Source organism: Thamnophis sirtalis, unplaced genomic scaffold (assembly GCF_051295495.1).
Source record: "Thamnophis sirtalis isolate CommonGarterSnake01/CBP01778 unplaced genomic scaffold, rThaSir2_p1.2 scaffold_1, whole genome shotgun sequence".
NCBI classification, from domain to species: domain Eukaryota; kingdom Metazoa; phylum Chordata; class Lepidosauria; order Squamata; family Natricidae; genus Thamnophis; species Thamnophis sirtalis.
Window position 1 is genome coordinate 172,827,133 of NW_028261381.1, and position 66,152 is coordinate 172,893,284.

The 66,152-nt window shown below is 44.9% G+C and overlaps 1 protein-coding gene across 1 annotated transcript; it reads left to right on the forward strand.

The window, feature by feature from the left end:
• The first annotated feature begins 5,143 nt into the window (after window positions 1-5,143).
• Window positions 5,144-32,014, forward strand: GNA11 (G protein subunit alpha 11). Its single transcript, XM_087703317.1, has 7 exons — window positions 5,144-5,545; window positions 15,444-15,628; window positions 17,174-17,328; window positions 19,491-19,619; window positions 24,761-24,890; window positions 27,170-27,323; window positions 30,825-32,014. Exons 1-7 carry the CDS (start codon window positions 5,410-5,412, stop codon window positions 31,013-31,015), a joined length of 1,080 nt encoding a protein of 359 aa, XP_087559443.1. The 5' UTR covers window positions 5,144-5,409; the 3' UTR covers window positions 31,016-32,014.
• Window positions 32,015-66,152: the final 34,138 nt, after the last annotated feature.

Sequence of the window (66,152 nt, forward strand, 5' to 3'; positions counted from 1 at the left end):
CATTAAACTAGACATACCCAGTTCCTGCAACCGTTCCTCATACGTTTTAGGCTCCAACCCCCTGATCATCTTTGTTGCTCTTCTCCACACTCTTTCCAGAGTCTCCACATCTTTTCTACATCGTGGGGACCAGAACTGGATGCCGTATTCCAAGTGTGGCCTTATCAAGGCCTTATAAAGTGGTATTAACACTTCACGTGATCTTGATTCTATCCCTCTGTTTATGTAGAACTGTGTTGGCTTTTTTGGCAGCTGCTGCACACGGCTGGCTCCTATTTAAATGGTTGTCCACTAGGATTCCAACATCCCTCTCACAGTTACTACAAATACAGGTTTCTGGTTGCAATGTTACAAGAATGTGATAGGAACAGGAAGGGTGTGGGGAAAGAGATGTGGTTTTAAGAAAAAAAAAAACTTTTTTGCAGCCAAATGATACTGATCTGTCCCCATTCATGCAAAAATGGCTCAAATAAAGATAGTGCTTTAAACAGAGGTGGGTTCCTACCAGTTCGCACCTATTCGGTAGAACCGGTTCGTCAAATCTACCGAACCGGTTAAAAGAGGTTCCACCAGTGGACCCGGAAAGCAGGCCACACCTACAGAAGAGGTTCCAAATTTTTTTGAAACCCACCACTGACACACACACACACACAGAGAGAGAGAGAGAGAGAGAGAGAGAGAGAGAGAGAGAGAGAGAGAGAGAGAGAGAGAAAGAATAGAAGAAATAAATAAAAAAGAAAGAAAAAGAGAGAGTTGAAAGAAAAAAGGACAGAGACAAAAGGAAGAGAGAGAGAGAGAGAAAGAAAGGAAAGAAAACACATGGCCGGCAAGCCACTCCCACCAGATCACATGGCCGGCAAGCCACTCCCACAAAGGAGGCCACACCCACAGAGTAGGTTCCCAAAAAATTGAAAACCCACCACTGGCTTTAAACAATCATTTGTTTAGTTCAACCGGTCCGAAGCGGCTGAATGCCACCTCTGGATTGATTGACTGATTCTGTACCCTCAGGTTGGTGGCGATTCTTAGCGACAGAGGTGATCAATTCCCAAACTGGTCTTCCACCCATCACTGCTGTAACGGAGTCCATCTCCCTGGATGCTGATCGTCCTCTTCTTCTCTTTTCTTCCACATTTCCCAGTATTAGAAACTTCTCAACAGACTGGGATATTCTTATTGATGGATAATGCGCTGTTCAGTTGGTGCTGGTTCTTAGAAGACACCTAGATAGACTTTCTCCTGGAAGAGACGTCCCAACATTCCTTCAAGTCTTGCTCTAAGTCAGTGTTTTTCAACCTTGGCGACTTTAAGTCCTGTGGACTTCAATTCCCAGAATTCCCCCAGCCAGCTCTGCTGGCTGGGGGATTCTGGGAATTGAAGTCCACAGGACTTAAAGTCGCCAAGGTTGAAAAACACTGCTCTAAGTGACCGGATCCATCTTGAGCTGGGCTTTTGCATTACATGCCAACCAGTCAATGTCAACCTTTAGAGACCACATAGATTTTCTCTACGTCAATCTGTCTCCAATTTGATCCTTCCGTTCTTACATTGGTACCCATCACGGTGGTAACAGAGTCCATCCACCTTGCTTGTTGTGGCCTGCCAGCGGATCTGGCAGCAGATTCGGACAGGGAGGAGGTTGGGGAGGAACCTGGGCCAGTCCTGGAGTCTGGGGAAGACTCTGATGAGGGCTGTGTGGGAGGCAGAGAGGGAGGCAGGGCCGTCTGACAATTATCACCTGCCTTCAGAGTCAGAGATCAGTGAGGCACATGAACAGCTGGAGCCTGTTCCCAGTGTGCGCATGTACAGAGTGGCCAGAGGAAGGAAACAGCTAAAGAACAAGGGCCGACTTGGGAGTAAAGGCATAGGTGGACGGTGAATGTCCCCTCACATAGGGAATAAAGAGGAGCAAATGGGGAGTGGAGTTTGCAGGAGACAATTGGTTCAATTCCTTAGGGTGAAGATCTGTTCCTGACTTCTTGCCAAGTATTGTCTGCTACAGAGTGGCGTTTGGAAGATATTGGCCTGTTGTCATTTAACTCCTTGTGTAGGTGTGGGTCACCCATGGCCTAGTGCATAACAGGGCATGCGCAGCCATGCTGAACCACATAGGAAAAAACAAACTCCTAAAGAACATAACATCCTGATAGTTCGTAACATAACATCCTGATAGTTCACTCTAGATGTGCCTTACCCAACGACGCCCAGGATTTGACCATATATAGACAGAACTTCCCTGAGCAGTAGATTAGCAATTGTAGTTTGACAGGCTGTCTTAAATCACATGCTGATTGCTCCTCCTGCCTTTGCCCTATCTCAATAAAAGGGGGTCCCAGACCCAAATCTGGGTCGTCCCATCCCGAGAAAGCTCGTGTCCGTGTCTTTTCTCAACATTGGCCTCATGGGCGAACCACGGGTACATCACATTGGCCTGGCCGCTCTCCAAGCCTGATCAAGGTCTGTAGTTGTGAAATCTCTTGAAAGACTGTGGGCCAGGACTTTGCTGGAGAGGAATTCCCTTTAAACTAAATAAAAGGGGTTTTATTGGGACGAGGAGTCGGCTTTGTGCTTTTGGTAAGCCTAGGCCAGCCATCCACCTTGCTGTGTTAGTCCTCCCTCTTCTTCTCCTTCCTTCCACCATTCCCAGCATGAGAACCCCCTCAAGAGATGTTGGTCTTCACACCAACTATTAGAAGTAAGATAATTTTGAGCTTGGTCACCAACACCTTGAACAAGAACTTCGGGCTGACTTGTTTGAGGATCCATTTGTTTGTTTTTGTGGCTGTCCGTGGTAGTCTCAGGAGTCCCTCCAGGTTCAGAGATAACAAGAGTCTTCCTCTAATGTTTCTTCAAAGTCCAAAGTAGGCTAATTTGAGGCTGGACGTTGGTACCTTGAATGAAAACTTTGGCCTGATCAGCTTGCTTTCTTCACTGTCCACTACAACATCAGATTTTCATTTCAAATATCTTCTCTTGTGTTACACAAATCCAGCCCGTGGGGGTTAGTTTATCCTTCGGGATGTGAGGTAGACACTGAGCTGCTATGATAGCAGTGTTCCAATACCTCAGGAGCTGTCCCAAAGAAAAGGGAATCAATTTATTCTCTACACTGTAGAGAGTCTACAGCCCCTGATGGCTGGACAAAAGCAATGGATGGAAACTAATCAAGCAGAGAAGCAATCTAGAACTAAGGAGAAACTTCCTGAGAGTGAGAACAATTATTCAGTGGAACCACACGCACGTGCCAGAAGTTGTAGGTGCTCCGTCACTGGGAGCTTTTAAGAAGATATTGCTTGAGCAAGGGGTTGGACTAGAAGACCTCCAAGGTCCCTTCCAACTCTGTTATTCTGTTAGCTGAGTAACCAGGGCTCAGCACCTCTGTGCGTGAATTCAGCTTTGGCTACTTCTGTCTCCACTTTGGTAGGAAAATGATGAAAACATTCAGATTTACACAGCATCCTCTGGCAGGTCCAGATCAGTGGTGGGTTGCAGGCGGTACGCCCCGGTACGGGCGAACTGGGGCCTGCCCAGAGCACTGGATACCATTCCGGGATGGTGCTCCAGAGGGCCCACCCGAGCTCCTTACCGGTCTTTTAAGTCTTCCGCACACGTGAATGGTATGTACAGCGCCTGCGCGACGCTCTGCTGAGCAGCTGGAGCGTCACGGAGGCACTAACACGCATGTGCATGCTGTGCACATCCATGTGGAGACCGCTGGGCCCGTTCCAACTGTACCGAAAACCATCACTGGTCCAGATCCTGAAGTTGCATTCATATATGTAAGGTCCCTCAGATGCAACCTTGGATACAGATAATCCTCGACTTATTGATTCCCAAATTTCCATTGCTAAGCAAGACTGCTACGTGAGTTTTGTCTTATTTTACCACTTTCTGGCCGCAGTTGTTAAGTGGATCATTGCAGTTAAGCTAGTAAAACCCAGTTAAGTGAACCTGGCTTCCCCATTGATCAGGGCGCCAAAGGGGATTACATGACCCAGGGACACCACGACCGTCATAAATGTGAGTCAGTTGCCAAGGATATGATTTTTTTAAATCACGTGACCATGAGGATGCTGCAATGGTTGTACGTGTGAAAACGGACATAAATCACTTTTTTCAGTGGCGCTGTTAACTTTGAATAGTCACTAAGCAAATAAGTTGTAAGTCGAGGACTACCTAAAGTCCATGATTTTAGCCTATTGTTTCCAAAGTTTCATGGAAACCCAGAGATTTGGCTTAAATCAGGGACCAAGCCAAGGATGCACCCTTGAAAGGTACACTCATCAAGAAAACTGGATTCACACAACACCCTCAGGCACGAGTTAGGCCTTGTTGCAAAGGAGCCTGTCAAAGCCTTGTTGGGGGGGGGGTTCTATTTAAAGTTTGAATTATTTCCCCGTTTGCAGCTGCATACGTATATATCTTGGCAAATCGGGACCGGGAAAAGTCAAGGAAGAGAGGGATCGTCACTCTGCACGTGCACAGAGGCACTATTTAAAAATACAAATAAAACAAAACGCTTGGGCTCCTCTAGCCCTTTCCACTCGATACCCCCAAGTCCTCCACTGGCCCATAATGCCGCGCGACCCATACTCGCCCCGCGCATGCGCATCCCCTACTTTACCCAAGCCCTCAGTCCGTATATATTCCCCACCCCTCCCCAAATCTCTTATCTAACAACCAACCTTGCTTAAAATAAAATAAAAAAACCTAAGGAAGAAAAAGGGCGGGTCCGACATAATAATTAAAAAACCCTCTCTGCCTCCTCACACGCCAGCAAGACCTCTCGGGCTTCTTCCCACCCCTCCCCCGCTCTCGGATTGGTCGTCGCGCGGCCGGCGGGGCCAATCCTTTCTTCGCTCAGCGGCGAGGGCCCGCCCGTCCCCACCACCCGCCTGAGGGGGCTCGCTCGCCCATTGGGCGAGTTACGTCACGTCTCTCTCGCTCCCGCGCGGCCAATCAGGCCCTCCCGGTGTTTTCTGTCCGTCACTGTGTGGTGGTTGGAAGGGAGAGGCGGGGTGGGTAAGGGGGGGGGGAGAGCCGTTACGCACCCACCCACCCGCCCGCGCGCCCGCCTTCCTATTGGGCGCGGCCGCCGTCCGTCCCCGCTGGTGCCCGCAGGAAGGTTCGGTTGACCGCGTGTTGTGAGGCGAGCTGGGAAGTTGGGTTGGCGTCGCGGGGCTGGGTCGCCGTCGCTGAGGGGGCGGCGGAGTAACAGCAGCAGCCGCCGTTGCGGCCGGGCGGCCGGGAACACGAAGCCACCGCCGCCGCCGCCGCCACCTGAGCAGGCCGAGCCTCCCTTCCCTTCCTCATCCGTCGCCTCTTCCTCCTCGTCCGCCGCCGCCTCTTGTGGCGGCGGCTGCGGCGGCTCCGCCCGCGCCGGTGGCAGCAGCAGCAGCCGCAGCAGCCATGACGCTGGAGTCCATGATGGCCTGTTGCCTCAGCGACGAGGTGAAAGAGTCGAAGCGCATCAACGCCGAGATCGAGAAGCAGCTGCGGAGGGACAAGCGCGACGCCCGCCGGGAGCTTAAGCTGCTCCTGCTCGGTCAGTTCGGTGGCGGGGAAGGGAGAGGCCGGGTGGGAGGGCCTGTCTCCCGGGGAGGAAAGGCGGAGGCGACGCTGCCTCGGCTGGGGAGGGAAGGCCCCATCTTTGCTCCCCCACCCCAAGCTCTCCGGAAAGGCCGGCTCCCCCCTCGGCTCTTCGGCCGGACTTATTTCTGCTGCGCATTTCCCTGCCTCGAGCGACGCCCGGCCGGAGGGTCTTCCTCCCGGGGGCCTGCGGTGCCCGCTGCTCCTCCGTAGTGTCGGGGGGGGGCTTGCTTTCCCCCGGGTGGGTCCCTCGGAGGGCTAAGTCTGAATGTCTCCCCTGTGAATGGACACGTGTGTCGGCTGGGTGACTTAAATGCGCCTGCAAAGGAGATAGGTGGGGGTATACTTGCATTCGTATGTATGGTCAGGTATGTGTGTGATATATACAGTTATATGTATGCATGTATGTCTGTGTGACGTGCACACAATTATATATATACATGTGTACAGGTCTGTGATATATACACACAATTGTAAGTTCCTGTGTGTGATCTATACAAACACGTATATGTTTGCAATCATGTATATACAGGTGTGATATATATACATACATACATTTATACATACAGGTATGCATGTGATATATACATGGCTTATATGTGCACGCAATTATTTGTATACATGTGTATGTGACATATACACACAATTGTATGTATACATATTTACATGCCTGATATGTGCACGCAATTATATGTACACTTGTGTGTATGATATACAAAGAAGTATATATGTTTGCAATCATGTATATACAGGTGTGTGTGTGATTATACAACTATATATATGTATGCATGTGGTATATGTACACATATCTGATAGGCACAAACAATTATTTTTATGTCTATATGATATATACAATTGTATATGTGCAATCATGTATAGATCTGTACAATCATGTATATGTGTGCAAATAGGTATATGAGTTGTATACATTATATATATATATATATATATATATATATATATATATATATATATATATATATATATATATATATATATATAAAATAATGCAATTTTTTATACACAGTTATAGATTACTGTGATATGTGCAGTATTGTGTACATACACAGACATGCATCTGCCATTGTTTGCATGTATCTCTGTGTGCCTTCTTCATTACTCTACTTACTATTTCCTTTCTGGTAGATGTGTGTCTTCCTCACTTTCTCTGGGTCCTGCTGGTTTCAGTTGGCTTTTCTGCTTTTCTTATTGGTGTTTATGAGATAGATGCTTCTTTTTCTGTAGCCCTGCCTGCCTTTCTCTTTGCCTTCTATCTAAGCCACTCTGCCCACCTCCCTGCTCAGGCTGAGTATCTCAAGGGCCCTTTCCCATTCTCTGTTTTTTCATCCTCACAAGAAAGAGAGCTAGGACAGTACTCAGAAGGGGTTCAAGGCCTTTTTGCTGTCCAGGAAGACCGTCCAGGTGCTCCTTTTCTTAAGGGGAACTTTTACATCCCTATTATATAGGGAGGGGATGGTTTCTTTTAGGCAACGTCCTTCATCATCTTTGTGGGTCTTTAATATTCACAGCAGCCCTCTGAGGTAGGGTCAAAAAAGAAAGGGAGAATTTCATTTCCTCCCCAAAACTTCCCCAGAAATTTCTTGAAATGGAAATCTGTGCAAGGGCCTTTTTCTCTTCTTCCTGCATTTGTCATTCCTCCTTCCTCTGAATCCCATGTGATATTAGGGTGGGATTTATTTGGCTTCTATTTCCATCTCTCCCTCATTTCCTGACAGATCAGCTCAACATATTCTGAGCATATATGATTGCTGGGCCTGTTTGATCATCAATTGTGTGATGTTTTACTGAAGCGACTGTAATTGGCAGCGGGAATAGTTTTCTAGGATTTATGTGCATTAAAATCTTGTTGATTTTTATGTCCTCATTTGCACTCTTTTTCAGTCTTTAACTTTCACTCCCTGTCATCCAATTTCTTCTTATATTATTTGTGAGGCTTTGCATCCTATTTCAACCACCCTTATTTCTGTCACTTTCCCAAGTCTTTTCTCTATTCCAATTCTGTGGTGGTCAGTTTTTAAAAAAAATAATATTATTGTCAATTTGTTTTGCACTTTGCCTTGCCTGACTCTTATTGGGTATACATATTCCAAAATATTGGAGTTTAGAAAAGAAGATTGAGAGGAGAGGAAAGGAGGTTACATTGATTAACATCAAACTCTTACAGGAAACTCTGCTTGTTCATTTGCACTCTGAGCAGGAGTTTTAGAATGTAAGGAACTGCAGTCAGTTTTATAAAAAAAATTTTTTTTTGCTTCAGTTTATTACCCATTAATTTGAGATTCATATTCCGCTATCTTCACACCTCTTAGAAATAATCCATGTTTGAGCATACACTTTTCTTGTTCATTCCATCTCTTCTTTCCATAGAAAGAATGGTAAAAAGTTCAAACATGCATAATTTAATAAGGCACAGAGAACCGGTTGATAGGATTATATGCAGGTTGAGGATGGCATTTCTCAAGCAGGACCTTTAAGAAACAGGAAAGAAGTTTTGAAGTAGCCAGGGTAATAATTATTAGATGCATGGTTAAAGTAACGGGAATTGGCTCATCCCAGTGGGAGAGGAACCGGATATCAAGAAGAGCAGGTACAATCAGAATCTTGATGGAGGCAGCTATAATTTCACTGAGGGACATTGTCTGATGTGGATGTGCTGGGATCCATATTCCCTAGCCAATAACTCTCTTGTTAGGGACTCTTCCTGACTACTAGCCAACTTCCTTTTATGTAAGTGTTGCATTCCCCTTCTCTCTAGTAAAAAAAATGCCCTTCCTATGTCAGACATAGATTATAAGATATCCGTCCTGTTGCCCATCCTCCTTTAACCTTGTTTGCAACCCTTTAGATTTCTTCCGTGTTGTTTTTCTATAATTTATATCCTGCTTCCTAGCTAAGCGGATCTCCCAGTGCCTGTTCTTTGCCCCCCCCTCCCCCTGTTCCAAAGTCACCCCCTTCATAATTGTCTCCATCTGTAAGTGTGGAATGTTTGCCTTACTTTCAAAAAGCATGAAGTATAAAGCCTCTGTCCTCTTCTCCTCTCCACCCTCTCTGGTGACTTTTCTCTTCCTTTGGTACAGTGTCTGCCAGTGTTGTTTAGATGCATTACTTCCTCATACCTAGCAACCTTATTTTCAGTCTTCCATGCTTTCAAAGGAATTTGCTCTCCTTTCTTTTCTCTTGAGCTATTCCTTCTCCTCTATGTCATTTCTGACAGCTTTCATCACTGATGTTTGCAGTGATGCACTGAGTCCCCCCATACAGCTTTATGCAGTCTTTCTTTGGCTTCTCTTCTACCTGCCTACCTTGTGTCCCAAATGAAACCATACCCAGGTGAGGAAAAATATTTATGAACTTTAAAGCCTTAGCAACATTTTTAAAGATTTGGTTTTAAACTTTACCTTTCAATCCTAAATAAGGCTGAAAAGGGGTCTGAGGAGGGTTGTGTTCTTGTTTTGGGGGCTTCTGCCTTGGAGGATGGGTTTTTAAGTCTTTCAAGGCCTGCGTTGGGCAGCAGATGACTTGCTTAATTGTAAACTTCAGACTTTGCATTCTGGGTTCACAAAATGGTGAATTTTCTTTCAGTTGCACTAGTAATCCATTTCTTAGTTGACATAACCTTTTGGGGGAAATAAATCTCTGTCACTTCAGATCTTATAGGACCAAGATGTTGGTGGTGTTAGTGGAACATTTTTTTAAAAAAAAGTGAAGAACTGATTTGTAAATCTCTGGTGTTCCTAAGAGTGTTGGACTCAGATTTAACTCAGGCTGCTTTTCTGTTTTGAATTAGGGATGCAGTCAATCAGTCTCAGAATTAATTTTCAACTACATTGATGTTCTGTTTATACAGCCCAGAGCTAAAGGGCAAAAACCTGTCAGTAGATTCAATATTTTACACTTTTTCAAAATCTAATGAATATTTTTTCCATGATAGTTTTTCCTTGTGAAAAGAGAAATTTTGAAATGCGGATCTTTGTTGCATCTTTGTTGTTATTATAGTTGTAGAACAGGAAATTTCCAGATACAATAACTACATCTTTTTTTATTAGTGTTTCTCAACCTTGGTAAGTTGTTGGTGAATGGACTTCAGTTCCCATCCGCCTTCAACTTGCCAAGATTTAGAAACATTGTTTTATATCATTAACAAGACATTATCAGTCTTCCCTATAATTAAACTTTGCCTTCTCATGTTTTGTTCCACAGTGTTTCTTGCCAGACTTTAGCCCTCATCCAAATGATTGTGGTGTTTCTGTTACCTCTAGTAATAACTATTAAAACAAATCTTTTGCAATTAGTTATTGCTGTGTAGCATGATATTAGTATTACTGTGTATTTTAAATGGATGGATCCAGAGGAAACATTCATTAAAAACATATCAATGATGACATTACTTTTGAAATATACCTACTTTGATAAGTATCTGATTCTGTGTTTGTAAGACAGTTTAAATTACAGGCATAGTTATTGGCGTGCTGACTTCAACTCCAGGTTTTATGTCAAAGAGCATAAAAAGTGGAACATGAAATAGGCAGTGAATAACTCTTCTCCATCTCTGGAAGACACAAGAATTTCAACCTCCCTGGCAAGGACACGTTATTAAAAATTTGGTCTCATATAATCAAGGCAGTTGGCTACAAAACAAATTTGCAGAGCAATATTTTTTTGAAATAGCTTATTAGATTATGGAAGAGGACTAATTGAAAGCAAGTGAACAAAAGGTTAATTGAATACACTGTTGTCTCCATAATGTAGACCTTTTATTCTATGATATTTCTTTGTATTCCTTAAAATTACATACACATTAATGAATGGTTACTGTTAGGCATTTTTCTAAAATGTTGAAAGAAATCCTACATCTTTTTACTTTGTTACTATTGCCAGCCAGAATGATCATGGAAATCCCCTCAGATCTTGTCTCACGAGTGTACACAAATTCTTGCACCCATATTATGTTAGATTATTTTGTGTTCTTTGGTGTTGTTGTTTTGCCCCTTATCCTTGTGATTGCATTTGTTAGTAACCCTTAAGTGACACGGTATGTATCTTTGCTCGGTTGGGATAGAAAACATTGTGCTGTTTTGTCAGGAAATAATGACCTTTTTTAAAACACCTTCTTTTTTTAGCTAATAGTGTAATAGAAATATGATCTGACAATTGAAATGGATATAGGATTGAATCCTTGTAAATAAATTCACAGCAATTACCGACCTTAAGAATTGTTTACTTGACTAGTCTGAGATAGTGACATGGCTATTAGATTCTTAGCAAGTGAGCTAAGAGAATGCTTACAACTATCCAGGCCAAATCTCCAAACTTGGCAACTTTAAGACTTGTGGACTTCAACTCCTAGAATTCCCTAGCCAGCAGGGCCGGATGAGGAATTCTGAGAGTTGAAGCCCACAAGTCTTAAATTTTCCAAGTTTGGAGAGCCCCGAAATAGAGCACCTTGGTGTGTTATGCTGCTCTGTATGGAATTTCTAAGGTTAACTGAGTGGAAGTTTTTCTTGTCAGAATGGTATTTGTCAAATTTAATTTAATTTTTTTAAAAGGTTTTATTTAGGTGATCTTCAGAAATACATTATCATGCACAGTTCTGAAGATAAGGCAAAATCTTTTCATTCATTTGCAGTATTTTACATAAAATAAAGGATGGCTAGGCAATGTAGCCCTTGTAAAACTTCTAGGGGATGGCTACACAAATTACAAATGGCTGAAGAGTTGCACAGTTTTCATTTTTTTGTCTGAAATCTCACAACACTTCAGAACGCTGTAGTGTTGTGGAATCTTGGGAATGAAATTGCTCCAGTCTTGGCAAGTTTGGGGCAATTTTTAAATGTTTGGACACCTACAAATTAATTGTAGGGGTTCCAATAGAAATAATTTCCATTTTTTTTAAAAAAAAATCATTTTTGTATATAACACGTGTTACTATTTCTGATTATTTAAAGCATAATTACTTTTAACTTTGAGAATTGTTCAGATATACTACATTATTTGTTTTTGTTTACTGAATATAGGAAGTCAAGTAGCAGCCTTTATTATGATTATGAAGAACATTTAGAACTCCAATTGTTGGTCACTTTTATTAAATGTGCCCACATTTTATGTTTATGAGGAAAACTCCCAGCAGTGCCAATCTGTCACTGAGCAGTAGCATCATCTGGAGGAAGTTATGATGTGCATGGATTCCCTCCCAGTCCACTGGAGAATCCTTAAAATGTCATCATTTTAAAAAAGTTTTTTCCCCTAAGTTGTCCAGACTTGCCAATGTTGATGTGTGTGCGTGAGAAGGAAAAGAAGACCTTTCTAACTGAGCTGTCCTTCATTTGCCAAAGCAAAAATCGGCTCCTTATTCTGTGAGCATTTTTTTTTAACACAACGTAAGCTGCTAATTTTTACCACTCACTTTTGCCCTGCCAAAAAAAGTGTGAGTGCTCATATAAAGTACTGCTGGTGTGTTTCCTTTAGAAGCGTTATCTTCTATTTGCATAGGAAGAAAATTGGTGAAGTCATGTAAACATATCCCAAAGTTGTTGGCTTTAGTTTCTAGAGAGGAAACAGGTTGGCAAGAGACAACCTGGTGTGGATCTTGTCCAGTCCCTGGATCACCGCAATCAGTTGCTGGCTGCTGTTTTGGTTGGGTGAGGCAGGAAGAATTACTCTATTAATCACACAGGGATTAAAAGCTAGAGGTTCCTAGTATTTATACCAGATCTAGATAGTCCACAAACCTCACATTTCCTGCCATTCAGGGGCCAATGCCGGCCTCTGTGACTCCTCTATGTACCTGATGAAAACCCTAAAAAGCTGTGCATTCACAGGCCTTGTTTGTTATCACTTACTTTGGACATATTTGTCCTGTCATAATGTAATTGAAATTTAATAGTAGGAATTCTAGGTTTTCTTGCCAGTTTAAAACTACCCTGGAGAGAACAGCCTTCGTAAAGTCTGGTGGCAACTAGCGGTTATTCAAAATTATTCTATCTTACACAAGAATGCATAATTGTGAGAAGAGAGATATAAGAAAGAAGATATTGCCTCCTAAAATTTTAATAGGGGATCGCGGGTTTTGAAAATATTTTCCAGAGCCACATACATACGTAGGTACATATGGATTTATTGGCCCATTCAAAGTCTTGCCATTCCAGTAAAGTTTGTGAACGTATTTATTAGCCAATCCAGGAGCTTTTCAATCAATCAGAATAGAACTGGAAGGGACCTTTGATGTTTTCTAGTCCAACCCTCTGCTCAAGCAGGAAACCTGTACCATTTCAGACAAATGATTGTCCAATCTCTTCTTAAAAGCCTCCAATGATGGAGCATCCACAACATCCGATGGATGAATGGAATGAGATGGAATAGAAATATCTTTCTACATGAAAGGACACAGCTGCTTTCAAAGGGTTTCATTCAAATAACACAGAAACATATAATTTAATATTTTCTCAGTTTCCGTCGCTGCTTGACCACTAGAAAAGGGCTCTATTTTAAATAGGCTGTGATAGTCAACTTGTATTTGCATAGGACTGAAGGTTTGGGGAAGTACTGCTAAATTGGAAGAGCTAACGTTTGGTCAGGAAAGATAAAAATCTTGAAAGAGAGCCCAGCAATGCAGAGCTTAAATAATGTCAAGGAGTGTAAACTGGATGTTGAAGGAATATTTTAAATATTCAGAGTACTATTGAGAAGCAACATATAAATATCTAAAATAAAGTGAGGGCATATCGGCTTCATTTAAATTACTGTACTCACTGTAGCACCTGAAAAATACATACCATACATACTCACACAATTCTCATAAGGGTAAACTATGGTTTGGAATTTCATTCCAAACCCCCTAATTTTTGAATGAGAAAAAGAAAAAAAATCACATTGCCAAAAACACCTTTGAGTAAAGAATTAGACTTACAAATCAACAGAATGTTGCAACCCCTCCTTTCTCACAACAAACCCAATTAAAAGACTGGCCAAAGGAGGCTAATTTTCAGGGCTTTATAGGGAGACATGTCACCTGGCTGCATCTGGGAATAAGGTGCGACTAGGAAGGAGCCAAACTATGCCAGAGTGACAAGAAAGTATCAGGTGATGTTGGGTTTTTTTGCGAATATTCAGAGAAAAATAAAATACTCCAAAGGAGATTATTTTAGGCAAAAAGCTTAGAAGAGCCTCTTCATTTTTCTAGATGACTAATCTCTCAGGTGTACAACAGCTTTTCTGGACAAAATGTTTGAGATGAAATTAAAATTTGGGATTGCACAATTAGCCAGTATACCAGCTTCTGCATGCTGGCTTTTCTTTTTGATGGAAACTCAATTTCATTGAGGGCTGCATCAGGATTTTGTTGGACCTTGGTGGGGCATGGCCAGATCGACATCACTCATGTTGTGCACACCTGTGGTGGCCCGGGCGGGGCTGGGGGGGAAATCTTCCTGCATCCCTCTGCCAGTAAAAATGGAGCTCAGGAGGGCTGCGTGTGGCAGAGGGCTGCAGGAGGCCATTGCAGCCAAAAATGGAGCTTGGAAGGGCTGCGCATGGCCCTCCCAAGCTCTGTTTTGTCTGGTAGGATGGCCCTGCGGGCTAGATCTAAGCACCCCCTGGGCCGGATCCAGCCCTTGAGCCTTGAGTTTGATGCCCCTGTGCTAGAAGTTGTAATAAGCATGCTTCTTAAAAGCTTCCAACACAGCATGTTTTAAATGTTCCACTGTATTAAAATATGGTTTCCATCTTTGTGAAGAGTCAGCGAGGAAGAGTGGATTTTTGACAGTCAGATAGTTTGGGAGAAAGTTGTTTGAACTGAGCAACTGAGAAAAAGTGATCCCATACTTTGAATAGCTACCATATTACTAGATGGATACCTGTGCTTCGCTATGAAACTATGTGATCAGGCTTGGTTAATATAAAGCAACTGGGAAGTAAACTCCCAACTCACAGGCTGGATGAGTCATGCGCTGGTCAAACCCACTCCCGGTTTAGCGGAGGGGTAGCATCAGGGCGTGTTAATGTAAGGCACCTGGCAGTTGGAACAGAGTTCTTATCAGGTCGATAGGGGGAGTAGAACATCTAACTTCTTAGCATCAGAGTGTGTTAATATAATACTGTATAAAAAATACTAATGATCGGATGGTCATTTCGAAAAATCCTTTCTTACCTACTACTTGCCACCTTTCAAGTTTGTAGGATTTACAGTTCTGGAGATTTGGCAATGAGTGAGTGATATTTGGCTTTTATATATATAGATTTATGAGAGCTTGTAATTTACCCAACTTTATAAATGCGATCAGGAACCAAGCCTGATAAATGCCATTTCTTGGCTCCAGAACTAGTTTCCATGGTAATGCTTGATCTCGCCGATCCCACTGTGCCTCAGTGCATGTACAGAATGCTTTTCTCCTATCACAGAAGTAATATAAAATCTGTTCCTGTCTCTGTGCTAAGCGTAGATATGTTGTTTGTCTTCTTCATTCTGACTTTCTTCTTTCAGCGAAGACCATGCATTAACAGAGCAGCTTTTCACTACAGGTTGGGGCGATTTGAAGCTTTTTGGTCCTTCCGTGGAAGGGTCGATGGGAGGCTCTTTTACCACTAGGATTGCAACATAGAATTAACCTTCCTTCTGTTTCAAAAAGAAGTGCCAGCTTCTATTATAAGCATACCATTTTATTTTACAAGGCTTTTTGTAGGCTTTATCCCCGTGTGGCCCGACTGGCTCTTAAAAACAAATTGTATCATAAAAATTCATGCCAGAAAATAAAGCAAGAGAAAATAAAACTTCCATTTAAAGTTGCTTTGTTTTAAAACCTATTTTATCCTATCCCGCCCCACATTTCTTTTTCCAGGCACAGGAGAGAGTGGGAAAAGTACCTTCATTAAACAGATGCGGATAATCCATGGCTCGGGCTACTCTGAAGAGGATAAAAAGGGTTTCACCAAACTGGTGTACCAGAATATCTTCACTGCCATGCAGTCAATGATCAGGGCTATGGAGACCTTAAAGATCCTATACAAATATGAGCAAAATAAGGTGAGGCTCATCGCTGCAGAGCAGTCTGCATTTCTCTGTGCTTTCCCCCCCTCCTCATTTAACTTTTTTTATTTGTTTATCAAAGTATAAAATACAAAGAAAAAAGAGCACGACAAAGTAAGAAGAGAGGGAGGGAAAAAGAAGGGATATAGTGTAATGGGAGAAAAAGAAAAAAAGAAAAAGGTACTGACTCCCGACTCTCTTCAGCACAATAGAAGGTAACAACATCACAACCACAACTTTTTGCTGCGGGTATTTTATGAGTATTCCTATAACAATAAGCCTGTCCGGTTTACAAAAACAACGGTCTGCGTTTCTTTGTCCTGTCCACTTTGCAGAGGTGGGCTGCGCAGCTTCCATAATTCATAAGGTTTCATAATTCAGAGGCCTCAAAGAGCAGTGCAAACTAGATCCAGAAGTTGGCTTTTGTAAGAATCAAAGTGAGGGTAGTCCTCGATTTAATGACCGCAATTAAGCCCAAAATGTATGTATGAAACATTTGTTAAGTGACTTTGCCCCATTTTACGACTTTTCTTGCCACAGCTGTTAAGTGAATCACTGCAATTGTTAATTTAGTAACACGGTTAAGTGAATCTGGCTTCTTCATTGATTTTCCTTGTCAAAGGTCGCAAAAGGGGATCATGTGACCCCCAGGACACCGTCATTAATATGAACCAGTTGCCACGCTTTTGAATTTTGATCACGTGATGGGGGATACTGCAATGGTCGTTAAGTATGAAAAATGGTCATAAGTCACTTTTTTCACTGCCGTAACTTTGATCGGTCACTAAATGAATGGTTGAAAGTCGAGGACTACTTGTATAATTGTCCCTGAGTAGTGAGGCAGAAACATTTTAAAATCTTTTTTATCTCAGTTTATTGGGTGCCATATTATTGGAGGGAGCATGCTCGATGGGTCTAAACCAGGGCTGTTCAATCTTGGCAAGTTTAAGACCTGTGGACTTCAATTCTCCAAATTCTTAGCCAGCCACACTGGCTGGGGAATTCTGGAAGTTGAAGTCCATGGGTCTTAGACTTGTCTAGATTGGATACCCCTGGTCTGGAGGAAAAGGTGCTTTTTATAGGCGGAAATGCTCTGAGAAACATCTGCGAGTTGACCACCAGCTGAATTTTGCACTGGATCCTCCTCTTGTTGTTAACATGAAGCTCCAGCAGTAGGATAGGAAAAGGAAATGAATAAATAAAAGTCCCAAAGGTGCTTTTTCAAGAGCAACTGGACTTTCTGTTTTTTCTTTGAAGACGTTTCACTTCTCATCCAAGAAGCTTCTTCAGTTCTGAAACACTGAAGTTCTGAGAAGAGAATTGAAGAAGCTTCTTGGATGAGAAGTGATACGCCTTCAAAGAAAAACCAGAAAGTCCAGTTGCCTATTGGGGAAAAAAAAGCACCTTTGGGGACAACCGTGGGCTGAATGACTGAGAATCTCCATAGAGTAAATAAAAGTCAATTCCTGCTGAAAGGGCTGGGACAAGATCCGAGTAAGCCATTAACACCAGATTTGTTCTCTCCTCTCATCCTGAATGAAGGCCAATGCACTACTGATCCGAGAAGTGGATGTAGAAAAGGTTTCATCCTTTGAACAACCCTATGTAAGTGCAATTAAGACATTGTGGAATGACCCAGGAATCCAAGAATGTTATGACCGGCGGCGAGAATACCAACTCTCTGACTCCGCTAAATAGTAAGCCAACTTACTGTCACTTTTTTATGTCTTCCCTTCCTGAAAACTTTAAAAGGAAGAGGAACTTCGGGAAGTTCCTCTTGTTGAGTAGCCTGAACTCTCTTCTGTGTACTTTTAATTCATTGGTTTGTTTCTTTCCTCTGGAACTACAGAAACCAATTCCTAGTATGTAACAAGCTCCTACATTATTACAGTATTACGTATTTGAAGAGTCATGGTGGCTCAGTGGCTAAGACATTGAGCTTGTTGTCGGCAGTTCAGCGGTTCGAATCCTAACGGAGTGAGCTCCCATTACTTGTCCCAGCTTCTGCCAACCTAGCAGTTCGAAAGCATGTAAAAATAGTGACCACCTTTGGTGGAACAGTAACAGCGTTCCGTGCGCCTTCGGCGTTTAGTCATGCCGGCCACATGACCACGGAGATATCTTCAGACAGCGCTGGCTCTTTGGCTTAGAAACGGAGATGAGTACCGCCCCCTAGAGTTGGGAACGACTAGCACATATATGCGAGAGGAACCTTTACCTTTCTCTTAAGTATTTGACAATGTTATATCTGCTTTCAGTTGTGCCTTCTTCAGGCTAGGCATACCTGAATCATTCTGCATAGGGCTTGGTTTCCAGTCTCCTTTCCATCTTGCTAGCTGTCCTCTGAATCTGATCCAAATGTGTTCCTGCTCCTTTTGAATGGTGGTGCTCAGAATTAGAGAAATAGGGCAAAATAGAGTAGATTGATGCTTTCCGTGTTTTGGGCATAGAATGCGCTCCAAGGATAATAGAGCTCCTTGATCTTAGATTGGAGTTAAAATGGTAAGGAGAAGTTGGTGGTTTTTTTTAGAGGTTTTATTTGCATTTGTAGGCCGCCCTTTTCCCTGAGGGGACTCAGGGCGGCTCACAGAAAACCAGGGAAGGGGGAAATACAACATTGAGACAACGACACATAATAAAATAATGAACAACATGCATACAACATTCGGGCGGGGTAGGAATCCTTATCCCCAGGCCTGACGGGGGAGCCAGTTCTTCAAGGCTGTGCGGAAGGCTTGGACGGTGGAGAGGGTACGAATCTCTACGGGGAGCTCGTTCCAAAGGGTCGGGGCCACTGCTGAGAAGGCCCTCCTCCTTGTGGTTGCCAGCCGACACTGGCTGGCCGATGGAATGCGGAGGAGGCCTAATCTATGGGATCTTATAGGTCGTAGGGAGGTAATTGGCAGAAGGCGGTCTCTCAAGTATCCAGATCCACTGCCATGTAGGGTGTTGAGGCAACGTTGGTGGAGAGGAAGAAAATATTGAAGGAGCTACGTAGCATACCTCTGGTGATGGTCCTTCCCTCTTGATCTTATGTTGTGGCCCGAGTAAGGCCATAGTTTTGCTGTTTGTATTGCTCAAGGTTTCTTTTGAAATCTGAGAAGCCTCAGGATCTCATGTTCATTTCTGCATTGGTGTTTTCATGTTGTGCCTCTGAGTAGCATCCAAGTTAGATTCCTTGGTCCATGCATCAAGTTGTGTAGATGGGAAGCCCAATTGTGTGGAATTCTTAATATCTCTGGACTGGAGACATTTGGCAAAAAGAAAAATATGAAATGTACCACCAAACTCTTTCTGCACACCTAAAGAATAGCCACTGAGGGAGGAAAGCTTTCTTATTGTATAGAATTGCAACTCAGTCCTTTTTCAACAACTTCCACCAATCTAGGAAACATTCATCCAGTTAGTAACAGGAATAGGGGTGTTAAATCACCTCTGTCTCTTCAGAAGGAAGCAGCTGATACTGTAATTCAGAGGTCTCCAAAGCTTGGCCACTTTAAGACATGTGAACTTCAACTCCCAGGATGCCCCAGTCATGTTGGCTGAGAAATCCTTTGCCTTGTTTTTCTGTCTTTAGGTGAATTGTAACCAGGAGAACGCCTATCTTTGTAAGTGATGGGAAGTTAGATAAAAGGTTTAGGAGTATTTGTGCCTTGCTACAAGCAGAGGATATAAATTCTATATTCTTGGATGTGGGATATTGTTGGAAACCAGCCCTGAATGTTTGAGGAACCGAGCAGCCTTTCTGTATCGGAGCTCTTTTATCATTCTCCGTTATAATCTTCTCTCTTCAAAGGCATTTAATGTAGCTGCCAAACTTAAGCCTCTTTAATCTTTCCCTCATACATTCTTTTTGCAGCTACCTTACCGATGTGGATCGTATTGCCACCCCAGGGTACCTCCCAACCCAACAAGACGTCCTGCGGGTCAGAGTCCCAACAACTGGGATCATAGAATACCCCTTTGATCTCGAGAACATTATATTCAGGTAACTTTCTTTCATGAACATCTGATATTTACAGGGTGCTTTATATAAAAGCATAATATGATGACATGTGTCTCTGGAGTTTGGGGAAACAAATGCCTTTCACTTGCCATGTTTCTCTGTGTCTTGTTGATATGTCTTGTTGATAAATAAAGCCTTCCCAAGAGATTGTCACTTTAACGTGGTGGAAGAGCGGTCTAGCTTTTATGACCCTGATCACAATGTCATCAGAAATATCCTTCGTAACATTATCTCATATGGGAGCCAGCTTGGTCTAGTGGTCAAGGCATTGTCCAGAAACCAGGGCAGGAAACTTTAAACATGAAAAGGACAAGAAAAGAAAATGTGCAGCCAAGATAAAACTCCTCAAGAATAATTAAGGAAAGGACTTAATACAGACCTATTAGAAGGAAGATGGAGAAACTATACAGAAACCTGTAGTGGGAAACAGGATTATAAAACCACAGAAACATTTACAGAGAAATTAAATTTGACATCACCGGAAAGTGAGATATGACAGGCAGTAAAGTAAGACAATACAGGCACAGCTGTAATGCCCATTTAAATGTCGGGAGAAGAGCTAGAGAGTTAGAGTAACGACAAACAAATGTGTTGTCAAATATGTTATCCAAAAATATGGAACAAAATAGTGTGACCATAGAGTTTGGGATATCCCTCCCGCCCTCCCTCCCTCCATATACATACATACATACATACATACAAACAAACAAATAACAGAAGGAGGGAGAAATGCCAAATGAGCCAAGACCAGCTTTCTAACAAACGATACACAGGATGGCTTATTTTGTTTATTGATTATATGATTGCTTAATTTATGCTATAATAGCAATAGCAATAGCAGTTAGACTTATATACCGCTTCATAGGGCTTTCATTATTCATTTCTCTAAGCGGTTTACAGAGTCAGCATATTGCCCCCAACAACAATCCGGGTCCTCATTTTACCCACCTCGGAAGGATGGAAGGCTGAGTCAACCCTGAGCCGGTGAGATTTGAACAGCCGAACTGCAGAACTGCAGTCAGCTGAAGTAGCCTGCAGTGCTGCATTTAACCACTGCGCCACCTCGGCTCTATAATGTAGAAGACATTAAGGCTAATTGTGAATCAAAGCACTTGGTTGTTGTAGTACCATTAGGACAGGATATCCAACTTTGCCAGCTTTAGGACCTGTGGACTTCAACTCCCAGAATTCCCATCTAGCTGGCTAGCTAAGTTGCCAAGGTTGGACACCCCTGCTTTAGGGGAACTAGAAGCTGCTGAATTTTGAGTACTTCAGAACAGGAAAGGGAGCAAGGCAGAGATTCATGTTATTACCCCTCTCTGTAAATTACAGTCAGTTCTAAGAATGGCAGGATTAGAAAAGTGGGAATAAACCATTATTGTGTCAGCGTTGCTTAACGCAGGTTATACGCAGGTTACACTCGCAGAAAGTAAAGAAGAGCTAGAAACCTAATTATAAAAACAACAATGGGAAGTGACTAATCTGAGTTAATGTTAAATATTAAAAAAGATAAAACCAACTTGAATTTGCTATGGCAGAAATGAAGGAAGATCGGGGGGATGTATTTGTTTTCTTGGGCTCAGGAATAGATAAACATGGTAGAGCTTGCTGGAGGCATAAATAGGAGATCTATCTTAGGAGGGAAAGCAATGACAAACAGAGATAAGATTAGGAAGGATTTCTATGACAACAACGATCATAACAATAAAGCAGCAGTTTTCCCAATGGTAATATAGGGCTATTAAACCTGGAGCTTTAAAAAAGAACGAGAGAAAGAAAAAAAAGGCACTTTTAAATTACGGATTTTGAGATGGTTACTGGGTTTAGTGCTTGTATTTTGAATAGCAAGAATTAGTCATTCAGTCCTGGGCCTGCCTTTTGTCTGCCTGCCTGCCTGTCTCTTATATTTGTTAAACCCCTCAGTCAAAAAACCCTGGGCAATGGACTACAGAGTAATAACAAACCAAACCTTTTTAACCAATAAAATAACCAGTTAAAGGTAAAAACAAAAGCATACAGGTATAGCGGAAGTGCCTTATGCTGATCAGCTGGAGCTAAAAAAAAACTTCATTGAAAAAAGGGAGGTTTTCATTCATAATCCTCCTAAAGAGAAACGGAAGTGTCTTCTCAACTTCTTTTTGGGAGGTGCGTTCAAATCAGTGGATTCCTGATGCTTGTTTGGACTAGTCCTCACTGTTTTGCAAGGCTTGCCAAGACCTCCTTTTTGATGCGAAAGAGAGATCACCTGGGTCAAAGTTACCCAGCTTGACTTTACGCACGGGGACCAGAGAGAAATGAGACTGGGAGAGGAGACTAGGACTCATAGATTCCTGGTTTCTAGCTCAGTGTTTTTAACCCACTATACCAAACTGATCCTCTTTGAGCCTCTAGAGCAGTGACGGCTAACCTTTTTGTCATCGTGGGCGGAAAGCGTGTCTGTGCATGTGACAGAGCGTGCTCATGTACACACACCCATGTGACCCCCCCCCCGTGCAGCCGCCCCTCATGCATGTGTGCACGAAACCCGTCCCCCGTGTTCCCCCATGCTCACGTAACCCCCCCCCCCGGCCTGTTTTGGGTCTAGCAGGCCTCCCTGAAGCCTCCTGGGACCAAAAACGGGGCATGGGGGGGAGCACCGCACCTCCCTGCACGCTTTCTCCTGCCCCCTCCCACATGCGGGTGTGACCAGTCCACCCCCGTGCATGCCCATGTGTCTCCCGCATACACATCTCCCGCCACACGTGTGCTAGAGACCCCAAAACCCGCTGGCTGGTGGGAGGCCCGCGCACATGTGCTGTGGACCTGAGCTGGGGTGACAGCTCACATCCCCGCAGAGAGGGCTCCATGTGCCACAGGTTCTCTATCACGGCTCTAGGATAAGGTATTCAACAACATGAGGACCTGATCCAAGTTCCATGATCCTTGCAAGGATGAGAGGCTCCTTGGAGTCTTTTCTGACATGCTCAGAGTGAATGAATGGCATCAGGCTAGAAACCAGGAGTCTAGTCCCACCTTAGGCACGAAAGCCAGCTGTGCCAGTCACCAGGGGATTGCGAGTTCTAGTCCTGGCTTAGGCATGAAAAGTTGGCTGAGTGGTAATTTGGGCCAATTGCCAAGAGATGGTAAATCTTAGTCCCAGTTTAGGCATGAAAACTGGCTGGGTGACTTTGGGACATTTACCAGGTTGTGAGCTCTAGTCCTACCTTAGGCAATAAAGCCAGCTGGGAAACTTTGGTCCAGGTTGCTTTCTCTGAACCCGACTCACCTCACAGGGTTGTTGCTGTGGAGAAACAACAGGAGGAGGAAGGAGTATTGTGTGTGTTCCCCTCTTCAATTGTTTTTTGAAAACAATAAAGCCAGGATGTATGTAAACAGATAAACAAACCAAAAACGACACATTACATGAGCACAAGGGATAGTTTAGGGAAAAAGGGTGGAAGAGGAGGAGTCCGAAACTCCCTTCTGCTCCTGAGTCTGGAAAACAGCAACCCATCAAGGTAGGGAGGAGATGTTCACTCCCCCGGGGTTAGGTCTGATCACTGAAAGTCACTTCTTTAAAACCAATGAAACTATTGAGATGTGGCTGCCCAGCCTCTTCTTAAAACCTTCAATGATGACCAACTCACAAGGCAGATTGTTCTACTATTGTCGAGACCTTACCAGGACATTTTTCCCTGATATTTTCTGGGTCGTTGTAATTGATACCTATTATTTCTGGTTGTTGTCATGAAAAAGAGTTCCTGTCCATTTTTCCTGTTGCTTCCCTTTATGTACTCAGAACACATGGACTGAGCCCCCATATCATTCTTGATGCTCTCCTAGGGGTGTATGGCCAGCAGCCTTCTGGGCCTGGATAGTCTAGGGAAGAGAAGGACCAGGGGAGACATGATAGCAGTCTTCCAATATTTGAGGGGCTGCCACAGAGAGGAGGGGGTCAAGCTGTTCTCCAAAGCACCTGAAGTCCAGAGAAGGAATAATGGATGGAAATTGATCAAGGAGAGACTCAACCTAGAAATAAGGATAAATTTTCTGACAGTGAGGACAATCAACCAGTGGAACAGAAGTTGCCTTTGGAAGTTGTGAGAGCTTTCAAGAAGAGAATGGTCTGCCATCTGTCAGAAATGGTATAGTGCTGTGGTGGTGAACCTATGACACACTGCTGGAAGTGGCACGCAGAACCATCTCTACGGGCACGTGAGCTGTTGCCCGTTGCTCTTCCGGGTTCCAGTGTGCCGGCCAGCTGCTCTTCACATTCACGGGATCGCCAGAAATTGGAAGAACAACTGCCTGGTGCACATTCGTACACCAGGAAGGTAATCTGGTTTCCGGTGTACGCATGTGTGTTGGCCACCTGGTCTTCCTGTTTCTGGTGTGCATGCGCATGAGAAGACCAGCTGGCTGGTGCGCTGGAACCCCAAAGAGCAACGGGTGACGGCTCGTGTAGCCAAAGACCGGGAGAGGGGATCCTGGGGGTTGTGTCCTAGGGGTTCAGAGCTGTCGGCCAGGACTTGGTGCTGAAAAGGTTTGCTTTGAAAAGGTGTCTCCTGCTTTAGCAGGGGGTTGGACTAAATGACCTACAAGGTCCCTTCCAACACTGATATTCTACTCTAATGACCTCAGATTAGTTACCTACAGCGAGGATGTCCAGCCTTGGCAACTTTATGACTTGTGGACTTCCACTCCCAGAATTCCTTAGCCAGCCCTGTTGAAGTCCATAAGTTGCAAAGTTGCCAAGGTTGGAAATCTCTGATATACAGCAGCACCTCAAGCTTGTTGTCACTAATGCAGAGTGGGGTGCTTCCTGACTCTTCGGTACAATGATATTGGGGAAGACCTTTTGGGTAAAAGCTGGACACATAAGAGATCAGTTGCCCATCCTTTCATCTAGTGGCAGCCTAATAGCATGTTAGACTAGAAGCCTTCAGGAAAAAGATGGATTGTAGCAGGGAATCTAAAGGAAATAACACCACTACACAGATTATCAGGCTTGCTGTTCTCCAACAATTCTGCTGTTGCAAACATATTGGATATTCCATTTTTTTTGGGGGGGGGGGGGAACTTGGGGATTGGGAACTGACCGATCGATGGGCATTCACTGTTGTTTCTCCCCCCCCCCTCTTCAGAATGGTGGATGTCGGTGGGCAAAGGTCAGAAAGGAGGAAGTGGATACACTGCTTTGAAAATGTAACTTCCATCATGTTCTTAGTAGCTCTTAGTGAATACGACCAAGTACTGGTGGAGTCTGATAATGAGGTAAGCAAAATGACTGGTGGTCAGCCTTGGCGTGCGGTGTTTGTATATAGAATGCGAAGGATATGTGTTTTTGTTCTATTTGCATAGTTTTCTTATGTCTGATGTACACTGAAGATGCAAGTTTAATTTTGTTGTCCGAGGTGCAATGACAATAAAGTAAACTTAACTCTTGGCTCTGCTGTTGATGGCAGAGTGCCCGGACTACTTGTAGCTTACTCCAGGGGTCCCCATGAGCTGTTTACAACCTGGGTTGCGGAAATTGCAGGCAAGCATGTACATGTGCATCCCCCACTTGTGCGAGTGGCAGGCGAGTGTACATGCACACACACTCCATTGGTGTGAGGGGTGGGATTGCACGGAAATATTCCCTCCACTGCCTGTCCGCAAAGCTGGAAATATTGGGGAACTGTTGGTTTACTTGGTCAGTTGCTGACCCTGCAGCCACTTTCCTCTGACCATTTATTATGTACATTTATTTATACACTAACTGATAACCTGGCGTTGTCTGGGTATTTATTTATAGGGGGAAAAATTGTTTGGACCAAATGTAATTTCTAATGTTGGATTTTCCCCCTTACCAGAGGGAGTCCCCTTGTGGAGTACCGTGAAGCCGTGGCAACTCCACTGTGCTGTACAGTAGAAGCATTTTATGGCAGTACAGTAGAAGCCACTTGAAGGCACAACAGGCTGTATCATAACAGAACACACACATCGAGGGCTGTTAGGGATATCTTACCCCCACAGTATTTGTTTCTAGAGATTAGGTCATCAGTGTGCCAATTTGGTTGAAATTGCTCGAGGCGTTCCAGAGTTATGCTGGAACATACACAAACAATAAGTTTGTCTAAAGTCATCTGCAGGGAGGAATAGGTTGGGCAGAGGAGCTTTTCACAGGCAGCCCTGTCCCTGGAGCAGCTTCGTTTCTTCATCCAGTCCCTCAGAATAGCAGCCTCATCTCAGCAACCACCAAATTCTTTGAAGCACCTGTCCTGTTTCCCATGTGGTATTTCTTGGCTCAAGATTTTTATTTATCTATTTATTTTAAATGGAGGTCATATAGAAGGGCTGCCTTAGAGGAAGGACTGAGGTGTTCCTTCAATTCCCTTAGCCAAGAATGACCCATAAAATATGGGTGGGGTTCCAAGATTGTTACTTGGCATTTGAAGTGATCATTTGTGCCCTGCCAGGTTCTTTGCTGGGTGTTGGGCCGTGAGGACCCGGTGGATGCCGAGGTTGTATTCCCCCTACCTGAATAAATAGAAAATCAACAAACATTTGCCTTTTTTGCCCCCAAACCTTGAAGTCTGTTCTCCCCTCACATGAAAGCAATTAGGAGACAGGTCTGGGTACTCTCCTCCTCCTCCTCTCCTCCTTTATATATATTTGGGGGCAGAGTGCCCGGACTACTTGTAGCTTACTCCAGGTGCCTTGATAAAACATCTAATCATTCCCTTGGTTCAGCTGATAAGGGAGGAGAGCTTGTGGCTTAGAGGTTATTATAACTGCCTAACATGTAAAATAGAAAAAGTTCAAATGCCAGTAAGGGTATGGCTAGCTGATGAGAGCTAAATAACTTGAAATAGATCTATACTAGTCTCCCTTCATTTATTTATCAGCAAAAACAAAGTGTGTGTGTGTGTGTGTGTGTGTGTAAGATATGTGGACTCCAACTCCCATAATTCCTCAGCCCACATGCACATATCTTAAAGGTTTCTGAGGTTGAGAGACACTGAATTAAGGGATTGTTGAAAATGGTTGTGGCAAAACTTTTATGAGACAACAGGGGACAGATGTACAGGTGGTCCTTGACTTACAACAATTCATTTAGTGACTGTTCGAAGTAACGGCACTGTAAAAAGGGAGATGACCATTTTTCATACTTATAACAGTTGCAGCATCCCCACAGTCATGTGATCAAAATTCCGAAACTTGGCAACTGACTCACATATATGACGGTTGCATGTCCCCGGGGGGGGGGGGGGGTCACGTGATCACCTTTTACGACCTTCTGACAAGCGAAGTCAAAGGAGAAGCCGGATTCGCCACAGCTGGGTTACTATCTTAACAACTTCAGTGATTCACCTAACAAGTGTGGCAAGAAAGGTTGTAAAATGGGGCGAAATTCACTTAACTCTTTTTCTTAGCAACAGAAATTTTGGGCTCAATTGCGGTTATAAGTCAAGGACGATCAGTACAAGGCTTGTCCAAAACGATGTAATCTTTGTTTACCTGTTTGTTTATTATGGATCTAAAAAAAAAACACCTGCTTTTCCTTATAGAACCGCATGGAGGAGAGCAAAGCCCTTTTCCGGACCATAATTACCTATCCCTGGTTCCAGAATTCCTCCGTCATCCTCTTTCTTAATAAGAAAGATCTCTTGGAAGACAAGATCATGTATTCTCACCTTGTGGATTACTTTCCAGAGTTCGATGGTAAGCAGTTGACTTTTCAGGAATTAAAACGGGGGATCAGCCCTGCTAACTTGGGAGGCCACGTCCAGTAGGAGCAACCCCTTCTGTTTGAGGGCAGCTTCAGCAAAATGTAGGAGGCACTTCTGCTTCAAATGTTTACATCGGCCTGCTAGTTTGTAGAGGTGGATTTAAGAGGTGATTGCAGTAGAAATCAACTTTTCCTGAGCATTCCCTCTTTCTTGAATCCCCTGAGGGAGGCAGCAGAGTCCCAGGAAATGTGGTTATCTATCTATCTATCTATCTATCTATCTATCTATCTATCTATCTATCTATCTATCTATCTATCTATCTATCTATCTATCTATCTATCTATCTATCTATCTACCTACCTACCTACCTACCTACCTACCTACCTACCTACCTACCTACCTACCTACCTACCTACCATTTATCTCATCTATCTATCTATCATCTATCTATCTATCATCTTTATTTTGATGCAGCCTTCCATCTTTCCGGTGTCAGTAAAATGAGGATCCAGATTGTAGAGGGCCACAGGCTGACACTGTAAACCACTTAGGACTGTAAATCACTATGAAGCGGTATATACAGTAGTGGCCAAAATTTGGGGAGTAGTACCATAAAATTATATATCAATAGAAAAATAATGTAATCAAGAATGCAATGCAATAACTTTTATGAAGCATCGGCTATTAGAATAGGAGTTATAAAGAAGAAAAGTGAAACACGTAGGAAAAACGAGACATACAAAAATGATCACCGTGTCAGTTAATACTTGGTTGCGTCACCTGATTGGCTCATTGCCAAAACAAGATGACACCTGATTGGCTCTCTAACACTCATGCTCATTGGCTACAATCAGAAAGCTACCTGATATCAACCTAAGCAAGTTGTGCTTCCTTTTTCTGGTTATTTGGCTATAACTTTTCATAGAACACAGAAAATTGAACAAACAGTGTTGCATTACATTCTTGATTAAATTATCTTTAATATATATAACTCTGGTACTACTGGCAAACAAAATGGTGTTATTAGCCATCAAACCTCAAAAATACACTTTCCCCAAAAGGTTTCCACAATTTTGGCCACTACTGTAGGTCTATCAGGGGCGTCAAACTCAATTTCATTTGAGGGCTGCAACGGCTGTGGTTGACTTGGGGAGAGATGGGGAGTGGGGGGGAATGTGGCTGACTGGGTGGGTTAGGTGTGGCTGACGGTGGGCGTAGCTAGCTTGACACCACTCCCCAAACTACTGACATGTTTCCCCTTCGCATTGGGTAGACTGGGATGAAGCGACGCGGGCCAGCCCCTTACATTTTGCAGGATAGCCCTGCGGGATGGCTCCGACCACATTGCGGCCCTTGAGTTTGACACCCCTGCTCTAAGTGGTATTGCTATTTTTGAACCTTTCCTCCCAACTCTGGAAGCTAGCATTTAGGATGGACAGGCAGGAAGCAACTCGACCTCTAACAAGAGGCTAAAACTTTGACAAATGGCGAGGTTAGCCTTTTTTGTCAGAGATTCTTCTGCATTGTTGATAGTGCCCTATCCATTTCTAGTAAAGGAGAGGAGACTTGCTTGCCTCCCCAGAGTAAGGCTGGGGAATTAATTTTCTGGAGAGGCCAGAGGAGAAACGGGGGCAGTTGTGGAAGGCCGAACCAATATAGCTATGAAGGTGCATAGACACGCACACAAGCATATACGTAAATATAAAAAAAATAGTTGCCTTCCAAATAAAATCAATGCAGTTGTTCTGGACTTACAACCGTTCATTTAGTGACCATTCAAATTACAATGGCACTGAAAAAAGTGACTTACAACGGATGGTTGCAGCATCCCCAGTCAGGTGATCAAAATTCAGGCACTTGGCTACTGATTCATCTTTATGACGGTTGCAGTGCCCCGGGGTCATGTGATCATCTTTCTGACAAAGCAAAATCTACGGGGAAGCCAGATTCACTTAGCAACCTTGTTACTAACTCAGCCGCTCCAGTGATTCACTTAACAGCTGTGGCGAGAAAGGTCGTAAAATGGGGCAAAATGCAATAAATGTCACTCAGCAACAGAAATTTTGGGCTCAGTTGTGGCCATAAGTTGAGGACTACCTGTACTGTGTGGCGTACACTTATTTATATTTGATTTCTAATTTCCGATCGACCTGACATAGGCCAGTAAAATGCCCAAGTCTATCCTAGAGGAGACAATGATATTTGGGAAGAGTGAGAATGAGCTCCATCCTTCTGAGGTCAAGAATTGGAGAATACAGGTTGTCCTCAACTTATGACCACAATTGAGCCCAACATTTATGCTGCTAAGTGAGAAATTTGTTGTGAGTTTGCGCCATTTTACCACTATTCTCGCCACATTTGTTAAGTGACTCACTGCAGTTCTTAAATTAGTGACACGGTTGTTAAGTGAATCTGATTTCCCCATTGATTTTTGCTGGTCAGAAGGTTGCAAAAGGGGATCATGTGACCCTGGGACTCTGCAACCGTCACAAACGTGAGTCAATCAAGCATCTGAATGTAAATCACGTGATTCTGGGGAGGATGCAACAGTCATAAGTGTGAAAAACGGGAATAAGTGACTTTTTCAGTACCATTGTAATTTGGGTCATTAAATGAACTGTTATAAGTCAAGGACTACTTGCAGCCTGCTCTTAATCAGAGGGGTTTCTCCTTCCAGACAGATCTGATGGTCCATGAGAAAATTTTGGTGGTCTGCAGAAAAATTATTTGCATTTTTTATATTGCACTAAATCAGGGGTCCTCAAACTACGGCCGATGGGACGGATACGTACAATGAACGCTTGTGTTGCTGCAGAGAGTCTCCCGTTTGGGGTCTTTTTGTGTGGGTCGGAGGGGGTAGAAATTCCGACTTGGGGTCTGCTTCAGCCTCCTCGTGGGGGGCTTTGGACGAAGGCTGGAGGGAAATACTGCTGGTGGCAAAGAGCTGGTGGTCCTCGTTCCAGTGGGACTGCATCATGGCCTGGAGCTGGCTGACCATCTCAGCCCACTGAGCCTCCAGGCGCCGGTACCTGGCCTTGCACTCCCACAGGTCTTCCCTTTGCTTGGAACCCCTGTGCTCGTAGTCCTCAGTGAGGTGCTTCTGCTGAGCCTCCTTCTCAGTCAGATCCAATTTGAACTGAGATGTTTTGCCAACTCTTTCTCCTGGGAACTGCTTAGCTCCAGCAACTGCTTCCTGTTGGGGTCCTAAGGAGCCCGGGCGGGCAGGCGAGGAGTAGCTGGGAGGGGAGGAGTGAGTAGAGGCTGGCGAAGCGCCCCTCGGCATGAGTGACAATGAGTTGGTCACGCCCACCCAGTCACATGCCCACCTGGCCACGCCCACCCACCCAGTCACTAGGCAGATCATATTAGTGGTCCACGGGATTTAAAATTATGAATTTAGTGGTCCCTGAGGTCTGAAAAGTTGGTGACCCCTGAGTCAGTTAGTCTTTTCCTCTTCATTATAAATCCTGGTTCTCTTCCGTTCTCTCTCCAGGCCCGCAGAGAGACGCTCAAGCAGCCCGGGAATTTATCCTCAAAATGTTTGTGGATCTCAACCCCGACAGCGATAAGATTATCTACTCTCACTTCACCTGTGCCACAGATACGGAAAATATCCGGTTTGTCTTTGCTGCCGTCAAGGACACCATCCTGCAACTCAACTTGAAGGAATATAACCTAGTCTGACCTTGAATGAATCTATCCTCTTCTCCCACCCACCCAATCCGCCCCCCCCTCCCTTTAATCTCCTTGGGAGACCTTTTGTCGTGAAGAAAAGTAAGACAAACGAATCCCACGAATTTAAACCAACAGGAAAACAATCTTGATTTTTAATGATGTCATGATTGCAAATTGTCTGATCTGTGGAGTGGCAATGGTTTTTTTTTTCCTTTTTTTTTTAAGCACACCATTACCTTCGGTTTCGTGTCTGCCCCACAGAATAGCTGATTTCCCCCACCTTTTTTTTTTTTTTAAATAGCTTTTATTTCACAGTTTAAAAACTGGGGGACATGCTCCACTCTTTTTCTCTCTCTGGCACCTTGTTAATTTCCTGCTTTGTTGCCAGCAGTCCAGGCGGTTTCCTTTCAGACTTTGTACGTTGCATTAGTAAATTCTTTTTTTCTTTTTTTTTTCCTGTCTGATCTGGCGATAAACGTGTCCCAGACCATCAAGCCAAACTAAGGAGCTTTATATTCGGCTGTGGGAGTATAAGATGCAGCTCGGACCTTCAGCTTGTGCCATATAATGCCTCTGGTGTGAGTCCTCCCTCCCTCCCTCTCCCCGTACATCTTGACTGTAAGGATATGTCCCGAAATGGGTTTACCCTAGATGACATCGTAAAGAGGAAAACCCAGTTTATTTTGCCCACAGCGCGAAACAAGCCGTCCTTTGGTTCCCGCTTTCCTTTGTTGCTTTTTACTCTCGCTTTCGTTTTCTTCCCTCCACCAATTACGGAAGTTCTATTGACTGTGATTATTATTGTTTTTTAAATTATTGTTCTACACCTAGTTTGCTACATGTGCTATACTTTTGTTTCTTGACTACCAACCAAGCAATAGCTATCAAGCCTGAGGGAAGTGCCTGATTGCGGGTTTTTTGTTTTGTTTTGTTTTGTTATCTTTTTTGTTTTCTAATTTAGCGTTTAAGGAAAAAGAAAGAAAGAAAGAGAGAGAAAGAAAGAAAGAAGAAAGTTAAACTTGCTTCTCACCCAACGTGAGAAAATCCCTTTGGTGGAAATCCGAAATCTGCACCAGATTTTGGGCCGGAAGGAAGATTTGAGGTTTTGACTCATTCACTTGGATCTTTTGTGCGTGTGTGTGTGTGTGTGTATATGTGTGTGTGTTTTGCAAATTAACCCTTTCGGGTCGGGGGGAAAATCCTGACCCTGTGTTTGGGTGGGTTGGGTTGGGGTTAAGATGGTGTCTGCATTCTGAGTCAAATTGAAGCAACCTTTGGCCTTGTTGGTCCTAAAAAGTATTGGGAAGGTCTGTTAGCTCTTGGCATGGTTGCAGCCAAATCAGAGAGGGCCTTTGAATGACGTTGCCAAGGCTGGTGTGATTGGCAGCTGCTGCTGCCATCCATCCTCCCATCTCTTGACCCGTTCTCTCGGAAGCCAGCTCACTCTGGGGGTGCCCATTGAGCGTGCATGAAAGAAGCCCAGCACAAGGGACCTGTGGAATAGAGGTGGTTTACAGGTGTAAGCTTTGAAGTGGACCAGGTGAGAGAGGTCCCTTTCCGGAGACCGAGTGCCAAATGTGTGCCCTGCTCAAAGTCAGTGCCAAACCCCAAACTTTTGCCAGTCTTTTTGGAAGGCAGATTGCCACAGGACCCAGCTAGGGATTCTAGTGAAATGAAACGGTCTCTCTCCGCTTCCTCCGGAGACCCTGGGTAGCAGTAACACAGTATGTGTCTCGCAACTGCCAACCGTCACATTTACAAATGCCGCAAGAAACAGCCTTTTTCACGAACAGGACAATGGGCCGATCCCCGTAACGTGGGTGGGGGTGGGTGGGTGGAAGAGGATGGCAGTGTCCAATGTGCTTTTTTTTAAAAAACGCTTTTTGTCATGTTGCAACGGGCAACACTAGTGGACTTCCTCGCACGAGATGTTAATGAAGGGTTTGGGGGGGGCGTGTTTTGCTTCGACACAACAACACTAATTTAGCATGAACATTTGCAGCATTCCAGCGGGGTGGGAGGGGGCGGGAGAGGGTGTTGCCTTTGGCTTTCTGGGACCGCCCCTTTTTTTGTGGAACACTACAGAAAGAAGCCATGGCGCAGGGAGAGCTGCATTTGGGGGGGGGGGCGTGAGGAGTCCCTCCCGCTTACACCGTGAATGAGAAGTTGTTAAAATTGGGAGAAAGTAATCTACAGTTACGTCAGAGTAACTACACAAAAGGGCTTGTTGGGTTGATGGGGGGGGGAGGGGGGAGAAATGGAGCTATTTTCCAACATCACCAACATTCCTGAGTTTTTGTTAATTGTTTTGATCTAAATGTTTTTTTGGGAGGGTTGTGTTTTGGGAAAGAGGGTGGGGCGAATGAATTCCCCCTCGATAGGCCGAGGAATAGCTACATGTCGAATTTGTCTTCTCGCCCAAAGACCCAGACTTTCTTTCTACAAGGGGAACTCTGTTCTTGCAAAGGTGCCATGACTTTAACTCTCGAAGCCCCTCGCCGGAAGTGTTTTCCTGGATGGCGTGAGCCCCTTGCCTCTGCTGCAGGCTTTCACCGCGGCCCTTGGACCTGGAACTCAGATTGGGAGCACCTGGCCCATCTCTCTCTCTCTCGCATCGCCTTTCCAGGAAACAGGCCTCCATCCCGGACCGCCGTGCCTGCCAAGTGGACCCTTCGTCCCCACACAGCCTGCGAGCCGTTGGGGGGGGGGCAGCGTGGAGATGCGTGAGGGGGTAGTGTCCCTCTTTTCTCGCGAAGCCGCACTACGTGGACCAGCCGTCGGGATGGATGTCCCACCCGGGGGTTTCTGCTCAGGAGCGTGCCAACTTTCTTCGACCATTGAAGCGTTCCTCCCTTCCCCTTCTGTTGGGCTGATGGGAACTGGTCGAGGTTCCAAGACAATCCCGAAAGAAAGACGCCGGGGGTTCTTGAAGCCGGGCCTCCCGCACGGCGGAGGCAGCCAAAGTTAAAGACAGGAGAGAGCAGTCTGACCATGTTCTGTTCACAGTGCACTTTATATGAAAAAAAAAAAAAAAGGAAGGAAAAAAAGTAGAATCCTACTGAAGACGCACTAACCTGCTCGCACACTTCGTCGGACCGTAGGCGGAAAGAGGATTGCCAAAACACACCATTCCATTCCCTTCGGCCGGGGGAGGACGACTTTGCGACGGTGGGCCCACCCGACCGGCAGCTGCCTCCCCCCCCTTCAACGGTCTCCCCTTGGGATCGAATTCTCCACCTGCTTTTTGCCTTTTATCGTGTGTTTCCCTCCCTCCCAAACACATTTTATGGCTACTTTGGGGGAGGGGGGGAAGGGTGTGCTGGCCGTAGGATCGGAAAGGAAGGCCGAGTTCACCATCCGAGGTTTCAAGTCTGTAATTCAGTACTCTGTGTGTGCGTGTGCGTACGTTGTATACTTTTTTTTTTTTAATTTTAAAGAAGAAGAAAAAAGCATTACATGGTTTTGTGCCAATGCCCGTTCTTTTCTTTAGTACCAGAGACTCTTTTACAAGTACCAGTGTGGTGAAAAAAAAATATTTGGTTATACTAGTATATTATAATAAGAGAACCTGATTTAAAAAAAAAAAGAATAACATTTAAACATCCTATTTAAAAAAAGAAAACCTATATATATGTATAATATAAATGCATATATATATATATATATATATATAAATGCTGTTTTTAAAAACCTTTTTTTGTCATTTTGAACTTGCATGTGGTGTTAACACGGGGTGGGGTGGGGTGGGCAAAGGAGGGGATTTGGAATTTCGTGGCCCGGGATTGGTATTTTTTCCCACCGTGTTCCTGTCTCGTCCCCCCCCCCCCCCCAACGGTGAGGAGGAGGCAGAGACTGGGTTTCTCGGAACACTTGAATTCGTTCATCTGCTGGGTGCTGACCCTCCTTATTTTAGAAGTACCTGATGGAAAAATTGATTTTTCATAGCTTTCTCCTGAATAAATTGTTTGAAATTGGAATAAAATTCATTCCTTACAAAAAAAAAAAACCCATCCTCTGTCGTCTTTGTTCTCTTGTGTACTTTAAAATATATATATATATATTGAAGAATTATAAGTACTCCTTAACCTACAAAGTTCCACTTAGTGTAGGAGTCAACAACCGTAAACACTCAAAGAGCCACAAAAGTCGTGAATGGATACCCCTCCCTCCTCCGGTTCCCTCACCATAGAGGCTCCACCTAGCACGGCTTCCTTTTTCCTCTACCTGTCCTAACCGAATGCCCTATCAATTGTGGAGCCGACCGGCTTACAGGGAGCCGCAGCAGAGGGATGAAAGAGCCACATGCGGCTCCAGAGCTGCAAGTTGCTAAACTCTGGCTTAGTGTCATTTTGAAGTTACAACATCGCTGGAAAAAGTGAACATTTTTCATGCTTAACGATGGTTACAGCATCCCCATGGTCCCATGAACAAAATTTAGATACTTGACTCCTATTTATGATGGTTGCGTTGTCCCGGGTCATGTGCTCTCCTTTTGCAACCATCTGATAAGCAAACTCAATGGGAAGTAGACAAAACACAACCGTGTCACTAATGTAACCACTGCAATGTCAAAGCTGTGGCAAAAAAGTTACAAAATGAGGCAAAACTGACAAAACTCTCGCACCATAAATTTTGGGCTCAATTGTGGTCGCAAGTCGAGGACTACCTGTTAACTGGATGTAAATTAAATTGGAAAATAGCTTATTGGCCCCAATATATAGTTGCTCTGGATAGCAAAGTGGCCGGCATGCAAAATCAATACATTTTGGAACAGCGGTCGCCAACTGTTAGTCTGCGAGAAAATGTTGGTGGTCTGCAGAAAAATGATTTGCATTTTTTATATTGCACTAAATCAGGGGTCCTCAAACTCCACCCCCTGGGCCGGATATGTGCAATGAATGCTTGTGTTGCTGCAGAGAGTCTCCCCCTTCGGGGTCTTTTTGTGCAGGTCGGAGGGGGGCAGAAATTCCGACTTGGGGTCTGCTTCAACCTCCTGGTGGGGGACTTTGGGTGAAGGCCGGAGGGAAGCACCGCTGGTGACAAAGACCCGGAGGGCCTCGTTCCAGTGGGACTGCATCATGGCCTGGAACTGGCTTGATTGATTTAATTGATTGATTACATTTATATGCTGACCATCTCAGCCCACTGGACCTCCAGGCGCCCGTACCTGACCTTGCATTCCCGCAGGTCTTCCCTCTGCTTGGAAAGCCTATGCTCCTAGTCCTCAGTGAGGTGCTTCTGCTGAGCCTCCTCCTCGGTCAGATCCAATTTGAACTGAGCTGTTTTGCCAACTCTTTTATGGGGGCTGCTTAGCTCCAACAACTGCTTCCTGTTGGGGCCCTAAGGAGTGGCGAGTGGAGGCCACCGAGGCGCTCCTTGACGTGAGTGACATTGAGTTGGCCACGCCCACCCAGTCACATGGCCACCAAACCACGCCCGCCCATCCAGCCATTAGGCAGATCATATTAGTAGCCCAGGAGCAGCCGGTCTTCCATGCTCAAATAAGAGAATGCTTTTCCTAATATTGATAGAACACAAAAAGTTTAAGGAAGATAGGCTTAAACCATAAAGCAAGATTAATCCACTATGGGTAGTCCTTGACTTACAACAGTTCACTTAGTGACCGTTCAAAGTTTATAATGGCACTGAAAAAACCCAACTAGTGGTACTCTCTCCATAGTCACGTGATCCAAATTTGGATGCTTGGCAACCGATTCCCATGTAGGGCTGTTGCAGCCCCGCCCCTCCCCTCCCCAGATCCCGGGATCCCCCCTTTTTTGTGACTACCTTACAAGCAAAGTCAATGGGGAAACCAGATTCACTGAACAATCCTGTTAGTAACTTCACCGCTGCAGGGATTCACTTAAGAACGGTGGCACGAAAGGCCCTAAAATGGAACAAAATTTGATTAGGAAATGTTTCACTTAGCAACAAAACATGGGGGCTGTATTGTAGGTCGTTATGTTGAGGACGTACTCATATTCTGTGCAATTCTGGGGGATTCTGGGAGTTGAAGGCCACAGGACTTAAAAGTCGCCAAGCTTGTGAAATTTCTTTCAAACGTATCCGGAGCTTTTGAGAAATCTGAATGAGGCCTACTGGTTGGGGAATTCTGGGAATTGAAGTCCGTAAGTCTTAAAAATGGCAAAATTGAACATTCCTGACTTAAAAAGAGGAATCTCCATCCTCTGGAGAGCCCACAATTATTCGGAGTTACTGATTCCGCTGTTGAATGGATCTTTGTGTTTTGTTTTAAACATCCTATTGGGAAGTTCCTTCCCTGAAAATTCCCACCGTTGCTGCTAAACCAAAGTAGCTGGTCGTATGCTCATTTTTATCCGTGCCGGTTGCACAGAATATGAGCACGTCCTCAACATAACGACCTACGATACAGCCCCAATGTTTTGTTGCTAAGTGAAACATTTCCTAATCAAATTTTGTTCCTGGGCAGACGACCAGTTACATTGGTTTAGCAGCGTTTGGGTGTAGGAACATCGGGCTTCAGCTCACACTGGGCCTCTGGTGTGCCTAGGCCAGTGTTTCTCAACCTTGGTGACTTTTAAGTCCTGTGGACTTCAACTCCCAGAATCCCCCAGCTGTCCTCCACTCTGGAACAGCGATAGTTCCTATGCGACATTGTTCTGGTAATTGGAAAAGAGCAGTGATTTCGTTCGTCAGGCCTAAAACTCCAACTTCAGTCGTTGCAGAACTTGGCTTAGAGTCCCCTGATCAACCGCAACCTTTGAATCCTTCAAGGATCATCTTTTAATGACCTCCATAATTCTTTGCAACCCCATCATCCCTTGCGGGTTGAATTGAATTGAATTTTATTATTTGTATGTCGCCCTTCTCCGGGAGGGACTCAGGGCGGCGAACAACTCAAAAGGGGAAAAGGGGAACATAAAACAGAATACAAGTAATTAAAATAACCAAGAATCACACAACCATACAAGTCGAGAGGGGAGGGGAACTCATCAATCCCAGGCCTGCCGGCAAAGCCAGGTTTTGACGGCTTTTCGGAAGGCCTGGAGAGAGGTGAGGGTCCGAATCCCTGCGGGGAGTTCGTTCCAGAGGGCCGGAGCTGCCACAGAGAAGGCCCTCCCCCGGGTAGTAGCCAGGTGGCATTGACTGGTAGACGGAACCCGGAGGAGGCCAACCCTGTGTGATCTAATGGGTCTTTGGGAGGTAATTGGCAGCAGGCGGTCTCTCAAGTACCCAGGGTTGGAGTCTGGGCAACTGAGTAGAGCTAGAAGACTGTTTCCTGGCTAGATGCCCTTCCTGTCGCCAGTGCAGAGTATTGTTCAGCAGATACATTCTCATTGTGCCCAGAGAGAGAGAAAGAAATATCTGCCTCTACCTAGGATCGAACTCACAGCCTCTTGACTGTGAGGCGAGAGCGCCACCTCTAGGCCACCCCACCACTTTCTGAATCCTTCAAGGACGATGCCTAGAAATGGAGCTACCCCTCTAACTGGGGTCTCTGCCCAAGCCAGGCTAAAGGTGAGCCATAAAACTTGCCTTGATATTCAAACTTGCCTTTTGCTTTTTGCCCAAAGCACAAAATTAATTCTGGATTTTAATTTGGCCTCTTTGGGTATAAGCCCTCCTTTTTTTCCCCTTTGACAATTTGCAAACTTTCCTTGCGGCACTTGAAGTCTCTCATTTCTTTAAAAAAAGTGAAAGTCTGGATACTTTGCACCTCTTTCCAATTTGAAGAGAAACATCTGTAGAGATTCTCAGTCATCCAGGTCATGGTTGCCCCAAAGGTGCTTTTTGTTGTGGCCTGCCAGTGGCCAGCAGATCTGGCAGCCGAGTCGGTCAGTGAGGAGGTTGGGGAGGAGCATGGGCCAGTCCTGGAGTCTGGGGAAGGCTCGGACGAGGGCTCTGCGTCAGAGGCAGAGAGGGGGCTGAGGCCATCTGGCAGAGATCAGGTGCCTATGGAGAGAGACAGCAGTGAGGCAGAGGAACAGCTGGAGCCTGTTCCCAGTGTGCGCATGCGCAGAGCTGCCAGAAGAAAAGAACAACTCAGAAATCAGGGTAGACTTGGGAGTAAAGCCACAGGTGGAAGGTGATTGGCTCCCTCCCATAGGAAGCAAAAGACGAGCGAAAGGGGAGGGGGCTTTTGCAGGAAACAATTCATTCGTTCGGGCATTAGATCTGTTTCAGGAGTGTGAAGATCTGTCCGTGAATCTCAGAGACTCTGTGCCCAGCCTTTCCTTGCACAGCACTTCATTTGGGAAAATATTTACATGGCAGCTTTCCAAGATAGATAAGGTCTGTGGTCATAACTTCATCTTTGAAAGACCATTTACCAGGCCTTGCTGAATGTGAAGGAGAGGAATTCACATTCGTTTAATAAAGGGTTTTTTGTCGGGACCAGGACTCTGCCTCATGCTTTTTTGGGGAAGCCTAGGTCAGAACACCTCTGAATGATCTATTTGGTAACTTGAAGATGGGTGGACTTCAACTCCCAGAATTCCCCAGCCAGCAAAGAATTCTGGGATTTGAAGTCCACACATCTTCAAATGGCCAGCGTTCCAAGTATCATGTAGAATTAAATCAGAGTCCAAGGCAAAACCATCCTTAAAGTTCCAATTTAATAAGTCAGACATCTTAGCACATCTGTGGAATCCCAATTCTGGGTGTTACATCAGATTCCCACCCAGTTGAAAGTTCATGATCTTGTCCCCACACCCACAAATCCATCACATGGTCCAATCTTCTTCTTCCATGCTGGCATCTCCACCCAGCTGCTTCCGGTCAGGTGCCAAGGTGTGGAGACATAGGATGACCTTGGTCTTCTAGAAAAGAATGACAACAACACATTCCACAATCCTACTCCTTTCTATTCCCCCCTCCCCTCAACTATACTAATGAAACAGGATAATGAAATAAGAGAAAGTGTGGCAGGCCAAAATTCTAAAAGGAATATAATTGCAGGCCTGACACACTTAAGTGAATGGTTGTTAAGAACGACCTGGCGAGAACAATTAACCAGTGGAACGAATGCCTTGCCTCCTGACATTGTGAGTGCTCCATCATCAGAGGCTTTTAAAAAGAGACTGGAAAGAAATCGGATGGGGTCTCCTGCCCCAGCAGGGGGTTGGACTAGAAGACCTCCATGGTCCCTTCCAACTCTGTTATACTATCAAACAATCCTTATCCGTACAATCTTCCTTCATTCCACCTCTCTGCGTTTCTACACATCTCTGTTTTTTCCCCCCTATTCAATCCACGTTCATTAAGCCCCATTTGGATTTCTTGTTTGCGCAACCACACCCACGCACAAAACCACACCCACTGCTATCTCACTCCGGCCACTGCGGCGTTGTCGCCACACTGGAGGGCTGCTCATGTGTCCTTGCCTAATCAAAAGGAAAACACCAGACAAAATTCCTTGGGATGAGCTAAGCTTCGAATGAACATCGAAGGGCTCTTTTATTAGAAAAAGTTAGTTACAGCGTCAGCAAAAAGGAGCGTATCAAAAGGCAGATATAATCACACATGGCACAAGTAAACTAATGAAAAGTTCACAGCATTCTACAAATAAACCAATAGAAAATCACATCATGGCAAAGGGTGGGCAAAGGGGGAATAGAAAGTTACAAGCTGCATGGCATTGGGAGGGGGAGAGAGGGAATAGAAAGTTACAGCACAGCATAGGGGGGAGAAAGGGCAGGTGTGGGAGTAACTGGCTCACATCGTTCTTGTTACATGAGGCTGCATAGTGAGTCCTGACCGTTAGGCCAGAAAGATGTTTCTGGTGCGATGTTTTTGCATCCCTGTGTATGTGTGTTTCAGGCAGCAGAAACTGCCCTGCACACAAACTCCCAGAATGAATTCCAACAGGCCGCTTTCGCCATGTTTTGAGAGGTTAATTCTCACTTCTGAAATGGCCAGAAGCCCAATCTTACATACCTCTATCTTTGCTTCTCTTGGCAGATGTTGGTTCCTTACAACACGCCCCATTCTGTAGTTTCTCTCCGCAGGAGCCTTTGTAAGCCTGAGGTTCTCTCGCTCTCCCTGCCTTTAGTAAACATTCCACCAAGATGCACGTGCTCCTCTCTATGTTCTCAATTCCCCCCATCTCTATATGCCAGTTGCATTTCCTCCTTTTCCCCTCGACTCTCAATACATTAGGGGACTGGAGGCTTAAAACACATGAAGAACGGTTGCAGGAACTGGGGATGTCTAGTTTAATGAAAAGGAGGACTAGGGGAGACATGATAGCAGTCTTCCAATATCTCAGGGGTTGCCACAAAGAAGAGGGGGTCAAGCTATTCTCCAAAGCACCCGAGGGCAGGACAAGAAGCAACTAATGGAAACTAATCAAGGAAAGAAGCAGAACTGAGGAGGAATTTCCGGACAGTTAGAACAATTAATCAGTGGAACAGAAGTTGCCTCCAGAAGTTGTGAATGCTCCAACACTGGAAGTCTTTAAGAAGATGTTGGATAATCATTTGTCTGAAGTGGTGTAGGGTTTCCTGCCTAGGCAGGGGGTTGGACTAGAAGACCTCCAAGGTCCCTTCCAATTCTGTTATTCTATTCTGTTTTGTCCTGTCCTGTCCTGCTGTGCTCTATTCTATTCTATTCTAATCCATTCCATTCCCTTCTTTATTCCTTATTATATTCTGTTCTCTCCTCTTCTCTCCTCTTCCATTCCATTCTCTATTCTCTATTCTCCTCTATTTTCTATTCTCTATTCTCTACTCTCTATTCTCTATTCTCTATTCTATTCCTTATTCCTTATTCCTTATTCCTTATTCCAGTCAACTCTATATTCTATTCTATTCTATTCTATTCTATTCTATTCTATTCTATTCTATTCTATTCTATTCTATTCTGTTCCATTCCATTCCCTTCTTTATTCCTTATTCTGCTCTGTTTTGTTCTCTCCTCTCCTCTTCCATTCCATTCTCTCTTCTCTCTTCTCTCTTCTCTCTTCTCTCTTCTCTCTTCTCTCTTCTCTCTTCTCTCTTCTCTCTTCTCTCTTCTCTCTTCTCTCTTCTCTCCTCTCTCTTCTCTCCTCTCTCCTCTTCTCTCCTCTCCTCTTCCATTCCATTCCATCCTGATTCCTGATTCCTGATTCCTGATTCCTGATTCCTGATTCCTTGTTCTGTTCTCTCCTCTCCTTTTTCATTCCATTCCATTCTATATTCTCTATTCTATTCTATTCTATTCTATTCCATTCCATTCCATTCCATTCCATTCCATTCCATTCCATTCCATTCCATTCTACATTCATTTTCAAGAATTCTTCGTTGCATAGTACAATTTGCTGCAAACTGTCAAGTTCCTCCCCCCCAAAACAATATGGTGTCCTTTGAATAATACAGGTGGTCCTTGATGTAAGTTCATTTAGTGACAGGTCGAAGTAACAGCAGCACTGAAAAAAGTGCCTGACCGTTTTTCACACTTGTATTGTATTGTATTGTATACTTTATTTGTATGCTGCCCTTTTCCCTGAGGGGACTCAGGGCGGCTCACAATTCAGGGGGAGGGGAAGACAAATAAGTTACAAACATGAAGACAGTACATTGTTAAAAAAAAACACAACAGTCATACCATTCGGGTGGGGTTAAAGTCATTAGCCCCAGGCCTGCTGGGACAGCCAGGTTTTAAGGGCAGCGCGGAAGGTCTGGAGGGTGGTGAGGGTCCGGATCTCCACGGGGAGTTCGTTCCAGAGGGTCAGAGCAGCCACCGAGAAGGCTCTCCTCCGGGTAGTTGCCAGTCGACATTGGCTGGCTGATGGAATTCGGAGGAGGCCTAATCTATGCGATCTTATTGGTCTAGTGGAGGTAATTGGCAGTAGGCGGTCTCTCAAGTACCCAGATCCAATACCATGAAGGGCTTTGTAGGTGACAACCAGCACCTTGAAGCGCACCCGGAGATCAACAGGCAGCCAGTGCAGCTCGCGGAGGATAGGTGTTACGTGGGTGAAACGAGGTGCACCCACGATCGCTCGCACGGCCGCATTCTGGACCAGCTGAAGTCGCCGAATGCTCTTCAAGGGCAGCCCCATGTAGAGCACATTGCAGTACTCCAGCCTAGAGGTCACAAGGGCACGAGTGACTGTTGTGAGGGCCTCCCGGTTCAGGTAGGGGCGCAACTGGTGCACCAGGCGGACCTGGGCAAATGCCCCCCTGGTCACAGCTGACAAATGGTGTTCAAAAGTCAGCTGTGGGTCCAGGAGGACTCCCAAGTTGCGGACTCTGTCTGAGGGGCGTACAATTTGACCCCCCAGCCTGAGAGATGGAACACTTGGCCAATTAGTGGAGGGAAGCACAACAGCCACTCGGTCTTATCTGGATTGAGTACAAGCTTGTTAACCCCCATCCAGTCTCTAACAGCTTCAAGGCCCTGGCTCATCATGTCCATCGCTTCATTGAGTTGGCACGGGGCGGACAGATACAGCTGTGTATCGTCCGCATATTGGTGGTATTTTATCCCGTGCCGTCGGATGATCTCTCCCAGCGGTTTCATGTAGATATTAAAAAGAAGGGGGGACAGGACCGAACCCTGCGGCACCCCATACGCTAGGGGCCTAGGGGTCGATCTCTGCCCTCCGACTAACACCGACTGCGACCTGTCCGAGAGGTAAGAGGAGAACCACCGTAAGACAGTGCCTCCCACCCCCACCTCCCGCAGTCGTCTCAGAAGGATACTTACAACTGTCGCAGTATCTGCATGGTCATGGGATCAAAATGCAAATGCTTTGCAACTGACTCGTGTTTATGATGGCTTGCATTGTCCTGGGGGGGTCACGTCATCCCCTTTTGTGGCCTTCTGACAAGTGAAGTTGGTGGGGAAGCCAGATTCCCTTCACAATCGTGTCCCTAACTTAATGACCGGAGTGTTTCATTTAACAAGTACGGCAAGGAAGGTCGTAAAATGGGACAAAAAGGCACTTCACAAATATCTCAGCAAGAGAAATTTTGGGGTCAATTGTGGTCGTAAGTCGAGGATTTACTTGCAAATTACTTATCTCAACAGATAAAAGTGCTGGGGGCTACATTCAAAAGGGGAAGCTGGTCTTGATGCCCCTGTCTTGAATAAGAATAAATGACTCTATTGTCACTTTGAATGCACACTAATCAGCAGACATTAAAATGACATTTCGTCGCCAACAGCTCTCAAAGGGGCACCACTTCCAATGTACACTACATAAACATGACAAAACAAATGCCGTATTTTTCGGCGTCTAAGACACTCCGGAGTATAAGACGCACATTAGTTTGGGGAGGAAAGCAAGAAAAAAAAATCCTGCTTCTGCCTACCAGCATCCGTCGGTATTCCTCTGGCTAGTGTCTTTATAGCAAACAGCCTGGTCAGCTTCAGCATGTTATTGCAGCCTGATTTAGCACCAACAGCTGATTGGCAGCTGAATCGGCCTCCCGGAATACTGCCGATCAGCTGTTCCAGGATGCAGGCATCAACAGAGCCCATTGCCGTCTCCGCGCGTCACATTTTTGGCCACTGCGCGTCGGGTTTCGGACAGTTCCAGGCAGCAGGGATCGGCAGCGGCAGCAACAATCCCCGCCGCCTAGAACAAACTGAAAATGCGATGCATGGAGGCCAAAAACGTGACGCGCGGAGGCGGCAATGGACTCCGGCGATCCTGGCAGCCTGGAATGGGTCTAAAATGGAGTGTCTGGAGACCAAAAACATGACAACCGGAGGCCAAAAACGTGCCACGCGGAGGTGGCAATGGGCTCTAGTGATCCTGGCAACCTTGCATGGGTCTAAAACAGAGCGTTTGGAGGCCAACAATGTGACACTGAGGGGTGGGGGCCAGCAGGTGGCTTTGGCAACATTCGGTGTATAAGACGCACCACAATTTTCACCCACTTTTAGGGGAGGGGAAAGTGTGTCTTATACTCCGAAAAGTACGGTAAATACAAAATTATGCACATACCCACCAGGGGTGGGTTCTGGCCGGCACTACTGCTGGTTCGCTTGTGCGCACCCTTTGCCTGCACATGCTGGATGCGCACTGTGCACGCACGCGCAATTCAATTGAAATTGTTCTGCGCATGCACAGAACTGAAAAACGGGGAACCGGTTCAGGGCCGTGGTAGGCCTGGGTCGCTGCTGGTTCCAGTGACTCAGGCCGCCACCTCACTACCTTATGTATACTGTTCTAAAAAGTGATAACAGAATAACAGACTTGGAAGGGACCTTGGAGGTCTTCTAGTCCAACCCCTTGCTCAGGCAGGAGACCCCCATCCCCGTGATGGTGAACCTATGGCACGTGTGCCACAGGTGGTACGCAGAGCCATATTTGCCGGCACGGCAGCCCTTGGCAGCCCTCAGCTCCGGCACACATGTGCGTGCCGGCCAGCTGATTTTCAGCCTTCCGGAGGGCTGGGGAGGCCGTTTTCGCCCCCCCCTTCAGGAAAGCCTCCGGAGCCTGGAGAGGGCGATAATTCTCCCCCTGCGTGGGGTGTGTGTCTCGTGCATGTGCGGGGAATGGGTCACTCGTGCATGTGGGTGGACACGCACACTTGTGTGATAGTATGCGAACACACATTTTTGGCAACCCTGTAGAAAAACATTAGCCACCACTGCCCTATACTATTCCGGACGAACGTCTCTCCAATCTCTTCTTGAAAACCTCTATTATTTAAGCACCCACAACTTCTGAAGGCAAGCTACTTCATTGGTCGATCGCTCTCGCCGATCGACCAATGAAACCAACTAAAGAGAAGTTTCTCTTTAGGTAGCTTCTATCCTCCTTGATGTCACTCTGGAATGTTTTGAATTAGCCACTAGGTGTCACTAAGGAACTGTAAAGTGTAAAGAGTTGCAAAACAATAAAAAAAGACACCATGAAGTCAATTCAGGGGTCTGTGGTGCCTTTTGAGATAAACATCAGTTCCAGATTGAATGGAATGAAATACATGATGTCTGAGGAATTCACTTATTAGATATTTTTACCCCATCTTTATTGTTTTTATAAATAACTTAGCGGCAAATGTGTCTAATTTTCCTTCCTCTTCCTCTTTTCTCCACCACAACCACCCTGTGAGGTGGGTTAGGTTGAGACAGAGGGACTGGCCCAAAGTAACCCAGATGGTTTTGGTGCCTAAGGCAAGACTAGAACTCACCGTCTCCTAGTGAATTGGCCCAAAGTCACCCAGATGGTTTTTGTGCCTAAGGCAAGACTAGAACTCACCGTCTCCTAGTGAATTGGCCCAAAGTCACCCAGCTGGCTTTAGTGCCTAAAGTAAGACTAGAACTCACCGTCTCCTAGTGAATTGTCCCAAAGTCACCCAGCTGGCTTTAGTGCCTAAGGCAAGACTAGAACTCACCGTCTCCTAGTGAATTGTCCCAAAGTCACCCAGCTGGCTTTAGTGCCTAAGGCAAGACTAGAACTCACCGTCTCCTAGTGAACTGGCCCAAGATCACCCAGCTGGCTTTAGTGCCTAAGGCAAGACTAGAACTCACCGTCTCCTAGTGAATTGGCCCAAAGTCACCCATCTGGCTTTAGTGCCTCAGGCGGGACTAAAACTCACCATCTCTGGGTGATTGGTTTAAGGTCATCCAGCTGCCTTTTGTTCTTAAGGCAGGACTAGAACTCACTGTCTCCTGGTTTCAAACCATGTGCTTTAGAGCAGTGTTTTTCAACCTTGGCAACTTGAAGATGTCTGGACTTCAACTCCCAGAATTCCCCAGCCAGCATTCGCTGGCTGGGGAATTCTGGGAGTTGAAGTCCAGACATCTTCAAGTTGCCAAGGTTGAAAAACACTGCTTTAGAGGCTTCTCAAACCGGCAGCCCATGGGCCGGATGTGTCACGCATAGGCCACACCCACTCCAGCTCTGCAAACGCAAAAAAAAAACCATCACAATATGTCACAATACGTTGTCACATGACACGACCGAGTCTGACCCCCGTCAAACAGTGAAGACAAAACTTACGACACGAAACTGGAATGATGGATCCACCTCTGTTGCCCTCCCTGGTTCCTTTCAGGGCTCGCATGAAGAAAGAGGGGAGCAGCCGGGGTTAAAAAAAAAAGAAAGCCAAGATGTAGCCATGATGGCAGGAGGTATGACCTGGCGGGATAGCTGCCACTAAGACAATGGTTAATTGAAAGAAACCTGAGATTGGGGAAGAATGGGACAATACTTTCAGCACCATCCAACATCCACTTCTGCCCAGCCCAGGTCCTTAGGAAGAACTTGATAGGTGGGGGGAAAAAGGCCAAATCCAGTCTAAACATCTGGCTGACTTTGCTAGAACGAAGCATACAGATTTGCGTTATTTAAATGTACGGGAGAATATTAAAAATAAGCTAGTGGAATTAACCTACTGTATGTCAGAGGATAATCTAGCCGACCATTTCACAAAGGCTTAGGGTGCTGTTAAACATAAAGAAAGTGGTGAACGATATGGACTAAAATTGTAAATATATATTGGCTACCCAAAGGGAAGAATGTTTGGAGTATTTGGCCTAGCAGGCCTCAGGGAAGCCTGCTGGGAGCAAAAACAGACCCCCCTGTTTTGGCCCGGCAGGCCTCAGGGAAGCCTGCTGGGAGCAAAAACAGACCCCCGTTTTTGGCCTAGCAGGCCTCAGGGAAGCCTGCTGGGAGCAAAAACAGATCTCCATTTTTGGCCTAGCAGGCCTCAGGGAAGCCTGCTGGGAGCAAAAACAGGGCTCCCACCGCTCACAGTTTTGAGTTGTGCAACGTGCATTTCACTCCTGGACCAACCAGAGGTGGTATTTGCTGGTTCTCTTAAACTACTCAAAATTTCCGCTACTGATTTACCCAAACCGGTCCGAACGGCTGAATGCCTCCGAGGTCTCTTCCAACTTTATTATTCTATGTTCAATGTTCAGTTTCCACCCCAGTTAAGACTAGAATTTCAAGTGCTAAGCAAGGCGGACTCTCAGTGACTTGTGCCTGATTTTACGGCCTTTTTCAATAAGGCGGTTACGAAAATCGCTGCAGTCGTTAAGTGAACTGTGTAGTTGTTCAGCAAGTTCAGCTTCCCCCTTTGACTTTGCTTGTTGGCGGGTGGGGGGACTCAATTGGGAAGGTTGCAAATGGGGATCACGTAAACCGGAGATCCTGCAACAATCGAAAATACATGCTGGTTGTCAAGCCCTTGAATTTTGAACCCCTGACCATGGGAATGCTAACAACAGTTGTTAAGTGCAAAAATTGCTCATAAGTCACTTTTTCCAGTGTCGTTATGACTTTGTAAGTCAGGGATGACTTGTAGTTATTTGTAACCAGGAGTGGGATTCAGCTGGTTTGGTCCAGTTCGGGAGAACTGGATGCTAATTTTACATCTGGTTCGCCGAACCGGCAATTACAAGGACTGGCTGGCCCTGCCCAATCTACCCACCCACCCCCCAGTAGTCTCCACGTGGCCCGTTTTGGATGGCAGGTAAGCGCAGGGCCTGTGCGGAGGCTCTGGGAGGGTGAAAAATGGGCCTCCTGGAAGTTTAGTTTTAGTTTAGTTTAATTTAATAAAATTTATATGCCGCCCAATCCCGAAGGACTCCGGGTGGCTTACATAAAAGACAATTTAAAAAGTACTAAAAAGTTTAAAACGTAAAAGACAAAGCAGGTTAAAACACAACACTCACTCAACCGTAGTGGGGCTGGACCTCACTCAAGAGGTCAACAGCCCCAGGCCTGCCGGAAAAGCCAGGTCTTAATAGACTTTTTGAAGGCCGCGAGAGTGGGGAGGGTCCGGATCTCTGGGGGTAGATCGTTCCAGAGGGCCAGAGCAGCTACAGAGAAGGCTCTCCCCCGAGGAGCCGCTAAATGACATTGTCTAGTTGACGGCACCCGGAGAAGGCCCACCCTGTGAGATCTTATCGGACGCTGGGAGGTATGTGGCAGAAGAAGGTCCCGTAGATATGGCCTGAAAACGGGCCCATTTCTGGCCTCCAGAGGGCCTCCAGAGCCCAGGGGAGGCCATTTTCGCCCTTTCAGAGGCTTAAAGAAAACCTCCAGAGCCTGGGGAGGGCGAAAACACCCAGCCCCCCCCCCATGGTGTTGGAGGCTGAGTAGCCACGCCCGCTATGGCCACACCCACCCAGCAACCGGGCAGAGAACTGGTTGCGAAAAACTTTGAATCCCACCCCTTTTTGTAACTTCACTTATGCATAACTGGCTGGTAATTCTGGGAATTGGAAGTCTACACACCTTAAAGCTGGCTGTGGATTTCTAGGAGTTGATGTCTATCACCTTAAAGTTTGTAAAGTTGAGAAATACTAGTTTATATGCCAGCTGGGGAATTCTGTGTATTGAAGTCCACAAAATGCTGGCTGAGGAATTCTGGGAGTTGAAGTCCACACACCTAGCAATAGCAATAGCAGTAGACTTATATACCGCTTCATAGGGCTTTCAGCCCTCTCTAAGCGGTTTACAAAGAGTCAGCATATTGCCCCCAACAATCTGGGTCCTCATTTCACCCACCTCAGAAGGATGGAAGGCTGAGTCAACCCTGAGCCGGTGAGATTTGAACCGCTGAACTGCTGATCTAGCAGTAGCCTGCAGTGCTGCATTTAACCACTGCGCCACCTTGGCTCATAAAAGGGAACAAGGTTGAGAAACACTGATCTAGAGGCCGGCTGGGAAATTCTGGGAATTGAAGTTCACAAGTCTTCCAGATGCTGAGAAACACTGAACTGGAGGACAGCCAGAGTTAAATCTAACCAATAGATAAACAGATTTTTAAAAAGGGACCGATTAATAAAGCAAATTGTATTATAGTCACGTAACATATTTAAATATACTTGATGGTAATGATGAAACTTGCCATTCAGTCATGTCCGAGTCTTGGCGATTCTATGGGCCAGGTCTCTTCACATCTTCTGATCTTGCACTACTTTAAATACAGGTAGTCCTCAACTTACGACAGCAATTGAGCCCAACGTTTATGTCGCTAAGTGAGACATTTCTTTCTTCTTTATTAAAAGTTTTAATGAGTTTTACAATTATATACCTTTCCCCTTCCCTCCCTCCCCCCCCCGATCCCACATCCCCTCCCACCCTCCCCCGCCCCCAACCTCCCAGAGCAAATACAGGGTATAAACATTTAGCAACCATACACTAAAATAAACTAACTTTAACATCGTCCCTCGCTTGTACTTTAACTCCCCTTTTGTAAAGCTAACTTTAGATAAGTCGTAACATTCCTTGTTAGTTCAGCTAAGTGAGACATTTCTTAAGTTTTGCCCCGTTTTACAACTTTTCTTGCTACAGTTGTTAAGTGAATCACTGCAGTTGTTAAGTTAGTAACTCGGTTGTTAAGGGAATCTGGCTTCTCCCTTGACGTGGCTTGTCAGAAGGTTGCAAAAGGAGATCAGCACCAGAGGTGGTATTCAGCCGGTTCGGACCGGTTTGCCCGAACTGGTAGTGGAAATCGCGGCTGGCCACGCCCACCCGCCCCATCTCTCTGCCGTCCTATTTGGGCACGTTTTTGAGCCTGGTCACATGCGCGGAAGGCCCTTGCGCAAGCAAAGCGCATGCGTGGAAGGGGTGCGTGCGCCCGCAGATCAGTGGTAACAAAATGTGAAGCCCACCGCTGCCCAGCACACTGCAATCGTCATAAATATGAACCAGTTACCAAGTATCTGAAATTTGATCACGTGACCACGGGGAACTCTGCGACGGTTATAAGTGTGTGAAAAATGGTCACAGGTCATCTTTTTCAGTGCCGTTGTCACTAAAGGAACTGAACTGTTGGAATCCGGGGATTACCTGTATATTTACATTATTGAAAGCCAACAATATATTGGAGTCGTTTTCCTCTCTGCAATAATCCCATTGTACGGTTTTATATATATTTAGAGGGGCAGGGGGAAAACAGTATTGCAGGACCTGGACATATATAGGCAAAAAATTACGAGTCATCTCCCGTTTACGAGCCGAGGTTACAAGCGGTGATTGGCTCTGTAAATGCTCTTAAGATGAATTGCAGGGTGGGTGAAGGAATGTTTGAAGTACATTGTCCGCCTCGGAGGTTTGTAGAAAAATAAACGTTCAAACAGGGAAGGAGAGAGGCGGCGTTCGGGATTAAAATTTGGGGTCGACAGAGGAAGCTGGCAGGGTAGGAAAACCCGAGAAAATGCAACCCCTTTGCTCTTGGTCTAGATTAGAATATAGAGTAACAGAGTCGGAAGGGACCTTGGAGGTCTTCTAGTCCAACCCCCTGTTCGAGCAAGAGACCCATTTCAGACAAACTGTCTGTCCAGTCTCTTCATAAAATCCTTCAGTGTTGGAGCATCCACAACTTCTAGAGGCAAATTGTTCCACTGGTTAATTGTTCTCAGAGTTAGGAAATTTCTCCTTAGTTCTACGTTGCTTCTCTCCTTGGTTAGTTTCTGTAGGAAGAAATAACCATCTGGTTCAGCTGATGCCCAAAATCCAAAGCCCCCCCTCCCGAGGCCCTGCCCCCCTGTGCGTGCATGCCCTCTCTCCCGTGCCTGCACATGCGTTCCCCCACACATGCACATCAGTGGTGGGTTTCAAAATTTTTTAGAACCTCTTCTGGAGGTGTGGCCTGCTTTGTGGGAGTGACTTGCCGGCCATGTGACTGAGTGGGAGTGGCTTGCCAGCCATGTGACTGGGTGGGTGTGGTCAACTTGTAAAATGTGGTGAAACTCACTTAACAACGTTCTTGCCTAGCAACCAAAATGTTGGCTCAGAAACTCTGGCATCGAAGCACGCAAGTCTTAAAGCTGTCAAGTTACAAGACCCTCGCACCCCTAATGCTTTAGAAAAAAAAAACCAGGGGTGTTCAAACTTGACAGCTTTAAGACTTGTGGACTTCAATTCCCAGAATTCCACCTCTCGCTCTTCATTTTGATGATGTGCAGATGGGCGGGGGGAGGGAACTGGAACTGGTTCTAAATGGCACTGTAGATTTGTGGAGTCTCTTTTATAGAAGAGGTTAGAACTGGCAGGAACCCACCTCTGATCCACATGCAATGCTTATTTTGGTGCTAGCAGCCTCCCTGAAGAATCCTGGAACGAAAAATGGGGTGTGGGTGTGGGGTGTCACCTCCCCCACTCCGCCGCACATGTGCATGCGTGCGCAACTTACTTCCCATGAATGCGCACATGACCTCCCCACCCCTGCGTCTGCATGTGTGTCTCCCAGCAGAGTCCCAAGAATATGCTAACCAGTGGGAGGCATGTGCAAATGCGCAGTGGAGCTGATCTGTGCGACAGCTCATGTGGCCACAGAGATGGCTCCGCCATTCAGCATCACGGTTATATGGGAATCATTTTCTCAATTGTTAATGAATAAATATAAGAATTAGAAAGAATTAGAAATAAAAGCAGAGGAGTAAAATATAGAAAATGTATTAAGAGAGTCAATAGGGTTAATATAAATTAAGAAGAGGATTATTATAGTATTAGGCACTGTTGTGGCCCAGCAGGAGCCGTTGGAGCTTCAAACAGACTCTGACAGCGAGGGACTCTATGAGTCGGCTCTGGAAGATGTGGAAGACCCTGGACAGGGTTCAGACTCCGAGCAGGGACCTGAGAGTCTAGTTGGCCACCAGGAGGCGCCTGAGGCATGGAGCAGGAGTGAAAGCCGTTTGTCCCTGACGTCAGGCCCTGGAGCAGTGGGGAGGAGCTAAGGGAGTTGGTCCCGGACACCAGGCAAAGACAGGCAGATAAGCGCCGACAGCAACTACAGAGATACAAAAGATAATTGAGGCCAGGTGGTTGTGATTAGGCTCCTCCCAAGAGAGTATATAAGAAGAGACTTTGGGAGGAGGCTGTTTGCAGGACTCAACTATTATACTAAAGCTGGAGAAGCTCTTGTGCGTATTTCTTATCTGTGGAAGTCTGGGTTGCTGCCAAAGTCTTGTCGGTGTGTTAATTTACTGTGAATAAATTGTCTAGCAGTAATCTTGTGTCGGCGTGGTTCACTGTACGGAGGGGGGGTCAGAACAAGACACTATAGGAGAGTGAGGAGTATCCATAACTTCTCTTGGGCTTTGCACTTGAGCTTCCTGTTCCCTGTGCAAGAACGTGTATTCTATTGGCTGTTGTCAGACTTCCACAGGGCCATGTACCAATCTTAGGAATTTGTCTGAACTACGTTTGGTTGAAGTTTGAGCTGCTGGGGGCTGAAGGGGCTTTGGGCAATTCCTATTGGGGCTGAGGGCTAATCCTATCTTTGTTGGATCTTGAGTGAGGGCATTTGCTTATGAATAGACCCAGCTATCTCCTTTATCTCTTAAGTGCTGACATCTGTTGTGGGCTGTTAAAAAAAAGTGGGGGCTGCTTCCTCCCTCGAAAAAACACGTTTCTCCATTTCCCATCCAGGGAAATACAATATTCTGCATATGCTCTAAGTGTGCATAAAAAATACAAGATACTTGTGTAATGATTGTGGAAGAAACGCACGAAATGTATTTGTAACCAATCGACACGCTTTCTACAAGATGTAATGAAGGATGATTCTTTTTTTCGGGTTTTTGTTCAATTAAAACAATAAAAAAAACTTTTTTTTAAAAAAAATACGATACTTGACGAATATATCTTGTCTTTTTATGTACACTGAAAGCATCTGCACCAAAGACAAATTCCTTGTATGTCCGATCATACTTGGCCAACAAAGAATTCTATTCTGTTGTGTTCTGTTGTGTTCTGTTGTGTTCTGTTGTGTTCTGTTGTGTTCTGTTGTGTTCTGTTGTGTTCTGTTCTATTCTATTGTATTATTCTGCCTTTTTAATATTTCTGAAAAATTGTCATTATTCTAGGAGAGGCCTGGGATGCTAACTTTCTACATTTCAATCTGTTGCTTCTTGTCCTGCCTTCTGGTGCTTTGGAAAAATAGGTTGGCACTCCCCTCCCCTCTTTTTTGGGGGGCAGCCCCTCAAATATTGGAACGGCTGCATAATTCAAAGGATCCCTGACTTCCCTCCATAAAGATGTGGGTGGCCAGAACTGGGGCTGCCTGCCAGCCCGGCTTTCGGGAACCTAGGCGCTTGTGATAAATTGCACATCCTGCTTTTCCTCGGTGGTCCCCACCATGCGCCGGTCTCCGCTTTGCTGTTGTCCATCAAGAATGCCAGTTCTCTAAACATTCTCTTTATAAACAGCGCAAGAGAAAGAGAACAGCGGCCCATGTGGAGATTAAATGGGCAACTTCCAGCCCGACCTTGTTCGCATCACGAAGAAATACCCTGTTTTCCTGAAAATAAGCCCTCCCCAGATAATAAGCCCTCCCCGAAAATATTGCAACACAGCAGCAGCCATGCGGTGATCACGCTCGCTGTCTCCTGCAACCTCAAAAATAATGAGACCTCCCCGAAAATAAGGCCAAATGCTTATTTTGGGGGGGGGTGTCAAAAAAAAACAAGACCCTGTCTTATTTTGGGGGAAACACGGTATCTCTCCCAGTTTGCGTTCACCAAAGGCTTTGGTTGGAGAAGATAGGCTCCAGATCCAGATGAATTTTGACAGAGTTGAACCCTGGGCCCTATTGAACAAAATGAAATTCAATGTAGAGAAAAGTAAAGTCTTACACTTAGGCAAGAAAAACCAAAAGGGCACATATAGACTGGGTGAAACCAGGATTAATAGCAGTGACTGGGAGAGGGATCTCAGAGTCTTAATGGACAACCAGCTAAATATGAGGCAGCAGCCGTGTACCACGGCAGCCAAAAATGCCAATGCAATCCTAAATTGCATTAATAGAGGGATACAATCAAGATCAAGTGAGGTACTAATACCACTATAGAAAGCCCTAATAAGACCACACCTACAGTACTGCATCCAATTTTAGCCACCACATTAAAAAACAATGTTGAGACTCTGGAGAAAGTGCAGAGGAGAGCAACCAGGATTGTTCGAGGACTGGAGACTAAAACATGCGAAGAACGGTTACAGGAACTGGGCAGGGCTAGTCTAGTGAAGAGAAGGATGCGGGGAGACAGGATAGCAGTCTTCCAATATTTGAGGGGCTGCCACAGAGAGGAGGGGGGCAAGCTATTCTCCAAAGCATCCGAAGGCCAGACAAGGAATAATGGATGGAAACTGAATGTGAGACTCAACCTAGAAATAAGGAGGAACTTTCTGACAGTGAGAGCAATCAGCCAGTGGAACAGAAGTTGCCATCGGAAGTTGTGGGAGCTTCACCACTTGATACTTTCAAGAAGAAACTGGACTCCCATTTGTCAGAAATGGTGTACGGTTTCCTGCTTGGGTGGGGGAGGGGGTTGGACTAGATGTCCCATAAGGTCCCTTCCAACTCTGTTAATCTAATAATCTATTTAAAAAAAGGTGGACGTAAAACTCCCAGAATTCCCCAGCCAGCATTTGTGAACTTCAACTCCTAGAATTCTTCAGCCAGAAATCTTTATCTGGCAAGAAGTTCAATGTATCAGCTCCATTTCACCTTAGCATGTCCAAGCTTCCATAGATAAGATAAGTTAAGATGATAGTATGGTATGTGTTCTGACCCCCTCCTCCGTCCAGTAACGAAAGCCGAGACACGCTTAATGAGAATGTCCTTTAATAACAAGACCAGACTCTCGTTGGCTGAAAGCCAAGTAAACAAATAGATAAGGACCTTGGCAGCAAGTCCAACAAACCTTGACAGCAATTCAGACAAACTCTGGCAGCAATCCAGCCTGCCAAGTTTATTTCTCTTTAGTCAAAGCGTTGACTTCTGAAAGAAGGGCGTGGCACAAGCAGTCTCTTTTATAGTCTGGAGAGGAGCTTAATGACCATCAGCTGAGCGTAATTACCTCCTGTAATTACGTAGTTGTTCTTGACGCCGAGTAGCCCTTCGAAGGCGTGCATCCCAGAACAACTCACTGTTGGTTTCTGGATCACTCTCCATTGTCTCCTCCCCACTGATCCAAGGTTCAGGCGCCACCTGATGGCCAACCAGTCTCTCTGTGCCCTGCTCAGAGTCGGAACCCTGTCCAGGGTCCTCCACATCCTCCAGGGCTGACTCATAAGACCCCTCGCTGTCGGAGTCTGGTGGCAGCTCCAACGGCTCCTGCCGGGCCACAACAGGTATGGTATCAACAACAGCTTTAAGACTTGCGTGCTTCAAGTGCCAGACTTTCTGAGCCAACATTTTGGTTGCTAAGCAGGAGCATTGTTAAGTGATACTGATATTATATAACACTTTTAATTAAGCAGGTACCTTGAATAAACATAACTTTGAGTTTCAAATAACACTGATTTCGTTGTTGTCTTAGGTGACATCTGTGAAAAAAATTCAGGTGCTCAGGCATGAAAATATGCCACTCAAACACTATACTTTTCTGCTCACACTGAAAAAAATTAGAGGGAACATTGCTCCTAGTTCAACTAGTCCTGCCCTTCAAACTTCCCTCCTTTGAGCCTTTTATTCGTTTTCACTGGCATCTGTTGCCGAAATCTCAAACCTCCTGGAGAATCCTGGGGAAATTCACTCTTGGTGCCACCATTATTATTGCATGGTTAATGTTTGGTGAGATTCACAGCCTTTGGGGCTAGTTGGTAGCTCAACAGCTCGAGTCCTAACCAAGGACCTAGGAACTGTTAAGGTAACGTCGGAGGATATAAGCTGTTCCAAGTAGGGTGGTTTTTTGTAGAATCAGAATGTTCAAGTCTGATAAATTTAGAATTTCCAAATAGCGAGGTAGCCCTTTGGGTATTGCTCCAAGGGCTCCAATTACAATCGGGACAACACACGACTTCTTTTTCACAGTCGCTCAACCTCAATTTGCACGTCCCGGGACTTTGTGAATTTTTTTTGCTGCTTATCTTCAATTCGTGCATCTCCAGGTATTGCGATGTCAATGAACCAAGCTTTTTTCTTTTCAACTATTGTTATATCAGGTGTGTTGTTGTGGGCCAAGTGCCTGTCAGTCTGGATTCTGAAGTCCCACAAGATCTTGACTTTCTCATTCTCTAAAATCTTCTCAACCTGACGTTCCCAGTGGTTTTTGCTGTACTTAAATCCAAACTTTTGGCACAATTTCAAGTGAATGATCTTAGCAACGTGGTCATGGCGTTGTAGGTAGTCAGTTTGTGAAATTATGCTGCACCCACTGATCTAGTAGTCGACTGTCTCGTCTTTCTCATTACAGAGGCAACATTTGCTGTTGGTGGTAACATGTTGAATTTTTGCCTTCATGCAGTTTGTGGCTAAGGCTTGTTCTTGAGCTGCCAAAATAAAGTCTTCTGTTTCTTTTTCTTTTGCTCCTGATCTTAACCAGTTCCAAGTTAGCTTTTGGTCAGCTTTCGCTTCAATACTTTTCAAGTATTGGCCATGCATAGCTTTGCTTTTCCAATTTTCAGCTCACCTCTCAATTACTTCTTTCTTATATTCAGCTTTTGACTTAGTTGTCTTCAAAAGGCCTCCTTTATTTACTTCCTTAATCATTGGTTCTTCACTTTTCTGGATGTAATCATTCAAGCTATGTTTTTCTTCTTCCACAGTCTGTTTTACTTATAGGAGTCCTCAATCACCCTCTGCTCTTGGTAGATATAATCGGTCAATATCACTTTTAGGGTGCAAAGCATGATTCATTGTCATAAGCTAGCAATAGCAATAGCAGTTAGACTTATATACCGCTTTATAGGGCTTTCAGTCCTCTCTAAGCGGTTTACAGAGTCAGCATATTGCCCCCAACAACAATCCGGGTCCTCATTTTACCCACCTCGGAAGGATGGAAGGCTGAGTCAACCTTGAGCCTGGTGAGATTTGAACAGCCAAACTGCAGAACTGCAGTCAGCTGAAGTAGCCTGCAGTGCTGCATTTAACCACTGCGCCACCTCGGCTCTATTCCTTGTTTTTCTGTCCAAATTGTCCAACTCCATCTGGGTCCAGTCAATTATTCCTGCAGAGTATCGAATCACAGGTATAGCCCAGGTATTTATGGCTTTTATGATGTTTCCTCCACTCAATTTGGACTTTAATATCTTGCGAATTCGTCGAATGTACTTGGCTAAAGTTAATTCCTTGACTTTATTATGCATTAAGTCAGAGGCCTCTAAAATCTCCAAGTACTTGTAGCCTTCTTCTGGTTTTACTGCCTTTATCATTTCTTCATTCTCAAGTTCTATTCCATCATCTTCTATGACCTTGCCTATTTTGGTTGCCATTGTTGCACATTTGTCAATTCCACACTGCATACCAATGTCTTGGCTAAATTCTTTTGTGCTTTCAATTAATAAATTCAGTTCAGCTTTTGTTTTACCAAACAGCTTCAAATCATCCATGTACACCAAGTGAGAAATTTTCAGTCCTTTCTTTGCAAGTTCGTATCCACAGTTCATCTTCTTCAAAATGATTGTCAGTCGGAGTATAAAAAGTAGGGGTAAAAGGGAATTGCCCTGGAAAATGCCTCGTTTAATTTCAACTTCAATCAGTACTTCTTCATTAACTATAAGCTTCGTTTTCCAGAGGTTCATTGAAGTTTCCATAAATTTTGAATGTTGCTGCTGATGCCAAAGATTTTCAGGCATTTCTTGATCCAGCTATGGGGAACTGAATCAAATGCTTTCTTATAGCCTATCCAAGCCATGAACAGGTTGGTTCGTCTTTTCTTTGAATTCTTTAGGATTAGTTTGTCAATCAGCAGTTGGTCCTTTGTGCCTCTTGAATTTTTGCAGCATCCTTTCTGTTCTACAGGAAGCAAGTTATTTCTTTCCAAGTCTCCATAAATTTGGTTTGCAATGATACCAGTAAGGAGCTTGTATGTTGTTGGCAAACAGGTGATTGGCCTATAGTTTCCAGGATCCTTTTCTTTTTCTTTATCTTTTTGGATCAAAAATGTCCTTCCAGTTGTCATCCATTCATCATTTTCAGGTGTTTTTAAAGATCTGGTTCATTTGGGCTGCCAATCTTTTGTGCACACTTGTAAGTGCTTTTAACCAGAAGCCATGTAACTCATCTGGTCCAGGTGCACTCCAGCTCTTCACTTTTCTTGACTGTCTTTGCACCATTTCTTTTGTTATTTTCACATCTTCCATTTTATGCACTTTAATAGAATCCACAATCTGTTTGATCCATTTTGCATTTCTGTTGTGCTTCTTGTTGTTTTCCCACAAATTCTTCCAGAATTTCAGAGCTTTCTCATTTGTTGTTACTCCATCTCCACTTTCTAAGCTCTTATAAAACTGGTGCTGATTTGCTCTGAACTGTGAGTTTTCCTTGAATTGAGTTACTCGGTTATCTTATCTTTTAATCTTTTCAGCAAGGGCAACAACCCTCTGCTTCAGCTCTTCAATTACTATCACAATCTCTTTATTCTCCAAATCTTATCTTGCTTCCAGGCTGTTTTTGATCTGCTTGTTCTTTAGCTGACCTTGCCTTAGGTTCTTCAGCTTCAAATCATCCATGCATACCAAGTGCGAAATTTTCAGTCATTTCTTTGCTAGTTCGTATCCATAGTTCATCTTCTTCAAAATGATTGTCAGTCATTGATTGTCATCATCATCATCATCATCATCATCATCATCATCATCATCATCATCATCATCATCATCGCAGTAATTGGCCAAGAGAATGATCTTCCCAGATTTTTCCATAATGTGTTAATGCTGCTGAGATATTTTTAACTCCCTGCTTTCTTCTTCTCTTGTCCTTCTCCCTTCCATCCTTCTCCACCACTCCTTCTCCTCTTCCTTCTCCTTTCCTCCTCCTCTCTTCCATCCTTCTCCTCAACTCCTCCTCCCATCCTTTTCCTTTCCATCCTTCTCCTCTTCCTTCTCCCTTCCTCATTCTCCCTTTCATCATTCTGTACAATTCCTTTTCCTTCTCCCTTTCATTCTTCTCTCTTCCATCCTCCTCCTTCTCCCTTTTATCCTTCTTGTCCTCCTCATTCTCTCTTCCATCCTTTTCTTCTCAACTCCTTCTCCTTTCCATCCTTCTCCCTTCCATCCTTCTTCTGCACAATTCCTTCTCCCTTTCATTCTTCTTTCTTCCATCCTTCTCCTTCTCTTTATCCTCCTTCCTTCTTGTCCTCCTCCTTCTCTCTTCTATCCTTTTTCTTCCCAGCTCCTTCTCCTTTTCCTTTCCATCCTTCTCCTCTTCCTTGTCCCTTCCATCCTCCTTCTGCCCAATTCCTTCTTCTTTCTTCCATACTTCTCCTCCTCCACAATTCCTTCTCCTCCCTTCCCCCCTTCTCATTTGTTTATTTGTTTATTTATTTATTTATTTATTTTATCAAGCATGTATTAGATAAGGGATATAAGTATAAACATGATTATGAATACATAAAATGGATACAAATAAAAGGGGACGGTAGGACAGGGACAATAGACACATTGGTGCGCTTATGCACGCTCCTTACAGACCTCTAAGGAATGGGGTGAGGTCAACACTAAACAGTCTTTTTCCCTTTCATCCTCCTTCTCCACCTTCCATCCTTCACCTTCTCTGTCACTTCTCCTCCTTCCATCCATCCTTCTTTCCACCACGTCTCCCCCTTCTCCTCCCCCTTTCATCCTTCGCCTCCCCCGCCCTCCCTTCCATCCTTCTCCTTTTTCTCCCCTCTTTTGATTGGGCGCAAAGCGATTTTACACAACCGCATCCGGAAAGTTTTGCAATTTGCCTTTCCTGTAATTCGCAGCCTTGTCAGCGTTAGGATCCGGGCTGCCAACCTCCGCGATTTTGGGATTCCCACCGGGCAGCGCCGTCCAAAGGCCACCCCGCAAGGTAGTCCCCTCCCCCCGGGGGTGGGGCAGAGGGGGAAGGGCCCCCATGCAGCCTGGCACAAGCCCGGAGAAGCGGCGGGCGGGAGGAATGCGCCACGGAGCTCTGGAGGGTCCTCCGAAGCGAAAGGAGGAAGCGGCGGGTTGGCTCCAAGTTTGGTTTTAACGTGGTGTTTTTATGTGAACTTCTCCTTGCTTCATAAGCTGTGTGTGTGTGGGGGGGGGGTGATTGGAAATCTCCGCTGATTGGATGATCAAGAAGGATGGGGCTCTGGAAGCAGAGACCCCCCCCTTTGAAGGCGGTGTCCTCCTCCTCTTTTCCTCCCTTCATTCTCTTCCATTCTCCTCTTTCTTTCATTCCCCTCCTCCTCTCCTCCTTTCATTCTCCTCCTCTCCTCCTCCTCCATTCTTCTCTTCCTCCTCCTCTCCTCTTTTCATTCTCCCCCTCCTCTCCTCCTCCATTCTTCTCTTCCTCCTCTCCTCCTTTCGTTCTCCTCCTCCTCCATTCTCCTCTTCCTCCTCCTCTCCTCTTTTAATTCTCCCCCTCCTCTCTTCCTCCATTCTTCTTCTCCTCCTCTCCACCTTCATTCTCCTCCTCCTCTTATCCTCCTCCCTTCATTCTCTTCCATTCTCCTCCTTTCATTCTCCTCCTCCTTTTATTCTCCTCCTCTCCTCCTCCATTGTTATCTTCCTTCTCCTCTCCTCCTTTCATTCTCCCCCTCCTCTCCTCCTCCATTCTTCTCCTCCTCCTCCTCCTCTCCACCCTTCATTCTCCTCCTCCTTTTATCCTCCTCCCTTCATTCTCTTCCATTCTCCTCCTTCTTTCATTCTCCTCCTCTCCTCCTCCTCCTCCATTCTTCTCTTCCTCCTACTCTCCTCCTCTCATTCTCCTCCACATCTCCATTCTCCTCCTCCTCCTCCCTTCATTCTCTTCCTCCATTCTCCTCTTCCTCCTCTCTACCTCCATTCTACTTCTCCTCCTCCTCTTCTACTCCTCCTCCCTCCATTCTCCTCCTCCTCCTTTCTTCTCCCTTCCTCCTCTCCTTCTCCTTCTCCCTTCATTCTCTTCCTTTTCCTTTAATAATCCTCCTCCATATTTTCCTTCCTTCTCCTTTAATCCGCCACCACCTCCTCCTCCTCCTCCTTTTCCTCCTCCTCTTCCCTTCCTTCTCATCTTATAATCCCTTTCTCCCTTCCTCTTCTTCCTCTCCCTCTCCCTTCATTCTTCTCCTCCACCTTTAATCCTCCTCCTTCTGGCCCAAAGTTAAACCCTGGCTTATTTTTTTGGTGGGCTCAGAAATTAAGTGGGGATAAACCTGGTTAATCCTGGGATGGGAGACCACCAGGAACATTGATTAAACTGTGAAACAGGAAAAAAAAACACATCATAAAAAGAACCACAAACCAGAACCTTGCTGCATGGACCTGCCCACTTACAGCATTGAGCCCAGACTAAAAAAAGATTTTGCTTTGAGGTGGAATGTTAAAGAGGGGGCACCAGTTTTCATGGAGGGCATCTAGACGGACAGAGGCAACTTCAGGAAGAGAAGATAGATGATGAGGCCCATGCCACAAATTCAAAATTTTATTTTGGAGTCCTGGGTGCAGATGACTTTGTTCCAAGACAACCCCCTGCCCCCCCCCCCCGATTAACAGAATGGAAAATTTTGAAATCTATTTTAAGAAGAGGGCTGTTTGCACAAAATGGGGCGATTTATTTTGAAGAAACTGCTCACCTGGACAATGGTCTTCCCTCCCTTGTCTAAAATCAAAGCAGAACACCTTTACCCACCTGAAAAGGATGCCCACAGGATTGGGGGGTGCTCCATTACTGGAGGTTTTGAAAAATAGACTGGAGAACCCTTTGACCAGGATGGTATAAGTTTTCTTGCCTTGAGCCGGGGGGGTGGGTTGGACTAGAGCAGTGTTTCTCAACCTTGGCAACTTGAAGACGTCTGGACTTCAACTCCCAGAATTCCCCAGCCAGCATTCGCTGGCTGGGGAATTCTGGGAGTTGAAGTCCAGACATCTTCAAGTTGCCAAGGTTGAGAAACACTGGACTAGAGGACCTCAGAGGTTCCTGCCAGCCCTATGAGTTTATGTTTTTAAATTGCTCGCTTGGGTGATGACCTTATTTTTGCTCTCTTCGTCTTGAGAGTTTAAGAAAACTTTTAAGACAGAACAAGGAAATGAAAGTTGGGAGTGGGGTGAAATGTCAGTTTTCATTCTGATGGTGTCACTTCTCTCTTTCAGCTGATAAAGTGAAAAAGAAACAAGTGGAAGAGCGGAAGAAAACTGGACTCTCAGAAAACCCCTGGATTATCAGGGTGAGCCTTGCTGAATCAAAAGCAGAGGAGGAGAAACTGGGATGGAGAACAAAAACAGAATAGAGCAGAATAGAGTAGAATAGAATAGAATAGAATAGAATTACATAATAGAATAGAATAGAATTACAGAATAGAATAGAGCAGAATAGAATAGAATAGAATTACAGAATAGAAGAGAGTAGAATAGAATTACAGAATAGAATAGAATAGAGTAAAATAGAATAGAATAGAATTACAGAATAGAGTAGAATAGAGCAGAATAGAATAGAATTACAGAATAGAATAGAGTAGAATAGAATAGAGCAGAATAGAATTACAGAATAGAATTACATAATTACAGAATAGAATTACAGAATAGAATAGAGTAGAATAGAATAGAATAGCATAGAATTACATAATAGAATAGAATAGAATTACAGAATAGAATAGAGCAGAATAGAATAGAATTACAGAATAGAAGAGAGTAGAATAGAATAGAATTACAGAATAGAATGGAGTAGAATAGAATTACAGAATAGAATAGAATAGAGTAAAATAGAATAGAATAGAATTACAGAATAGAGTAGAATAGAGCAGAATAGAATAGAATTACAGAATAGAATAGAGTAGAATAGAATAGAGCAGAATAGAATTACAGAATAGAATTACAGAATTACAGAATAGAATTACAGAATAGAATAGAGTAGAATAGAATAGAATAGCATAGAATTACATAATAGAATAGAATAGAATTACAGAATAGAATAGAGCAGAATAGAATAGAATTACAGAATAGAATTACAGAATTACAGAATAGAATTACAGAATAGAATTACAGAATAGAATAGAGTAGACTAGCATAGAATTACAGAATAGAGTAGAATAGAATAGAATTACAGAATAGAATAGAGTAAAATAGAATAGAATAGAATTACAGAATAGAATAGAGCAGAATAGAATAGAATTACAGAATAGAATAGAGTAGAATAGAATAGAGCAGAATAGAATAGAATTACAGAATAGAGTAGAATAGAATAGAATTACAGAATAGAATAGAGTAGAATAAAATAGAATTACAGAATAGAATAGAAAATAGAACAGAATTACAATAGAATAAAATAAGGAATAGAGCATAGTAGAGCAGAGTGAATTAAAGTGGAATGGAATAGAATAGAATTACAGAGTAGAGTAGAATAGAATAGAATAGAATTACAGAATAGAATAGAGTAGAATAAAATAGAATAGAATAAAATTACAGAATAGAATAGAAAATAGAATAGAATTACAATAGAACACAATAGGGAATAGAGCAGAGTAGAGCAGAGTGAATTAAAGTGGAATGGAATAGAATAGAATAGAATTACTGAATAGAATAGATTATAATAGAGTAAAATAGAATAGAATAGAATATGATATATGGCCGTGATGGCGAATCTATGACATTTCTGACATTTTCTGTCAGCTCCAGCGCATGCTGGCCAGCTGATTTTCGGCCCTGATTTCCGTCCGTTTTTCCCCCTCCAGAGACTTCCCTGAAGCCTCTGGAGGGAGAAAAACAGCCCAACAGGCAACCCAGAAACCTGTTCCTGGTTTGTGTGTTGGGCTATTTTTCACCCTCCCCAGGCTCCTAGAAAGCCTCTAGAGCCTGGGGAGGATGAAAAACGGGCCTACCGGGGCCACCGGAAGTCAGAAAATGGGCTGTTTCTAGCCTCCAGAGGGCCTCCGGGGGTGGGGGTGGGGCATCTTTGTCTTCCCCAGGCTCCAAGAAAGGCGTGTGCGGGGTGTGTGTGTGTGTCACGCGTGCATGCAGAGGGAACACGATGCGTGGGAGCATTAAATTAAGCGTGTGCGATAGCATGCACATACGTGGTTTTGGCACCTGAGGTGAAAAAGGTTCGCCATCACTGATATATGGTATATGGAATAGAAGGGAATATGGACCAGGACCGAAGACAATAGAATAGAGCTGGAAGGGACCTTGGAGGTCTTCTAGTCCAGCCCAGGGAGGAGACCCTGAAATGTCATTTCTGACAAATGGCTGTCCAGTCTCTTCTTAAAAACTTCCAGTGTTGGAGCATTCACAACTTCTGGAGGCAACGTCTGTTGTTCCACTGGTTAATTTTCCTCAATGTTAGGAACTTTCTCCTTAGTTCCAAGTTGCTTCTCTCCTTGATTAGTTCCCACCCATTGCTTCTTGTCCTGCCTTCGGGTGCTTTGGAGAACAGCTTGACTCCCTCTTCTTTGCGGCAGCCCCTCAAAGGCTGGGACACTGGTGTGTCACTCCTAGTCCTTTTCTCGAGACTAGTCATATCGAATTCCTGACATCGGTCTTCATATGTTTTAGTCTCCAGGCCTTTCTTCACCTTACTTGTTCTTCTCTGCACATTTCCCAACATCTTTTTGGGTAGTGCAGTGCCCAAAGTTGGTTGCAGTTATTCCAGGTGGGGTCTTACTAAGGCTTTAGTAAGGTGGCGCAGCGTGGCCAGCGTGGTTAGGGTGCAGCGTGGCACGACAAAATCGTGCTCGACTAAAGTGCGCCCGATTAAACCGCGTCGCTGATGTCATCAACAGGGCGACAACAGCGAGCGCGGAGAAAGAAGGGCGCTTTAAATAGCGCTTTGAAAGCAAGCCGATTCAAATTAAGGTAAGGGTTAGGTTTAGGGTTAGGTTTAGGGTTAGGTTTAGGGTTAGGTTAAGGGTTAGGGTTAGGTTTAGGGTTAGGTTAAAGGTTAGGTTTAGGGTTAGGTTAAGGGTTAGGTTTAGGATTAGGTTAAGGGTTAGGTTTAGGGTTAGGTTTAGGATTAGGAAGAGCCAAGGTGGCGCAGTGGTTAAATGCAGCACTGCAGGCTACTGCTAGATCAGCAGGTCAGCGGTTCAAATCTCACCGGCTCAGGGTTGACTCAGCCTTCCATCCTTCCGAGGTGGGTAAAATGAGGACCCAGATTGTTGGGGGCAATATGCTGACTCTCTGTAAACCGCTTAGAGAGGCCTGAAAGGCCTATGAAGCGGTATATAAGTCTACTGCTATTGCTATTGCTATTAGGATTAGGTTTAGGGGGGTTAGGTTTAGATTTAGGGGTTAATTTTAGGTTTAGCGTTTACAGCGTGCTTCTATCTCCGCGCTGTTGTCGCCCTGTGATGACGTCAGCTACGCGCTTTCGTCGAGCGCGCTTTAGTCGAACGCGGTTTTGTGGTG

Bases quoted from the DNA above. Each gene is read 5' to 3' on its own strand.
- GNA11 (XM_087703317.1), top strand. From the start codon at position 5,410: ATGACGCTGGAGTCCATGATGGCCTGTTGCCTCAGCGACGAGGTGAAA. The intron at 5,546-15,443 runs GTCAGTTCGGTG...TTCTTTTTCCAG, and splicing joins GCTTAAGCTGCTCCTGCTCG to GCACAGGAGAGAGTGGGAAA. The intron at 19,620-24,760 runs GTAACTTTCTTT...CCCCCTCTTCAG, and splicing joins CTCGAGAACATTATATTCAG to AATGGTGGATGTCGGTGGGC.